We start from the raw sequence: 72,089 nt of genomic DNA on the forward strand, positions 1-72,089 counted from the left end.
CGGTTTCTTGGAGGAAAAAAAATCAGACGCTTTATGAGGAGACCATACACCAGCATAAATAAGATCTACAGCTTTTAAAAATTAATTGTAATGTAGGCACTGCTTAATGAAAAAAGACCCAGAATGTGTTATTACTTTGCCTGCATCAGATCAACTGTTCTGTTTTTATTTTGCCTCTAGTTTCTCACGAAACGAAGGGGTTTTCTTTTGATGTGTTTAGCTTCACGGCTTCTGAGCACTCGCTAATTCCATCTGTCCACAACACAGAAGAAGAAATAGCGAGAGAAAGCATTTCCATATGTGTAAATTATCACCAAGCATCCCATTAGCTGCAAAGAGCCTCCTCTGAAGCAGAGACAGGGAACAGCTGCTTGCACACTAATGGCATTAAAAAAGTAATAGCAGACCTCTGAGGTACGTTTTTGAAACATCAAATTTTTACATTATACTTTTGATTTTTTTTTTTTTTCATAAATCCGGATCTTCCAGTGCACTCGCCGACGATATTGCAACGTGCGTGCTTTTGTTTTTCAAAGGGCTTCTTTGTTTGAGTGTCGGAGCAGCTGGCATGACCCAGAAGTTGTTTAATAATACAGTAACTCTAGACAACCAACTTGGGTCATTCTGGTGGGGCCCACGTAACTGGCACATGAGCTTCAAAGGAAGCACGGTGCTGAAAAAGGCTTTAAACGTCTCGCGGCTTGTTTTTTTTAATAGGTGCAAAGAAGTAAGTTTCACCATCTCAGATGGGGAGGGATTTTCATAAAGGTCAATTTACCAGCAATTGTAATATTGTGTCGATAGAACCAACAAGAAACGTTCCAGCAACTTCAAGTTCAAGTTCACATGCACCATTTAAGGTACAGTGAAATTGAGTTACCATGCAGCCATACAATCAAAAATAACACAATACACAATAGAATTGAACACAAACATCCACCACAGTGGAATCAACATTCCTCACTGTGATGGAAGGCAATCTTCCTCCTTTGTTCACCCGTGGTTGGGGCCATGAACTCTCTGTAGTCGCCGCTACGGACGGGCCCGATGTACAAGCCTTCTCGTCGGCATGATCGAAACTCCGACGTCAGGATGGATCGGAACGCACACACTCCGCGGCTTGGAGTTCCCAGACCGGCCAATTTCTTACCGGAGACCGTGGCTTCACGATGTTATAGGCTGCAGGCCGGTGGTCGGAGCTCTTCTTCTGGCGATCCCCGGCAAGGGACCCCAGGCTCCGCGATGGAAAATCCGCGCCACGCCCGCGGCTAGAACCTCCGCAGGCCACGGCTTCACAATGTTATGAGCAGGTAGCAAGTGTAGGATTGCAAAGTAATGCACTTCAGAAGCTCAGTCAGACAGCTTGAAAATAATTTACACGAATCCTATACATTTCTTTTCTTTTTTGTTCTCCCCTCTTTCCCATCAATGTCCCTGCAAATTCTACCGCTCATCTAGGGACAATTTACAAAATCTACCAACCTGCATGTCTTTGGGATGTGTGGGAGAAACCCAAGAGACCCTAAAAGAAGTCCACACAGTCACAGGGAGAACGTGCAAACTCCACATAAATAGCACTGGAGGTCAGAATTTAAATGCTACGGTAAAGTAGTTGTGAGGGACCAGTTCCTTACCTCCACCAATACATTATTGTACTCAAATTAATCCAGTATAATTCTCCACATTTAACATCACTTAATAAAATATTAAAATGGTGAAGATCCCCTCTTAGATTCAATACAATACAATACAATACAACACGGTTTATTTGTCACATTACACAAAAAGTGCAAGTGAAATGGATATGTCAGCAGCGGTACAATTATAAAGAACACACACAAAAACACAATAAAAATTTAACATAAACATCCACCACAGCATTCATCACTATGGTGGAAGGAACACAATTTGGCCAGTCCTCCTCCATTTTCCCCCGTGGTCGGGAACTCAACCCTCCGCAGCCGTTGCTACGGGCGTCCAGATGGTAAAAGGACAAGGTATAAGTCCAGGTAAGTCCAGAGTCGACTCTTCCACACTGGAGACCGCGGCTTTAAGTTGGTGTAGGCCGCAGGCCGGCAGTCGAAGATTTAAAGTTTAAAGTTCCCGCCGCGCCGCAGCTAGAAGCATCGCAGACCGCAGGGCCGGCGGTCGAAGCCCCCCTCCAGGGGTGATGGTAAGTCGCCACCGCGCCCGCGGTAGAAGTTGGCCGCGGGCCGGCAGTGATGGTGTCTTCTTCCCCCGGGTCCCCCACGAGGGATCCCGGGCTGCGGACGCCGTGCCAGCTGGAACTGTGCAGACCGCGGCTTCAGGCTGCCGGCTGCCCCGGGCCACCGGAACGGAGCGCTCCCCTCCAGCGAGCCCCAGCAAGGGCTCACCCGCTCCATGCCGAGAGTCCACGCTGCGCCCGCCGCTGAAGCCCCGGGCGCGTCTCCGGGAAAGGCCGCGCCGATCCTTGCTATTAGGCCACGGGGGAGGCGACCTGGGAAAAAGTCGCCTCTCCATGGAGGAGGCGGCCAAAACAGTTTCCCCCTCATCCTTCCACACAAAACACACAAAGAAACATTAAAAACATACTTTAAAACATACTAAAAAAAAAGTTGAAAAAACTAACGCGCTGCTGACAGGGCTGCCGCCATTACAGCGCCCCCACCGACCAATGGTTCACCACCAGTGCCGCACACAACAGCGTAGAATGCACACCACAACACCCCATGTCTGTGAGCTACTTTAGTTTTGTTTAGTTCAGAGATTCAGTGCAGAAACAGGCCCTTCGGCCCACCGAGTCCATGCTATCCCCACACAGTAACGCCATCCTACACACACTACAGATGATTTGCAATTATACCGATCCAATTAACCTAGAAAACAAGATCAAACCCGGGTCTCAGGCGCTGTAAGGCAGCAACTCTACCGCTGCACCACCTATTGGAATCTTTTCCAGACCTAATCAAGTAAGATCAGCTGAAGTGTTCAAATTTTGCAATCTGAAACAAATTATTATTAACAAAAAATGTGTGGAAATATGTAGTGGCATTGCTGTGTTATATAGTATGGAATACTGTAAAATACAGCACAGGAACAGGCCCTACAGCCCACATGAGACCATGAGGCCTAGGAGGGCTGTGGGCTCGCAGTCTGCTCATCCCGCACCTTCAGCTTTCGGCCTCACGCAGTAGATCCCGGTCGCACTCCAGCTTCATTCAGAACCTTGTCGTGGTGGAGAAGCTTGTGTGGACCTGAGATCCTGAGAGCGATGCCGTCTGGGGCTACGCTCCTGGTAGGGCCACCCATGGCGGTAAGGTTGAGGGGGAGGTCTCTGACAAAGAGCATTCCAACCAAGACCTCAATGGTGGAACAGGCGGAGGACGATGGCTGACCTTAGTGGAGCGTCACAACGGCTGGGAAGGCGGATGAAGGCTGCAGCAGAAAAGGGTCTCCGGTCGTCTTGGACTCCATGCCACTGGATCCTGACCCAGATCTGTCAAGGGCCGTGGGGTGGCTGTCTGTGCACCAGTCTCCCCACGTTAAACAAAGTCACGCACAGGCATCCTCCGTATAGGGAACAGCACCCTGGAGACACCCATGGTCAGCCATGACCGAAAGGGGCCTAAGAAACAGTATACATACAGTAACGATTGACACAAAATGGGCCTGAAGAAGGGTCCCGTCCCAAAACGCCACCCTTCCTTTTTCTCCAGCGATGCTGGCTGACCCGCTGAGTTACTCCAGCACTTTGTGCCTATCTTCGGTATATACCCGCATCTGCAGTTCCTCTCCACAAACTCTAGTGCTCTCCCAGCACCTGACAGACTACCTCTTCCCTGTGGTGATGCGACATGATTGGCAGATTATTGACGGGTAACGCCAAAAAAGGGAGAGTTCAAGAGGCATTCACACAGCCTAACAAACTATGGTCTATCTGAAGCGAGTTAGCATGTTTCTTTCATTTGTGTAAAGGTGTTTAACACTGGCCTGGCCTTTGAAAGAAAATGCATGGAGCCCCTGGCTGTTCAATGAAAGAGCATGGGATGTGTGTTAAAATGTATACACTTTTAATTACGATATGATTTGCTACTAAAGCAAGTTCATTTGTGATGCCACTGGAGGTTTTAATTGTTTTGGGTTTTTTTTACTATAGATTTTGCAGTTTACTAACCTTGTGCTCTTAAGAGTACGTGGTTAAATGCCAAATTAATGTGCATTAGTATACCTTCTACTGTATATCGTGGCCCCACACCGCCTCTCATCATTTCCCTTGAAACCCAATTAGCTGAACATCTTTGACACTTCAATCACGATGCTCAGAAAATAGGCCAGAGACCCCTGAAAACACAGAGGCACACAAGCGTTATCCACCTGCTGCTGCCCTCCAGCAGTGACCTCCCCAGGGCAACAGGTGTGTGGGACCGTAGAGATACAACCTCCCCCCCGAGAGGGTTTCTAGGTCTACTCCTGAGCCTCCAGGAAGTAAGGATTAAACTTGCATCTTTTGCAGCAGGGGCACTCAGAGAAAGCCCGCGTGTTCACACAATCTCCGCACGGACAGCATCCATTTCTCACTGGGTCAGGCAGCATCTCTGGAGGACAAGCACAGGCGACATTTCGGCACAGGACCCTTCTTCTGACTTAAATGTGGGGTGGGGTCCTGATTCGAAACGTCGCCTAACCTTGTCCTCCAGAGATGCTGCCCGACCCGTTGAGTTACTCCAGCACTTTGTGTTTGATGAATGACTGGATAATGTGCGGCAAGGTACAGTATCTGCCTTCCAAAGCCAAATACCCGGGCTCGATCTTATATGGAGCTTGTACATTCTCTCTGTGACCGCTTGGATTTCGTCCAGGTTTTTCAGCTTCCTCCCACACCCCAAAGATGTACAAGCTTGTAGGTCAATTTGCTTTAGTCAAAATTGTAAATTGTCCCTCGAGCGTAAGATAATGCTATCGCTGGTCGACCAAAGAGTCTGTTTCCACACTGTTTCTCTAAAGTCTAAAGTCTACATTCTAATGTGGGTCAGTACTCTTGGTGAATTGAAGAATGGTCATTGGAAAATGGGAAGAACTGCCCTTTTATCCTTATTGGGAGTATCTCGGGGTCAATCTGAGAGGACAAACGTGATCTCAAATTAATATCCCATTTTCAATATGCGTACCTCCAACAGAGTAGCAGTCCCTCGGCAGTGGCGAGTTACTCTGGAATTTGTACTCAGATGCCCAGAGAAGGTTTCGAGATCTCACAGCCTTGAAGCAGAAGCAGAATTGTTCCAGAGAACTGAGCTGAACACCAGTAGAATCCACGCTGACAGCAATATTTTATCACTGTGGACAATGCAGTGCATGGATGTTGTCACAATTTAGAATAATGTCACGACACGGTGCGTGCATGTTAATCGTTCACTAATGTAGATTAAATGGAACATCAATTGGAATGTTTGTTAGCTTAAAGGAGCCATTAACATTGCCCAAACGGACAAAGCCATTAGTATCCCTTTACCATGGCAGATAATACGTGCCTGAAAAAAGAGGAGTCGTCTTTTATTTTGAAACGTGGTATGGAGTGAAAATGAATATCATTGATAGCAGTTGTAATTTAGGAGCTTGTCAGTCTAACACTCCCATTTGTAAAGAAGGCTGCTTGTGAGAAATGAAGATTTGGCAAAGTCTCTCCCAATCAACTCATTTTGACCTGCATAAGTTATTGGCTGTAAGATGTTTGATTAAAGAAAATGACAAACCGTGGGAGAATTTGTCATTTTTACCTCCATTTTTGGAACTTGGAGGCACATATTACCCCCATTAGCTGAGGAGGTAATATGTGCATTTGGAATTGCTTTCATTGTCAGACCAAGGCAACAGATAATGGCTGGTGTCACAATGTATTTTTACACTTATACCAAGTCAATTTACCTACAAACCTGTACATGTTTGGAGTGTGGGAGGAGACCGAAGATCTTGGAGAAAACCCATGCAGGTCACGGGGAGAATGTACAAACTCCATACAGACAGCACCCGTGGTCGGGATCGAACCTGAGTCTCTGGCGCTGCAAGCGCTGTAAGGCAGCAACTCTACCGCTGCGCCACCGTGCCGCCCTGAAGAACAGCTGCAACTAGCACACTAAGAGTGGCCTGGGTTGGGCTCCATCTTGGACCAAGCCACCAACCCTGGGACAAATGTTCTCAACAATTGGACCTCCCACAAGACCATGATAACCTCGACAGATTTTTCATCATTTTTAAAACAACTACATTTTTCTTTTAATGTAGTTGAAAATGATTTAAATTGATTTAAAAAGCTTTGCACTATACCTCGGTACAGATGACTATAAAATACATTAACATACTAACTAGCTAACTAACCAACTAACTAACTACGGTAAGTTCAGTTTCTTTAGTTTTTCCTAGAGCATTCAAGCATAACAGTTCTAAGAAGTTTTCAATAATTTTATTACTTTTAGTTGTACTCCAGGTGTAATCTTACTAGTGCACAGGAGAAATGAAGCAGAACTTCCCTACTTCGCAAGCACCTCATTCTGTTAGATTTCCTTATTACCATATTGTTCTTCCTGCATCCATGTCTTCAAGAAGGCATGTGTAAGGACACCCATATCTCCCTGCATCTAAAGTCTACAATCCTCTACTGTTTAAACAATGTACTCTAGAATAGAACATTTCACATTTTCCCACATTTTCCAGATCTGTAGTCACTCACTTAACACATCAATATCCCTCCGTTGCCATCTTATGTCTTTCTCATAATTTGCTTGCCACCTCATCCTTACATCATCATTGCTTCTCTTTTTTCATAGATCACTGATGCACGAGCTGATGCATTGTTGCACCGTTTACAAAATGTCCAAAGTCCGGCCCAGGCGCTCGATGTACAGGAGCGGATCCTGATCCAGGTAGGCCTCAGGCTTCTTCAGGGCCTCCTCCGTCGCCCTCGACCAGCTCGGCACGCGAACTGACGTCCCTCTCCCCTCCTCGCCCGACCGTCTCTGCGGCCCGGCGGAGCCTGCTGCAGCTGACCTTGCAGGCGTTGGAGCCAATGCCCCACTCCCACTACCAGCCCACTCCTCACATCCAACTTCAACAGTGGCCCTCTCCTCCTCCTCACCTCTCCAGCTTTCAGGGCCGAGCTCGGCGGCTTGCAAGTGTACTCATGGATGGCATTACTGTACTCATGTACAGTACGATGCCACTGGACAGCATGCAAACAAAGGTCTTGACTGTATCTCGGAAAGCCGAACAGTAAAGAACCAATGTGCTTAAGAAGGAACTGCAGATGCTGGAAAATCGAAGGTAGACAAAAGTGCTGGAGAAACTCAGCGGGTGCAGCAGCATCTATGGAGCGAAGGAAACAGGCAACGTTTCGGGCCGAAACCCTTCTTCAGACCCGAAACTTTGCCTATTTCCTTCGCTCCATAGATGCTGCTGCACCCGCTGAGTTTCTCCAGCACTTTAGTCTACCAGTAAAGAGCCAATACTCGCTATAAACATTCTCGAAAAAACGTAGAAATGATAACCACTTAACGGTAATGTGTGCAACTGATCATACACGGAACATTTGAGAATGACAGAAGTAAACCAGAAAATGGAATGGGATATTTATTGTCACATGTGAATAGTCACAGTGAAACTCAAGGTATGCAGATTGTCGTCATATAAAGGCCGCTGGCACAGTTACAAAGCAAAGTTACAAATGCATATGGATGTAAATAAATATTTGTGGTATGATACATGTAGTTGAATGGTCAGTTAAGCCTGGTGGATGAAGTAACGTCTGGGAACAACTGTAAAGTTGATCCCATTCCTCTCACATACTCATGTCCATTGATACAGGAGCATTAAAGCATTCAAATGACATTTCTAGGAAATAGAAGGGCACGCTGACTTTGCCCCTCTGTCTTAACCTGCATGGTTCATTGGTCTAAACCACCATCACTTTCTCTTTTATTAATTGCAAGAAATGCAATAGTCAGGGATTAGTGATAGAGACACCATCGGCGATTCAGATTCCCAGCGTCCGCAATTTGACTTGGCTTGTCTGCGCTAATTAAGAACACAGAACATGGAACACAGGAGCAGGCCCCTTTGACCCATGATGCATGTGGGAACACTATGCCAATTTAAACTAATCCCATCTGCCTGCACATGGCCTATATTCCTCCATGCCTCCATGTGCCTGTCTAAATGCCTCTTAAACATTGCTATTGTATCTGTTTCCACCATCTGCCTTGGCGGCATGTTCCAAGCATCCAACACTCTCTTTGTAAAAATCTTTCCTCGTAAATCTCCTTTAAACATTCCACCCCCCTCTCTCCTTAAATCTAAGCCCTCCAGCATTTGACACTTCCACCCTGGAAGAATGGCTGTCATAATTTTTTACAGTTCTATTCGGGTTGCCCCTCAACCACCAGCACTCTGAAGAAAGCAATTGAAGTTTGTCAACTTCTCCTTTTAGATAATTAGTCTCTCGTCCAGTCAGCGTCCCATTGATCCCCTCTCGAAAACCTCCACACCCTTGCCGTAACATGGTGGCCAGAGATACACAATGGGCGGCATGGTGGCGCAGGGGTGGAACTACTGCCTTACAGTGCCAGAGACCCAGGTTCGATCCTGACCAGGGGTGCTTGTCTGTATGGAGTTTGTCCGTTCTCTCTCTGTGACCTGTGTGGGTTTTCACCGAGACCTTCGGTTTCCTCCCACACTCCAAAGGCGGACTGGTTTGTAGGTTAATTGGCTTGGTATAAATGCACAAAAAATGTCCCTTGTGTGTGTAGGGTAGTGTTAATGTGTGGGGATCGCTGGGTTGGCACATTTGGTGGGCCGAAGGGCCTGTTTCCATGCTATATCTCTAAAACTAAAACTGATGTGACCTAACCTAAGTTTTATATAGCTGCAACAAGACTTCCTGACTCTTCTAGTCAACACCTAACCAATGAAGACAAGAGTGCAATAGGCGTTCATCACCTCCCTCTAGACGTATTGCCATTTTCAGGGAGCTATGGGCTTGCAACTCATTGCAAGTCCTACCATTTACCCCATACTTCTCTCTTACGTTTGACCTCCCAAACTACACCCGACAGGTGTCTGGATTAAACTCCACCTGCCACTTGTCCACCCAAGTTTCAAATTGGCCTACAGGTCTGTACTGCCATATGGGCTGGCACCTTTCCTCTTCATCTGCACCCGGTGGGGTCACAACATCGGAGGCCTGGATCGCCTCAGTGCAGAGGGAGAACAAGGAGGGAAGAGACAAAGACTTTAAGACTGTTGCCTTCCATCACAGTGAGGAGGTGCCTGGTGAACTCACTGTGGTGGATGTTAAATTTGTGTTTATTGTGTGTTTTGTTATTTTATTATATGTATGACTGCAAGGCAACAAAATTTCGTTCAGACCGAAAGGTCTGAATGACAATAAATGCTACTTTGACTTTGACTTTGAAGCCCGATCGTTTTTGGGCCATCTGCAAACTGACGAATCAGCCCAACTACATTTCCACCGAATCATTTATATACATCAACAAACAACAGAGGTCCCTGGACTGATCCCTGTGGAATATCACTGGTCACAGACTTCTGGTCAGGATGTCACACCTCCACCAGTATCCTTTGTCACCTATGAGCAAGCTAATTTTGGTTCCCATGTGCCTTAATCTTTGGATCACCTTAACACCAGGGAACTTTGTGAAAGCTATACTGGAGTCCACATGGGTAATATTTCTGGCTCTTGATTCCCCAACTCTGGGTGCAAGTAAAGAATCAGAGGGCATAGGTTAAAGGTGAATGGCAAAGGTTAAAGGTGAGGAACCTGAGTGGAACCTTTTTTCACACAGAAGGTGGTGGGTTTATGGAATAAGCTGCCAGAAGAGATTGTTGCAGCTGGTTAAAATGTTAAATTAAAACATTTGGACAGGTACTTGGATGGGAAAGGTTTAACGAGATAAAGGCCAAATGCAGCAGGTGGGACTAGTGTAGATTGGACACCTTGGTCAGCATGGGCAGGTTGCCGAATGTCCTGCTTCCAGGCTCTATGACTCTATAAATCTATAACATTCACTGACATACCCTCATTCCACGACGCACCAGATATGTGGCAATTCTTTTGATTGTATGGATGAACAAAGAATTCCTTGGTACCTAGGTAAAGTATACTTGAATCATGAATCATTGAATCATTGAATCATAGAAACTTAGAAACATAGAAAATAGGTGCAGGAGTAGGCCATTCGGCCCTTCGAGCCTGCACCGCCATTCAATATGATCATGGCTGGTCATCTCCAAAAAACTTTGTTCAGGTTTGTAATATAACCATATAACAATTACAGCACGGAAACAGGCCATCTCAGCCCTACAAGTCCGTGCCGAAATATGTGCCTTCCCCTGCATAAAACTATCCCAAATAAGAGTTTGGACTTCACCAACACTTTGTCCATTGTCCGCCAGTGGGCCATGAATATCTGAGGTGTAATTCCAGCAACATTGTATGGGCAGCACAGGCGGCGTAGCGGTCGAGTTGATGCCAGAGGCCCTGGTTCGATCCTGACTATGGGCGCTGTCTGTACGGAGTTTGCATGTTCTCCCCGTGACCTGCGTGGGTTTTCTCCGAGATCTTCGGTTCCCTCCCACACTCCAAAGACATACATCCAGGTCTGTAGGTTAACTGGCTTGGTACAGTTGTAAATTGTCCCTAGTATGTGCAGGACAGAATCCTCCTCGTGGCGATCCCCGGAAACGACGGCACGATGCAATCTGTGACTCGCCGGGCGCCCAATTCTGTCAACAAGTTAGACGACGACAGAAGCCAACAGCGAGCTATTCCTCGTCTGACACCAGAGCGAACTAAGTGTGTGCAGGATAGTGTTATTGTGCGGGGATCACTGGTCGGTACAGACTCGGTGGGCCAAAGAGCCTATTTTCCGCACTGTATCTCTTCACTAAACTGAGCTTCTGAATTCTCAATTGATCCTTGAAATTCTGAGACCGTATATCATGTTGCTACGTTTTTCTCCTCCAGTGCAATGTATTTACAACTCAAAAACAGATCATCCAGCCTGACAGGTGTCAGAATTTACTCTCCACTATGTTTCCTGTTATTCCATTAGCTCTCTTGTCTCCCATTAAATGTTGCCATGCGATGTATCCAAAGTTCTCCACGTCACCATGGGTTTCACTATGGCTTTCCTCTTAGAGGAAAGAACTCCAGATTTCACTGTTGCATTTTATTAGTGACTACCTGGCATTTATAGCCTTACTGCCGCTCGCACCGTTCATTCAAAACATTTCAGGCATTTGAATTTTTGATTAATTTGCATGTTATGTGGTTTTAATTATATTGAATATATAAATTAACTGTTTCCACTTCACTGGTCAAATGTGTTATATACCCATGGTTAAACAGACCCATCAAATCATTTCCATGATCTACATATTAGTTAACTGTGTTACGGAGGATGAATAGGGGTGGAGTAACAGGCATTTGAGTTTATACTTTTAGTAGACTGTAGTAGAAGCTGCAACAAAGCATAAAGTGTTTGGGAACTAGACCCTGAGGCACTCAGAACGACATCATATTTCTGTAATATTCGCCTTGTTGATATATATTTTTTATTGAGATATTCATAGTCATAGAGCCATACAGCGTGGAAGCAGGCCCCTTCAGCCCAGCTTACCCACACTGGCCAACGTCCCAGCTGCACTAGTCCCACCTGCCTGCGTTTGGCCCATATCCCTCCAAACCTGTCCTATCCATGTAGTCTATCCATGTTATATATATATATATATATATAACATGGATAGACAAATGGATAGGAATGGAATACATATAATATTTTTATATACATGAGACTGGTGATCATGTTGCCTTGCATGTTTTGTATACATACATATATACATATATAAAATATATATAAAGGATAGCAGGACTATGTTTGCATGTCTGTAATATATGTATAATCTATACAGTCGATATGAACTTTATTACACTGCCCACAGATTCTACACACATAAACACACACACACTCATAAATGTGTCTATGTGCATGTGTATGTATATATATATATGTGTGTGTGTATGTGTATGTATAAATATGTATGTGTGTGTATGTGTGTGTGTGTGTGCGCGTGTGCATCTGTGTGTATGTTTGTGTGTGTGTGTGTATGTTTATGTGTGTGTGTGTATATGTGTCTATGTGTGTGTGTGTGTGTGTGTGTGTGTGTGTGTGTGTGTGTGTGTGTGTGTGTGTGTGTGTGTGTGTGTGTGTGTGTGTGTGTGTGTGTGTGTGTGTGTGTGTGTGTGTGTGTGTGTGTGTAAATGTGTAAATGTGTGTGTGTACTGTGCATGTATGTGTGTGTGTGCGCGTGTGCATCTATATGTATATAAAATTATCACAGATTATGAGGTTTCGGGTCGAGATCCATCCTCAGACTGAAGAAGGGTCTCAACCTAAAACGTCACCCATTCCTTCTCTCCAGAGATGCTGCCTATCCCGCTGAGTTATTCCAGCACTTTGTGTCTATCTTCGGTTTAAACCAACATCTGCAATTCCTTCCTACATACACACACACACACACATATATATACATATATATATACATATATATATATATATATATATATATATATATATATATATATATATATATATATATATATATATATATATATATATATATATATATATATATATATATATATATATATATATATATATATATATATATATATACATATAGCTTCCACCACTCCGATACCCCTATACATATATATATATATATATATATATATATATATATATATATATATATATACACATATATATATATATATATATATATATATATATATATATATATATATACTATACACACACACACACACCCAACATATATATATATACACACACACACATGTATAACATCTTCTATTTTACTAAAAGTCTGATCTTGACCACGTCCTGTTGTTCTGTATATTGATTTTAGAAATAACGTTGCCACTTACGGCTGTGATTTTTGGCCATCTTACACAGAGTCCCCCTCCGCTGTGCAGGGCAAGAGGATTTTTCCCATTGATGAAAAATAAAAGAGTTATTAGTGTTTAAAAAATGTTGAGATTCTCTCTCCTGAAGGCCACGCCCGTTCCGGAGGGACTATAAAACCCGGAAGTGTTGACTGCATCAGTAAGTCTCTGCAAGATGGGGGAGCGAGAGGGCCACGTCTCTCAGTCTGAGCTGTGAATAACACTGAACACATGTCTACTAAATGAGTGTTTTTACTGACCTGTCAGTGCCCTTAATGTGGTTTGAAAATATAGTTTGGAAATGCTAAAGCTGTGTTGCCTTTGGTTTGGAAATGTTAAAGCTGTTTTGCATTTTGGTTTGGAAATTCTGAAGCTGTGTTGCCAAAGTAAAGTTTCCTTGCCTAATTAAAGTTGCCTTGCCTAATTAAAGTTGCCCTGCCTTCTATATAATTAAAAGTCTAATCTTGACCACTTCCTGTTTGCACTTTATATTGATTTTAGGAAAAAAAACTACCACGAACGGCTGTAATTTTTGGCCATCTTACTCAGAGTCCCCCTCCGCTCATCAGGTGCTGAGGATTTTTCCCAATGATGAAAAATAAAAGAATTATTTGTGTTTAAAAAATGTTAGGATGCTCTCTCCTGTCAATCACGCCATGAAGGTCACTCCCCTTCTGGTGAGGGGGGGAGGGACTATAAAATCCAGAAGTGTGGGCGTGGCTCAGTCTCTGCAAGATGGAGGAAGGAGAGGTCACGATTTGCTGTCTTTAGTCGCCTTGCACCCTGCTTGAAATGGCATGAAACTGCACTTGAATTTGGTGGCCTTGCACCCTGCTTGAAGTGGTAAGAAACTGCACTTGAATTTGGTGGCCTTGCACCCTACTTGAAATGGAATTTCAAGGAATAGCCGTGATTCGACTGCCAGCCCACCAGCCGTGAATAGCCGTGATTCGTCCATACTAGCCCTCTGGAAACCAGTCCCTTCAGCCCACAACCCCCCCCCCCCCCTCCCCCACTGGCCACCAATATTGGAATTGGTGGAGAGGTGGAATATTGCGTTGGGGGACGAGCCCTCCCGCGTGATGCTGGGACCCAATGGGTCCCACTTAGTCTAGTATTAATATATATATATACATTTATGTATATATTTGTGTGTGTGTCATCTTCTTCGTGCTTATGGCGCGCACAGCTTAAAGTTGTAGGACAACTTGTTAAATTTGATCTTATTTGATTGTGCACGCCGGGTTGATTGCATTCGTCGAAACAGGGCGGACCACGTGAAGGTCGCAATCTTGTGTGTGTACGTGTGTGTGTATATATATATATATATACATACACACACACGTACACACACAAGATTGCAACCTTCACGTGGTTGCTGTGCACGCCATAAGCACAAAAGAAGATGACACACACACACATATATACATAACTGTATATATATACACACACACACACACATCAATAATCTGTAATAATTCACATATGTGGGCAGTGTGGAATCAAAGTTCATGTAAAACAGAAGTGGTTCATTGAAAGTAACTTTGACAAATGTGAATCAGGAATGCAAGTTCCCTCCAGTCATTGCTTGGTGATACATAAAGGGCTTTCAGTGAATATGAAGCAGACACGGTATGTTATAGCTTATCGCACCTGCCTCACACTCACAATGAGGCCCAGTTTTGGGGAGTGACTTTCTGTGCACCAATAACACTCGCGAAATATTAAACCCAAAATTACGCCAGGCTGTTTCTCGTTCACAAAGTGTCCGTCCCTCAGGTGTGTCGAGTGAGAACTGAAATATAAAACGAGGTTGGAATGAGCAGGTGGGCCTCGGGGAAGGTCTCCAATGTGCGTTGACGCTCAAGGTTCTTCAGTGGAAATCTGGCTGCTAATTGTAAATTAAGTCTCGTACGTCGTACCCGTGTTTACAAAAGCCCTTTCTGTGGAGCCAGAAGATGCAGGGTAAATCCCTCCGGCGCCAACCGCAGTGGTGCCAACTCCCAACACCCTCACCCAGCGGTCCCCACTCCGAACCCTCTGCTGAGACTCACCTCCAGGGTGCTGCCAAGGAGGAGTTTCTTCCGAATGTTTGGACCGGGAGCCTGTGGAGGTGCAACAGGTGGCAACAGCTCAGGCATGAAATTCTAATGAAGCTATGGACCAATTTAGGCCCAGCCTCAGGCCTGTCGTTGGGGCTTGTATACCCAAAAGATTTCAGAGCAAGCGACGAAGGACGCACGCAAATAACAAAGGAGGGAAAGCTCAATTTGTTTTGGTTGCTTTAGTAAGTCAACAAACTGCTGGGCACCGGGACTCTTTGACAAGGTGCGTAGCGGGTTAGGTTGGGTTGGGTTCCCCATGTTGGGGTCATGGCTGTGCCACTGGAGGACCAGAATGCAAACACAAGGGAGATTGAACTAAGGTGTCCTTAGTCACGACGGTGGCGTCTAGAGTTATGCTCCTGGTAGGGCCACCCATGGCGATAAGGTCGAGGGGGAGGTCTCTGACAACGAGCAATCCAACCAAGACCTCAAAGGATGGAACAGGCGGAGGACGATGGCTAACCTTAGTGGAGCGGCACAACGGCTGGGAAGGTGGATGAAGGCTGCAGCAGAAAAGGGTCTCTGGTCTTCTAGGACACCATGTCACTGGATCCTGACCACAGATCTGTCAAGGACCGTGGGGTGGCTGTTTGTGCACCAGTCTCCCCACGTTAAACAAAGTCACGCACTGTAAGTCTCTGGCGCTGTAAGGCAATAGCTCTACTTCTAGACCACAGTGCTGCTCGCTTGACTAAAGATCTACCCATTTGGGAGAGGTTTGAGTGAGATTGAATCATGTCACCTAGAAATTCATCCTTGATTGAGAACACTCGCTTTGCAATATGGTACCATAACAATACTGTACTCTACCTATGAAAATCAGCTTCATGGAAATATAGAAACATAGAAACATAGAAAACAGATGCAGGAGAAGGCCATTCGGCCCTTCGAGCCAGCACCTACATTCAATATGATCATGGCTGATCATCCAAAATCAGTATCCCATTCCGGCTTTCTTCCCATATCCCCTGATTCCATTAACCCTAAGAGCTATATCCAACTCTCTCTTGAATATATCCAGTGAATTGGTCTTATGTGGCAGAGAATTCCACAGATTCACAACTCTCTGGGTAAAAACGTTTTTCCTCATCTCAGTAGTAAATGGTCTACCCCTTAATCTTAAACTGTGACCCCTGGTTCTGGACTCCTCCCCAAACATCGATTTAAATGAAATTAATTTAAATTGAGTGGATTTCTGAGGAAGAGACTTATGTTGGGATATGCTGACCAAAAGTGAATTTTTAACAAAAAGAAATCTGCAATTTACTTTTGACTTCTGACTTTAAAAATACAGTGTGGAAACAGGCCCTCCGGCCCACCGAGTCTGCACCAACCAACGATCACCCCGTACCAATTTTACCAAAGCCAATTAACCTACAAACATGTGCGTCTTTGGAGTGTTTGCAGGAAACTGGAATGCCTGTAGAAAACCCACGCGGTCCAAGAGAGAAGGTACAAACTCCACAAAGACAGCATCTATAGTCATGATCTAAGCTGGGTTTCTGGCGCTGTAAGGCAGCAAAGCAGCTTGCCACATTGAAGAGGAAATCCTTTGAACATTTTTGATCATCTCTCAAGTTTGGTAAGATTTTACAGGCTAATTTCATGCAAAAAAAGTCTATTTTCCAGATCTTTTGGGACCAATTCAGTGCTCTTTTCTCCTCATTATAAACCCTGTGTCCTGTGTCACTCAATACGGTGCTTTACACATATGGATGTCCACTAATAGTTATTCTTGGATTCATAACTCTAACTAATGAATCAAATAAACGATGCAGTTATTTCCCCCTTAATTGGCCAAAAAACCTAATTTCTGTCTTAGCCCCGCGTTCCAGGATTAATTCCCAACACAGATTGGACATTTTTGGAGTTTGCAAGATAAGTTGTATTGCAGCAAAACGAGTTGCTCTCATACAATGTGTGTAGGAAAGAACTGCAGATGCTGGTTTAAATCGAAGGTAGACACAAAATGCTGGAGTAACCTTGCTGTCGGCAACGGTAGAATTGCTGCCTGACAGCAAATGCAGCGCTGGAGACCCGGGTTTGATCCTGGCTATGGGTGCTGTCTTCACGGAGTTTGCACGTTCTCCCCGTGACCTGCGTGGGTTTTCTCCGAGATCTTCGGTTTCCTCCCACACTCCAAAGGCGTACAGGTTTGTAGGTTAATTGGCTTGGTAAATGTAAAAATTGTCCCTAGTGGGTGTGCGGCAGTATTAATGTGCGGGGATCGCTGGTCGGCGCGGACCCGGTGGGCCGAAACTGCCTGTTTCCGCGCTGTATCTCTAAACTAAACTAAACTAAACTCAGCAGGACAGGCAGCATCTCTGGAGAGAAGGAATGTGTGATGTTTTGGGTCGAGACCCTTCTTCAGACTGAAGAAACGTCACCCATTCCTTCTCTCCAGAGATGCTGCCTGTCCTGCTGAGTTACTCCAGCATTTTGCGTCTACCTTTTGCTTTCTGACAAGTCGTGACTGTCCATAAACAGTATCTATTGGGAGACTGACCTCGGGCTCCTCCTCCTCCTTTTTCCTTCCTTCTCCCCGCCACCCCCTATCAGTCTGAAGAAGGGTTTCGGCCCGAAATGTTACCTATTTCCTTTGCTCCATAGATGCTGCTGCACCCGTTGAGTTTCTCCTGCATTTTTGTGTACCTTCGATTTTCTAGCATCTGCAGTTCCTTCTTGAACACATCTATTGGGAGACATGCATGTTCCACTTCTGATTTTGGCTCAGATGTAATCCAGAATATCAGAATGAAAGTCTGATACTGACAAGGTGTCTGTGTTAGGACAGCTGTTTCATTGCCCTCACTAAGGCTTTTCCGTCTCAACAGCCCTAAAAAGTTGGACAATATACGATTCTGGTTTGTTGTGCCCAACAGGGCTATCATGTTTCCCATCTTAATGAGTACAGGTGATTTCGTTCAGTTTGGAGATGCAACGAGGAAGCAGGCCCTTCGGCCCAACCAGTCCATGCTGACCAGCGTTCCCCCGTACACCACCACGATCCTACACACACTGGGGGGCAATTCGCAATTCTTACCGAAGCTAATTAACCTGCAAACCTGTACGTCTTTGGAGTGTGGGAGGAAACCGGAGCACCTGGGGAAAACCCACGCAAGTCGCAGGGAGAACGTAAAACTCCGTACAGACAGCACCCATGGTCAGGATTGAAGCTGGGTCTTCTGGCGCTTGCTGTAAGGCAGCAAATATACAGCAAATATACCGCTCCACTGTGCTGCCCTTCATGTACCTTTATAGGATCTCTTGAGCAATATAGAATGGATCTTTTGTTCCTTTCCTCCATTCTTTCAACCCACCTTACTTCTTTACAGTTGGTTAATTGGCTTGGGGAAAAATGTATGAATGTAAAATTATCCCTAGTGTGTGTAGGGTAGTGTTCATGTGCGGGGATCGCTGATCGGTGCGGACTTGGTGGGCCGAAGGGCCTGTTTCCGCGTTGTATCTCTAAACTAAACTAATCTAAACTAAACTAAACCTGTTGGCATAAAACTATTTGGCAGTCTGTAAAGTGCATTGAAATGCTCTGAAATTGTTACAGATCCTATTGAGAAGCAACTTCCGTTTATCCAAGGCAACTTTGCTCAATGCTTGAAAGCAGAAGAATCCTCAAGCATTTGAACGAACACCTGTCTGAGAGGTAAGTTCATCATTTTGTTCTCATGGGACTGTGCTGATTGATGGGCCAAGAAAGGGCCAAATGGAATCACATCACACCTGGTTACACCTCTATAAATCTGTTGCCGATCATCTTCAAGAGCACTACACCCACCAGGACTTTGCTTGTCTTAACACGCAAAGGTTCCTACTGCATGGAGATAGCCCGGGCATGGAGCGTGTGTGTTTTGTTTGCACTGGTGTTGATGGAGAGGGTTCTGTAATAGTCGAAGCTGCGGGCCTCCACCATCGACTACATCGACCCTTGCCACTCCACCGCTCTCCAGCGAACCCCAGCTGTAATAATCGACTTGTGAGAAGGCATCTCACAGAAACACAGTAACGATTCCTGTATTAGAAACATAGAAAATAGGTGCAGGTGTAGGCCATTCGGCCCTTCGAGCCTGCACCGCCATTCAATATGATCATGGCTGATCATCCAACTCAGTATCCCATCCCTGCCTTCTCTCCATATCCCCTGATCCCTTTAGCCACAAGGGCCACATCTAACTCCCTCTTAAATATAGCCAATGAACTGGCCTCAACTACCTTCTGTGGCAGAGGGTTCCAGACATTCACCACTCTCTGTGTGAAAAATGTTTTTCTCATCTCGGTCCTAAAGGATTTCACCCTTATCCTTAAACTGTGACTTCCCCAACATCGGGAACAACCTTCCTGCATCTAGCCTGTCCAACCCCTTAAGAATTTTGTAGGTTTCTATAACCTTGACCCGAAACGTCACCCATTCCTTCTCCCCTGAGACGCTGCCTGTCCCGCTGAGTTACTCCAGCATTTTGTGTCTATCCTTGTATTTATCTACTCTTGGGAATCTCTCCAAGTTGCCTGGCGATTTAGTCATACCGCCTTTGTGCCCCGTATCTGAGGAAGAATGTGCTGGTGTCGGAGAGGTTCCAGAGGAAGTTTATGGGAATAATCCCAGGAATGCTTGTATTAACATATGATGAGCGTTTGATGGCACTGGGCCTCTACTCGCTGGGGTTTAGAAGGATTGGGAGGTGGGGGGGGATCTCACTGAAACGTAACCGAATAGTGAAAGGCCTGGATAGAGTAGATGTGGAGAGAAGGTTTCCACGAGAAGGTGAGACTAGGACTACAGGCCATAGCAGGTGAGTAAAGCCTTGGAATAAAAGGACATACCTTTAGAAAGGAGATGAGGGAAAAATTATTTAGTCAGAGGGTGGTGAATTTGTAGAGTTCTTTGCCACAAATGGCTGTGGACGTCGTCAATGGGTAATTTTAAGGCAGAGATTCACAGATTCTTGATTAGTACGGATGTCGGGGGTTATGTGGAGAAGGCAGGAGAATGGGGTTGAGAGAGAAAGATAAATCAGCCACGATTGAATGGCAGAGTAGACTCGATGGGCCGAATGGCCTAATTCTGCTCCTTTATCTTTACTCTTAGAAACATAGAAACATAGAAATCTAGGTGTTGAACAGCACAGAGTAGGCCATTCGTCACCCTTCGAGCCTGCACCGCCATTCAATATGATCATGGCTGATCATCCAACTCAGTATCCCGTACCTGCCCACACCTTCTCGTTGCAACCATACCCCCTGATCCCCTTAGCCACAAGGGCCACATGCTTCTAACTGCACCCACCCCTCTTAAATATAGCCAATGACCCCTGGTCCTCAACTACCCTCTGTGGCAGAGAGTTCCAGAGATTTTGTTTTTTGTTTAAGAGACACCACTCCCTTGTGAACTCTTACTAGAGAAGCTTATGCGTGGGACGGCTATTTTAGCATTGACACCCTTGTATTCCCTCTCTGCCTGTTGAACGAGCACAGTCAGTGTCAGTCACACAGTCACACATTGTCACACTGTGTCACCACTGCCCAGCTTGTTTGCTTCACCTGCCCAATAACAATCGCCCATTACTGAGGGGGAAGAAAAATATCAGAGAGAAGATTAAAAATACACAACTAATTCACCTCAGAGACGCAGATTGTGAAATATAGTTTAGTCACAACCCTCCGGCGTAAAACATCCAGCCCACACATTACAATCTCTCTCGTTGCAACCATCCCAACTATGCCGTTCAGTCTAATCCCCTGGCATGGAGCCATGGTTCACAAAGGGTTAAGCCAAGTTCCTCTTGAGAGATATTGAGGGGTGTAAGGGGAGTTTATCCAGTGCACCCACCTCCTCATTCTACGGACCATCCCCCTCTCTCTCCCTACCCTCTCCACCGCTGCCCCAATCCGCACACCCCCACTAACCCTATAAAACATATAACTTGCAGGCTGGAATCAAAGAGTGCCTCAGTAGTTATTACATTTTGTTTTTTGTTTAAGAGACAGTTTCAGATAAATTTCTTCCCGGCTGTTATCAAGCAACTGAACCATCCTACCTATAACTAGAGAGCGGCCCCCGAGCTGCCATCAATCTCATTGGAGACCCTCGGACTATCTTTAATCAGACTTTACCTTGCACTAAACGTCATTCCCTGAACTCTGCATCTGTACACTGTGGACGGCTCGATTGTAATCATGTGTAGTCTTTCTGCTGACTGGTTGGCATGCAACAAAAAGCTTTTCACTGTACCTCGGTACACGTGACAATAAACTGAACCATTCTAAGAGGTCATCCAGCAGCAGTGTGGAAGCAGGCAGTGGTGGTAACGCTCAGTGATAGTCATAGAGTTATAGAGTTGTAAAACATGGAAACAGGCCCTTCGGCCCAACTTTCCCAACCCCGGCCAACATGCCCCATCTACACTAGTCACACTTGTCTGTGTTTGGTCCATATCCCTCTAAACCTGTCCGATCCATGTATCTGTCGAAATATTTCTAAAATATTGCAAAAGCAGTTGGCTCCAGCAGTTCGTTCCGTACACCCACCACCCTTTGCTTACCCTAACCCTCGGGCTCCTATTAAGACCTTGACAACCTACGACCTCACCTTACGAACCAAACCTGTCCTATTCTGGTCCTCACGATTCCCCATACTCTCTCTGGCAAGAGACTATGTTAGGAGAGATTGATCCACCCGAATCCATGCCCCTCTTGAGTTTATAGGTTCACGTTGCTGATCATGCACTTCGATGCCTCAGACCAACTGGACTGTGGATTAAACTTCTCGAGAGCATCAATTTTACCCATCCATCGTTAATTTCTCATCCTAAAGGCACTTTATGCTTTGTACATAGCATTATGCTTTGTACATATCTGCAGTTCCTCATTTTTCTCTGGGGCAGCACTGTGGCGCAGAGGTCGAGTTGCTACCTTGTAGCGCCAGAGACCCTGGTTCGATCCAAATTAAGGGTGATTAACTGTACGGAGTTTGTGCGTTCTCCCTGTGACCGCGCGGGTTTTCCCTGGGTGTCTCCAGTTTCCTCCCATATTCCAAAGACGTGCAGGTTTATAGGTCATTGGTCAACAAATAATCCTCCGCTATTTCCGCCACCTCCAACGTGACCCCACCACTCGCCACATCTTCCCATCTCCCCCCATGTCTGCCTTCCGCAAAGACCGCTCCCTCCGCAACTCCCTTGTCAATTCTTCCCTTCCCTCCCGTACCACCCCCTCCCCGGGCACTTTCAGTTGCAACCGCAAGAAATGCAACACCTGTCCCTTCACCTCCCCCTTCGACTCCATTCAAGGACCAAAGCAGTCGTTCCAGGTTCCAGGTTCACCTGTATCTCCTCCAACCTCATCTACTGCATCCGCTGCTCTAGATGTCAGCTGATTTACATTGGGGAGACTAAGCGGAGGTTGGGCGATCGTTTCGCCGAACACCTCCGCTCAGTCCGCAATAACCTACCTGAACTCCCGGTGGCTCAGCACTTCAACTCCCCCTCACATTCCCAATCCGACCTCTCTGTCCTGGGTCTCCTCCATTGCCAGAGTGAGCAGACCGGAAATTGGAGGAACAGCACCTCATATTCTGCCTGGGCAGCTTGCATCCTGATGGCATGAATGTTGAATTCTCCCAGTTTTGCTAGCCCTTGCTGTCTCCTCCCCTTCCTTAACCCTCGAGCTGTCTCCTCCCATCCCCCCGCCCTCGGGCTCCTCCTCCTCCCTTTTTCCTTCCTTCTCCCCCCCACCCCCCATCAGTCTGAAGAAGGGTTTTGGCCCGAAACGTCACCCATTTCCTTCGCTCCATAGATACTGCTGCACCCGCTGAGTTTCTCCAGCTTCGATCTTCCAGTATCTGCAGTTCCTGCTTGAACAGGTTTATAGGTCAATTGGTTTCTGTAAATATCCCTAGTGTGTAGGATAGAACTAGCGAATGGGCGATCATTCGTCGGTGGGCCGAAGGGCCTGTTTCCACACTGTGTCTCTCAACTAAAACTTTATTGCCGAGTTAATGAATATCTGTCATCATGACACAGTAAGTATATTGGATTGCATATTACTCATTTTCTACTTTAAAATAAAAACATACTTTATATCTGCCGTCAAGGACTCTGGAGCTTAATTCATCCCATGACAAATGTAACAATGCAATATAGGAATGTAAGTGTGTTGCAATCTGCCGCTGAGATGTCATTGAAGTCACTGGAACAGAATTTCAAAAGTGAAGAGCTACAAACAAAGATAATATATACAGCTAGGTTAGCACAAGAGGCAATGTTATCCACCAGAAATATCCCAAGGTGATTAACACCAAGCTGTTTCTCATGTTGTCATTGTGCAATAGCTATGTTCTTATAACCAAGCTTACGCAGGTCAGGTCGGGGGCAGTTTCCCCTCCCCCCCCACCACGGGTACCATGTAATTCCGTGCTACCTGCTCCATGGTCAGTTAGTCGGCGACTAAACCGTCTCCCCCACCTGGTTTGCCAGGTGAGGAGGGGGCTGTGGACCCCCAGCAGGGCCAAAAACAAGACCTGTCAAAGGGCGGGTGAGCTGCTAGCGAGCCAACAGCCATCCACACTTCAGTAGAAGTTGCCATAATTGTCGTACACAGCATGGTAAGGAATAATGATAAAGCACACACACACACACACACCAAAACCCTATACTTCCAGCGGCGGAAGTCCGCAGGAACTGGAGGACAGGGATGTATGGTGCGTCCGTCACCGTTCCCGTCGGAAACCAGCGCCACTGTGTCGCTAATGTTCTCAACGATGATGATGATGATGATGATGAAGCTTATGCAGAAGTCCAATAATAAATTCTCCACCTTGTCAATTGTACCAATAAGAAGCTGGAGCCCAGAACACAGTGGCACAGTGGAGTTGCTGCCTTACAGACCCTGGTTCGATCCTGACTATCAATGCTGTCGGCCCGGAGCTTGTACGTTCTCCTCGTGTCTATGTGGGTTTTCCCCGGGTGCTCCGGTTTCCTCACAGACTCCAAAGACATATAGGTTCATTCGTCAATTGGCTTTGGTCAAGGTTGTAAATTGTCTCCAGTGTGCAGGATAGTGTTTGTGTACGGGGATCGCTGGTCGGCACAGACTATGAGGGCCGAAAGGCCTTTTTCCACGTAGGGTCGCTAAAAAAAACTAAAAACAAAAAAAACCTCACCATTATTTATATTACAAAATCTAGACCATAGCAAATATCACAGGGAATAAAAGACAGAAAGCCTCAAATACTTAACAACACCAACAAGGAAACCAAAGTAACAAGGATATGTGAGTGAGTCCAGATCTTCTTGATAATTACATTTCTATTGTTCATATATAGAAAATTCGGTCAACCCAACATGTCTTGCTCAGCCCAATAACCCATCAGCTAATTGATTTTAATTTAAAGAACAGCATGGAAACAGGCCCTTCAGCCCACTAAGTCCATGCTAGCCATCGATTAGCCATTCACAGTTCTACTTTCTCATCCACTCCCTACACACTCGAGTCAATTTTATAGGGGCCAAAGGGCCTGTGTCCATGCTGTATCTCTCTAAAGTCTAAAGTAAAGTCTAAAGTCTAAAGGAAGGGTTATGTTGTTGAGATAAGATGGAGATATGACAATGGGATAGAGGCGAAGCATGGGTTGGGAAGATGATAGAAAGGAACATTTTCTGCTGGGATGTAAATTTGATTTCCTCTCCAGGCCTGTTTTGTGAAATCCCATACAATCTGTTGAAACATGTACCTTCTTCCAGAATTTAGAAGATTGAGGGGGGATCTTATAGTAACTTACCAAAATTCTGAAGGGGTTGGACAGGCTAGATGCAGGAAGATTGTTCCCGATGTTGGGGAAGTCCACGACAAAGGGTCACAGTTTAAGGATCATGGGGAAATCCTTTAGGACCGAGATGAGAAAAAAAAAATTCACACAGAGAGTGCTGAATCTCTGGAACTCTCTGCCACAGAAGGTAGTTGAGGCCAGTTTGTTGGCTATATTTAAGATGGAGTTAGATGTGGTTAAAGGGATCAGGGGGTATGGAGAGAAGGCAAGTACAGGATACTGAGTTGGATGATCAGCCATGATCATATTGAATGGCGGTGCAGGCTCGAAGGGCCGAATGGCCTACTCCTGCACCTAATTTCTATGTTTCTATGTTTTTTCTTATCGAGTCCACACACAAGATTAGAGGTTGTTCAGCCAGAGCTGAACACACGTCTCGGCCTCTGCACAATGGTGTCTGCCTTGCGGTTCTTGTGCTTCTTGTGTGTGGTGGTGGAAACATTGGTGGAAACAGGGCCGTGACGTGAACGCTCTTTCCTGGACCCCAATATGTATCCATATCATCTCTTCAGGTCAACAAGTCTCAATCAGCTATTTGTGATGGAACAAAATGCTTAGAATTGAATTCTGTAAAACAATGTTATGGTTGCTTTTGGATTTTGCAAATGAAAATATATTTACACTCCGCGCAGCGCGGTAAGATATTTACACTACGGAACAACCTACTACCTTACCGCACCAGAGACCCAGGTTCGATCCTGCCTACGGGTGCTGTCTGTACGAAGTTTGTACGTTCTCCACGTGACCTGCGCGGGTTTTCGCCGAGATCTTCGGTTTCCTCCCACACTCCAAAGACGTACAGGTCTGTAGGCTAATTGGCTTGGTATAAATGTAACATTGTCGCTAGTGTGTATAGGGTAGTGCTGATGTGCAGGGGTCGTTGGTCGGTGGGCCAAAGAGCCTGTTTCCGCACTGTATCTCTAAACTAAAGTAAACTAGACTAAACCTCCAAAACAGTCTGCACTTCTGGACGATAAATAGACAAAACTGGTAGCGAATGCTGTCTGAGAATATTTTGTATCTGACTGCTGGGACATGCACTTATACCTGCGATTCCCAGCACAGTAGGTTTCTGATTGCATTAGGGCCGTTGGAAAGGGGAGTGGGAATGAGGATGGTGGGGAAGCAATGACCCCAGGCAAGACCTCAGCATGCCACAGATGCAGCCATTCAAGAGATGTCGATTATTTTCTGCTTCATAAAAAAAATACCGGATTTTATTATTGCGCCATTTTAATATTGGGGCATAAGAGGAAATGGAATAGGCAAACTAAAGAAGCAAGATTTTGTGATTTACAGCGCTTCAGTGAACAAATAAAGTAGTCAGAAATGCAGTATTATTCCTTCTATTGAAACAACTGTATTTTCATTGCCTTCGACATTAAAAATGATCCTATACATAAATAACTTACTGTAGATCTGCCACAGCAAAAGCTTGCAATTATCATTAATTGTTTCCAGCCACGTGCTAATCTCCATCAGATGTTAATGTGCGTGGAGTTTTAAAGGAAGCCCATTTTTAACCCTGAGTCCGCTTGCATTCTGTTCTTCCTAGGTGGTCATTTCTAGTTGACTGTTGGATGATGGATGTTTTGACAGTAATATTACGGAGACATGTCTTTAATCCACTGCCTCTTCTTTCTGTGTCTACCCAACAGGGCGGCAGGGTGGGTGGGATGGCTTGCGCGGCGGGTAGTGCCACTACCCTACAGCACCAGAGACCCGGGTTCGATCCTGACTACGGATGCTTGTCTTCGCGGTGTTTTTGCGTTCTCCCCGTGACCATTGACCTCTATAGCATCAAGTAGCCCTTGCTTTCCCTCTCTCCATCCCCATCCCCTTGCCAGTTCTCCCACCAGTCTTACTGTTTCCGACGACAATTTATGCTCTCTATCGTCCACTCCCCTGGTCAGTCTGAAGAAGGGTCTCGTCCCGAAACGTCATCAGTTACTTCTCTCCAGAGATGCTGCCTGTCCCGCTGAGTTACTCCAGCATTTTGAGTCTACTTTTTATCTTTACATTTCAATAGGCAATAGACAATAGACATTTGATGTAAGAGTAGGCCATTCGGCCCTTCGAGCCAGCACCGCCATTCAATGTGATCATGGTTGATCATCCACAATCAGTACCTTGTTCCTGCCTTCTCCCCATATCCCTTGACTCCGCCATCTTTCCTAATATTCACTGATCAGGAATAAAGCATGATTTATTCAAATACATAGATACATAGAAAATAGGTGCAGGAGTAGGCCATTCGGCCCTTCGAGCCTGCACCGCCATTCAATATGATCATGGCTGATCATCCAACTCAGTATCCCGTACCTGCCTTCTCTCCATACCCCCTGATCCCTTTAGCCACAAGGGCCACATCTAACTCCCTCTTAAACATGGTCCTCATGGCCTAAATTTATAACAATAGGAAGAGAGGACATAAATAAATCCTTGTACCTGTCTAAATGTTTCTTGAACGTTGGGATAGTCCCTGCCTCATCTACCTCCTCTGGCAGCTCTTTCTGTATACGCACCACCCTTTGTACTTTGGTCTGAGATTCTCCCATGTTTTTTTTCCCTCATTCTTGGGATTTAATGTTCGGCAACGTGAATTACATGGCGATTTATTGCAACGTTCAATTCTCCCGAATAGACAGGTTGTGAAACATACCTCAAATCTTCCTAGATCACATTCCCCAAGGCTAGCAATGCTATTGGAGTATCAATTGTTCGCCTTTATTATTTAAGTAGTTGCTTTCCATGGCTTGGGGCATATAGATTAAATTGAAATCCATATTCCCAGACATAATACATCAAGTCATTGATATTATCAAGTGTCGATGGTCCTGTCACAAGGACTGAGAAAGCAATGAAGCCAAATTAAAGAGGAAAATGCTGGAAATACTCAGCCGGTCAGGAAGCATCCATAGAAAGGGAAATAGTTTATGTTCAAAGTCCACAACTTTCATTGAGGCTCAACAAAGCCAAAAGCAGTTTTACTCCATCATGCCGATATATAAAATTGATGCCAATAGAATATTGGATCTGGAAGGTGAGGAGAGGGCATTGAAAGCCATCACAAATGATCCATACACGGAAGAGCAGGAATCTGGGACACCCCAGAATAAATCCAAACAGCACTACGAGGCCCTGGTTTCCTTTGATATCCATGGAAATAATCACTGCAACGGTTCTAAAGCTTCAATGGTTATGGGTGGCCATTTTGAAAACAGGACCGCAGAACTCTACAGCTCGCTGGCGTTCACTGTCTTCCAGCCCACAGTCATTTCTCCGCAGGGATCCTTGTTAGTTCACAGAGGACCTCACAGATTTAAACAGTCGCAGCAATGTGAAAACATTACATATTCACTCATTCTCACAGAACTCATGAATAATGCCTCCTTTAGAAGTTATGATCCCATTTTATTCTGGCAATCTAGTAACTACAACAGAACAGCTTTGTGACATCTGTACAAAAGGCCTGGTTTTTATTTTTTGCGGTCTCACCTAGGGTTGTGAGCATTGTTATGTCCCATTAATAAAGGGCAGGTTGTGGCTGGGTGTGCTGTGGGCAGGTTGTCAGCGGGAGTAGACGGTGGTTAGGACATCTGATGGGATCCAGAACAGAGGATATTCAGTAGTTTTGTTTAGTTTAGAGATACAGTATGGAAATGGGCCTTTGCGCCCCGCTGAGTCCGGGCCGGCCAGCGATTCCCGCACACTGCCACTATCCAACACACCTGGGACAATTTATAATTTTTACCGAAGCCAAATTCATCTACAAACATGTACGTCTTTGGAGTGTGGGAGGAAACCAGAGCTCCTGGGGAAAACCCAGGTGGTCACAGGGAGAACGTGCAAACTCCGTGCAGACAGCACCCGTAGTCACGATCGATCCCAGGTTCTCTGGCGCTGTGAGAGCCACTCTACCACCTCCACTTTGCCGTCGAAGTCTGCTTTCTCAAAACCATGGACCTAGTCTGAATGGGTATGAAATAAATGAAAGAAGAAAAATAAAATATATCACGAGCCCTGCCAGTTGTCTTCCCAGATGTCAGATCAGTAAACTCTGAAGGTGACGTTGCAGGCCATTTAGAAAACATAAATATGCAAATTATGGCTTATTTCAAAAATCTAGGTGTTCATACTTTAATCTTAGAGTCATAGAGTAATTGAGTGATACAGTGTGGAAACAGGCCCTTCGGCCCAACTTACCCACACCGGCCAACATGTCCCAGCTCTACCTGCCTGCTTTTGGACCAAATCCCTCCAAACCTGTCCTATCCATGTACCCGTCTAACTGCTTCTTGAATATTGGGATAGTCCCAGTCTCAACTACCTCCCCTGGCAGCTTGTTCCATACACCCACTGCCCTTTGTGTGAAAAAGTTATCCCCCAGATTCCTATTAAATCTTTTCTCCTTCACCTTAAAAAACAATTTTTGCACCTTAGAAATAATGTTTAGGAAACTGAACACATCTAAACCTTTCATAGACCGTGTCCTTTACTGAATCTCTTCTCATACATTTGTACCTGTCACAAGCTAGAGTTAAGTCTGAGAGGGAGATCGAGAATGGCCATTCAAAGAAACTCAGCGGGTGAGGCAGCATCTTCCTTCGCTCCATAGATGCTGCCTCACCCGCTGAGTTTCTCCAGCATTTTTGTCTACCTTCAATTTTCCAGCATCTGCAGTTCATTCATCAACATTCAACGAAACATGTGGCCGATGATTCTGACTGTCTACTCTATCTATGCCTCTTATTATTTTAAATAAAGCACGCTATACCTGCTGTACCATTATAAAGGCACAGGCTCAAGATACAGTAGAAATTAAATGCTAGAGTAACTCAGAGAGACTACTCCAGCATTTTGTGTCGATCTTCGATGCTGCCTCTCTCGCTGAGTTACTCCAGAACTTTGTGTCTATCTTCAGATGCAGCCTCTCCCACTGAGTTTCTCCAGTATTTTGTGTCCATCTTCTGAATATGTGGTTTATATACGATCTTCAATGTAAACCAGCATCTGCAGTTCCTTCCTACACACACAGGCACAGGATGACTGAAGCAGACGCTTGCAGGCCCTCCTCATGACGAGCGCAAATGAATAGATACATAGTGTGTACAAAGGAACTGCAGATGCTGGTTTACACTGAAGATAGACACAAAATGCTGGAGTAACTCAGCGGGAACTCATATGAGTAACTCAGTCTGAAGAAGGGTCTCGACCCGAAACATCACCCATTCCTTCTCTCCAGAGATGCTGCCTGTCATATAACCATATAACCATATAACAATTACAGCACGGAAACAGGCCATCTCGGCCCTACAAGTCCGTGCCGAACAATTATTTTCCCTTAGTCCCACCTGCCTGCACTCATACCATAACCCTCCATTCCCTTCTCATCCATATGCCTATCCAATTTATTTTTAAATGATACCAACGAACCTGCCTCCACCACTTCCACTGGAAGCTCATTCTACACAGCTACCACTCTCTGAGTAAAGATGTTCCCCCTCATGTTACCCCTAAACTTCTGTCCCTTAATTCTCAAGTCATGTCCTCTTGTTTGAATCTTCCCTATTCTCAAAGGGAAAAGCTTGTCCACATCAACTCTGTCTATCCCTCTCATCATTTTAAAGACCTCTATCAAGTTCCCCCTTAACCCTCTGCGCTCCAGAGAATAAAGACCTAACCTATTCAACCTTTCTCTGTAACTTAGTTGTTGAAACCCAGGCAACATTCTAGTAAATCTTCTCTGTACTCTCTCTATTTTGTTGACATCCTTCCTATAATTGGGCGACCAAAATTGTACACCATACTCCAGATTTGGTCTCACCAATGCCTTGTACAATTTTAACATTACATCCCAGCTTCTATACTCAGTCCCTCTGAGTGACTCCAGCATTTTGTGTCTATCTTCTGAATGGGCACCTGTGTGGTTTATACGATAGAGAGAAAACTTCTTCTAATTTTGAGGTGCAAAACTGCAAGCTTGCCACTCCAACAGCAATTACCCTCCAGTTGATCCAACATGTGTCTACACGCTCGATTTAATGTTGTGGTTTCAGTGGGGAGGTCAAATTAAACAAAAGTGCAACTTGGAAATAGATGCATTTAGCACTACATGCTGTAATAGTCCAGTTGCTATAAGATAGCATCCTATTTTCCGCAAGCATCATCATTTGTGGTTTTAAATTGCTCTAATGTGAAAAGGAGGTTTGATATGTCAAGCTCTTCCCCTGAATCTAACCGATATTACTCCATTACTGCTGTTAGCAAACCTCGGACCTCAACGAGACGGACTCCAACGACGCGACTCACTTTGCCCCCCGACCTGCCAGGTTTGGATTGGTGAGATTTTGACTCGGATGGCCAGCGTGAAACATGAAACCGAAAGGTATTAACAGCGTTGAGGAGAAGCTGACGCCTCATCTTCCAACCCCGGCACAGATTGCATCAGCCTCAGGGGTGGGGGGTGCAGCGGTTAATTGCTGGATTGTTATCCAGTTGTCTAGACTGTGGATCCACGGGAGTGAGAACAAAACAGACCGTGGCAGCTGGGGAGCTTACAGTCAAGTCATTTGTTAACTTTTGAATGAAATATTAATATCAGTAATGGTAACAATGCAACCACTGGATTGCTCCAAGAAACTTATGTAGTCATAAGTGATGGGAGCAGAATTAAGCCATTCGGCCCATCAAGTGCACTCCGCCATTCAAACGTTGCTGATCTATCTCTCCCCGCTCACCGCATTCTCCTGCCTTCTCCCCCCCATAACCCCGTGACACCCGTATTAATCAAGAATCTATCCATCTCTGCCTTAAAAAATATCCATTAACGATGGCTTCCACAGTCTTCTGGGGCAAAGATTTCCACAGTTTCACCACCCTCTGATTAAAGAAATCCCTTCTCATCACCTTCCGAAAGAAGACCCTGACCCTCTGTAAACATTCCATCCACATCCACTCTATCCAAGTCCCCTCGTCCTCTAAGAATATTTAGTCATCTGACCTGACAACTTATCTCTACATTTTGAAGTGGCCATTCCCCCACCAGACCCAACATTTATCTTCCATCTCCACCGACACACATTCCACAGAGTCTTAGAGTCTTAGTCATACAGCATGGAAACAGGCCCTTCAGCTCAACTCGCCAGAGCCATCCAATCTGCCCCATCTACAACAATCCCACCTGCCTGCATTTGGCCCATATCCCCCTAAACCTATTCTATCCATGTACCTGCACTTACAACCCAGCAGTTTGAATATTGATTTCTCTAATTTCAAGTAACCCTTGCATTCCCTCTCTCTCTCTGTCCCTCCCCTCACCTGTGTCATCCTACTAGTTTCACTGTCATCGCGCTGAGTTTCACTGTTTGTATCCACTCATTATCACCTTCTCTTCACCAGACAAAAGCTACCCAGAGTCTGACCTCCCCAGAAGAGCATGGGTGAAGCTCAACAGACTTGGTACTGGAGCTGGGTGTTTCAACGCCAGCGTGTGGAGATGGGGACTCCACCAGAGCCCAGCCTGTGAATGTGGAGCAGAACAACAGACAGCCAACCATGTCATCTCTGGGTGCCCGCTCTACCACCCTCAAAATGGAGCTGTGTCAGGGCCTGGCAGACATTGACGCCAACAGGGACAACAACCTGGCTGCTCAACACCCGGCTTGAGATCTAACTATTCCTTTGGTTTATGTTCCATTCGCAAGAAGAAGAAGAGAAGAAAAAGATCACCTTCTCCACAGCCAACAATGGACCATTGTGGGCTTTACTTTTCCTTGTTCATCGTTCCGGGCTTTGATATGTTCTTTTGCATACCTTTCATTCATTTGTTCTTTGTCCCTTTGTACCTTTTCACACCTTCATACGTTCATAAGTAATATGAACAGAATTAGGCCAATCGGCCCATCAAGTCTACTCCGCCATTCAATCATGGCTGATCTATCACTCTCTATCAACCCCAATATCTCAAGTATCTTTAGTTTCCCTTTAGAGGGGTAAGAGGGAAAAGAATTAATAAGAGCCTGAGGGGTAACTTTTTCACATAGAAGTTGGTGGGTATGTGGAAATTGCTGTCAGTGGAGGTCGTCGAGGCAGATAGACAACATTTAAAAGACATTTGGACAGGTACATGGATAGGAAACGTTTGGAGGAATATGGGACCAAAATCCCAGTTCAGCATAGATGTGGCATCTTGGTCAGCATGGACATGTTGGGCTGAAGGGCTTGTTTCCATGCTGTAGTATTTTATGACTCCATGCCTCTACCTTGTCTGACCTTCCAGGATTTTTACTTTTTCCAAGGACTTCACCTCTCATTCATTTAAACTTGAGAGAAAACAAGCCCCTGCTCCTTATCCTTCCCCGCCCGCCCAACTTGGTATGACAAACCTGCCAGCCTGGGGTCAAACTGGTGAATTTACATTCTTTTTTGGATAGCAGTAACAGGATCGGTCCAAGTCAGCATGGATTTACGAAAGGGAAATCATGCTTGACTAATCTTCTGGAATCTTTTGAGGATATAACTAGGAAAATGGACAAGGGAGAGCCAGTGGATGTAGTGTACCTGGACTTTAAGAAATCATTTGACAAGGTCCCACATAGGAGATTAGTGGCCAAAATTAGGGCACATGGTATCGGGGGTAGAATGGTGACATGGATAGAAAATTGGTTTGCAGACAGGAAGCAAAGAGTAGGTATTAACGGGTCCCTTTCAGAATGGCAGGCAGTGACTAGTAGGGTACCGCAAGGCTCGGTGCTGGGACCGCAGCTATTTACAATATATATTAATGATTTAGATAAAGGGATCACAAGTAACATTAGCAAATTTGCAGATGACACAAAGCTGGGTGGTAGTGTGAACTGTGAGGAGGATGCATGAGAATGCAGGGTGACTTGGACAGGTTGGGTGAGTGGGCAGATGCATGGCAGATGCAGTTTAATTTGAATAAATGTGAGGTTATCCACTTTGGTAGCAAAAACAGGAAGGAAGATTATTATCTAAATGGTGTCAAGTTGGGAAAAGGGGAAGTACAACGGGATCTGGGGGTCCTTGTTCATCAGTTAATGAAAGTAAGCATGCAGGTACAGCAGGCAGTGAAGAAAGCGAATGGCATGTTGGCCTTCAAAACAAGAGGATTTGAGTATAGGAGCAAAGAGGTCCTTCTATAGTTTTACAGGGCCCTAGTGAGACTACACCTGGATTATTCTGTGCTGTTTTTGTCTCCAAATTTGAGGACGGACATTCCTGCTACTGAGGGAGTGCAGTGTAGGTTCACAAGGTTAATTCCCGGGATGGCGGGACTGTCATATGCTGAGAGAATGGAGCGGCTGGGCTTGTGTACTCTGGAATATAGAAGGATGAGAGGATATGTTATTGAAACATATAAGATTATTAAGGGTTTGGATACGCTAGAGGCAGGAAACATGTTACCAATGTTGGGGGAGTCCAGAACCAGGGGCCACAGTTTAAGAATAAGAAATATGCCATATAGAACGGAGATGAGGAAACACTTTTTCACACAGAGAGTTGTGACTCTGTGGCATTCTCTGCCTCAGAGGGTGGTGGAGGCCGGTTCTCTGGAAACTTTCAAGAGAGAGCTAGATAGGGCTCTTGAAGATTGCGGAGTCAGGGGATATGGGGAGAAGGCAGGAATGGGGTACTGATTGTGAATGATCAGCCATGATCACATTGAATGGCGCTGCTGGCTTGAAGGACCTTCTGGCCTATTCCTTTACCTATTGTCTATTGTCTATTATTGTGAGCAATTTTGGGCACCATATCTGAGGAAGGATGTGTAAGAAAGAACTGCAGATGCTACTTTTAATCGAAGGTAGACACAGAATCCTGGAGTACCTCAGCGGGACAGGCAGCGTCTCTGGAGAGAATGAATGGGTGACATTTCGGGTCAAGACCCTTCTTCAGACTGAGGTCAGGGGAATGGGCGGAACAGAGATCGAATGTTGACAGAGACAGTAAAGCTGGTGGGAGAACTGGGAAGGGGGAGGGGATGGAGAGAGAGAGGGAAAACAAGGGCTATTTGAAATTAGAGAAGTCAATGTTCATACTGCTGGTGTGTAAGCTACCCAAGCGAACTATGAGGTGCCGTTCCTGCAATTTGCGCTGGGCCTCACTCTGACAATGGAGGAGGCCCAGAACAGAAAGACAATAAGACAGAAAGAATAACTTCTGTACATCGGCGAGACCAAGTGCAGGCTCGGCAGTCGTTTCGCTGAACACCTCTGCTGAGTCCGCCTTAAACTACCTGATCTTCCGGTTGCTCAGCACTTTAACTCCCCCTCCCATTCCCAATCTGACCTTTCTGTCCTAGGCCTCCTCCATTGTCAGAGTGAGGCCCAGTGCAAATTGGAGGAACAGCACCTCATATTTCACTTGGGTAGCTTACACCCTCCTCTCTCCATCCCCTTACCCTTTCCAGTTGTCCTACTAGTCTTACTCTCCAACTACATTCATATTTCACTTGGGTAGCTTATATCCTTCTCTCTCCATCCCCTTATCCTTTCCAGTTTTCCTACTAGTCTTACTGTCTCCCTACATTCTATCAGTCCCGCCCACACCCCTGACATCAGTCTGAAGAAGGGTCTCGACCTTAAACGTCACCCAATCCTTCTCTCGAGAGATGGTGCCTGTCCCGATGAGTCACTCCAGCATTTTATGACTACCAGAGGAAGGATGTGCTGGCTCCAGAGAGGATCCAGAGGAGGTTTACTAGAATGATCCCAGGATTGCGTAGGTTAACCTATGATGTGCGTTTGATGGAACTGGGCCTGTATTCGCTGGAGTTTAGATGAATGAGGAGGGACCTCATTGAAACGTTCAGAATAGTGAAAGGCTTGGATAAAGTGGATGAGGAGAGGAGGTTTCCACTCGTGGGAGAGTCTAGGACGAGAGGTCATAGTCACAGAATTAAAGGACTTTTTTTTCAGAAGGAGATGAGGAGGAATTTCTTTAGTCGGAGGGTGGTGAATCTCTGGAAATCTTTGCCACAGAAGGCCAAGTCAATGAATATATTTAAGGCAGAGACGGATAGATTCTTGATTAGTACGGATGCCAGAGGTTATGGAGAGAAGGCAGGAGAATGGGGTTAGGAGGGAGAGATAGATCAGCCATGATTAAATGGCGGAGTAGACTTGATGGGCCAAATGGCCTAATTCTACTCCTATCACATGATTCTCACCATTACAATTCTATTCTTCCTAAGGTAGGGCAATGAGACCTGCACACAGTATTCCAGATGGGATCTCACCAGGGCCCTATATAATTGGTATACATTATCACAACTCTTTCACTCAAATCCTTTTGCAATAAATGTCAGCTCACCATTTGTCTTCCTCTTGCCTTGCCTTGCAATGCCTTGCCTTGCCTTTGCCTTGCCTTGCCTTGCCTTGCCTTGCCTTGCCTTGCCTTGCCTTGCCTTGCCTTGCCTTGCCTTGCCTTGCCTTGCCTTACCTTGCAATGCCTTGCCTTGCCTTGCCTTGCCTTGCCTTGCCTTGCCTTGCAATGCCTTGCCTTGCCTTGCCTTGCCTTGCCTTGCCTTGCCTTGCAATGCCTTGCCTTGCCTTGCCTTGCCTTGCCTTGCCTTGCCTTGCCTTGCCTTGCCTTGCCTTGCCTTGCCTTGCCTTGCCTTGCCTTGCCTTGCCTTGCCTTGCCTTGCCTTGCCTTGCCTTGCAATGCCTTGCCTTGCCTTGCCTTGCCTTGCCTTGCCTTGCCTTGCCTTGCCTTGCCTTGCCTTGCCTTGCCTTGCAATGCCTTGCCTTGCCTTGCCTTGCCTTGCCTTGCCTTGCCTTGCCTTGCCTTGCCTTGCCTTGCCTTGCCTTGCCTTGCCTTGCCTTGCCTTGCCCTGCCTTGCCTTGCCTTGCCTTGCCTTGCAATGCCTTGCTGTGCATGATTCAGCGATGCATGTACTTGGATACCCAGGTCCCTCTGAACAAAAAACAACGCCTTTCAATCTTTTACCAGCTAAGAAGTACTTGATGGGTCTTTTTTTTTCACCACAGTGAACATGCTCACAATTTGTCATGTTGTGCTTCATCGGCCAATGTCCTCGTGGAACCTGTCGATTTCCCCCAGAGGAACAACTGCATCTTACTCACCCCACCACACACAGCTTTGTATCATGAGCAAACCCAAGTGCATTACACTTGACCAGATTACTGAGAGCGGCTGAGAGCATTCGAGGACCCAGCATCTGTCCCTGTGGCAGCTCACCATGTTGAAAATCCGGCGGTGACCAGAAAGACGCTACGACTCTTTGGGCGACTGAGGTGACGACTCACGATCGTACAAGCGACCCCCGGCGACCATGTGGCGACAGCCTAGTCGCCTGTAGTCGCCTAAAAAAGTGGAAGAGGTCCATAAATCAGTACCCCGTTCTTGCTTTCACCCCATAACCCTTGATTCCACTAGCCCTAAGAGCTAAATCTAACTCTCTCTTGCAAACATCCAGTGAATTGGCCTCCACTGCCTTCTGTGGCAGAGAGTTCCACAAAGTTTTTCCTCATCTCAGTCCTAAATGGCTTACCCCTTATTCTTAAACTGTTGACCCCTGGTTCTGGACTTCCCCAACATCGGGAACAACATTCAAATTCAAAAATGGACCTACTCAGCGTTAGACACCATTGTCCAAACCTCAATCTGTGCCTGCATATGACCACAATACAATGCACAAATGTTGTTGATTAATCTTACGTAGTACTTGATCAAATGACATCTAAAAGTCAAAACACGCCACATCAACTGGCTGGTGAGAGGGCATGGATTTAATATGAACCAGTCGCAGGAACTATAACAACATTTAAAAGACAATTGGACACGCATGTGGATAGATCATAAGGTCATGAGGAATAGGAGTAGAATTAGGCCATGAGGCCCATCAAGTCCACTCCGCCATTCAATCATGGCTGATCTATCTCTCCCTCCTATACCCATTCTCCTGCCTTCTCCCCATAACCTCTGACACCTAAGGAAGAAGATTGGGAAGAAGATAAGTTCACATATGGCTATGGGGTAGAAGCTGTCTCTGAGTCTGTTTGTGCAAGTTTTGAAAGACCTGTACCGTCTGCCAGAGGGCCGCAGGTGGAACAGGTTGTGTCCAGGGTGGGAAGGGTACTAAGGAAGAAGATTGGGAAATGGAGATGTTCAGAGGGATATGGGCCAAACGCGGACAGGTGGAACGAGTGTAGAAGGGGCGTCTTGGCCGGCATGGGAAAGTTTGGGTGAAAGGGCCTGTGTCCATGCTGTGTGACTATCACTCCGTTGACGAACAAGACTGCACCACTCTCCAGTGGACTGAGCGGGCTGGCGGGCAGATTGGATTTTGGGAACTTTTGGAAATGATGCCAAAACATGGCGGCGCTGCATGTGCAAGTATGCTAAGAGAATTTCACTGTGTACTTGCACTTGTCATCAATAAATAAAGCACCATTGAACCAGTGATGGTTCATGGTAAAGTGGGCAGAGCAGGTGAGAGGCTGGTGACTGGGCAATGAAATGATTGGGCTTGTATTCACTGGAATTCAGAAGGATTAGAGGGAATCATATAGAAACATATAAAATTCTTAAGGGATTGGACAGGGTAGATGCAGGGGAAATGTTCTCGATGTTGGGGGGAGTTCAGAACCATGGGCAGGGAACATCTCTGGAGGACATGGGCAGGTGAAACTTCGGGTGGGCACCCTTCTTCAGATTCCATGTCCTCCAGAGGTTCTGCCTGTCCTCCTGAGATGCTGCCAGACCTGCTGAGTTACTCCGGCACTTTGCACTTTACTCCAGATTGCAGCATCTGCAGTTCCTCAAGTCACCAAGATTCTTAGTGGAGTAGTCGACCCGAAATGTTACCTATTTCTTTTGCTCCATAGATGCTGCCTCACCCGCTGAGTTTCTCCAGCATTTTTGTCTACCAAGATTGTTAGGCCCCCTTCGGTCATGGGTGTCTCCAGGGTACTATTCCCTATATGGAGGACGCCTGTGCATGACTTTGTTTAACGTGGGGAGACTGGTGCACAGACAGCCACCCCACGGTCCTTGACAGATCTGGGTCAGGATCCAGTGGCATGGAGTCCAAGACGGCCGGAGACCCTTTTCTGCTGCAGCCTTCATCCATCCGCCTTCCCAGCCGTTGTGACGCTCCACTAAGGTCAGCCATCGTCCTCCGCCTGTTCCACCATTGAGGTCTTGGTTGGATTGCTCTTTGTCAGAGACCTCCTCCCCTTCGACCTTATCGCCATGGGTGGCCCTACCAGAAGTATAGCTCAGACGGCATCGTTCTCAGGATCTCAGGACCACACAAGCTTCTCCACCACGATATGGTGACAACCCACGGAGAAGATTGTCACCAAGATATCGTGTTGGAAACTTGTTGAGGGTGGCAGAGAACATAGAGTATGATCCGTTGCATGAGGATTTATTTCCTGCAACCTCCTGTGGCCCGTTTTGCAGATAAAATAAGTTGCCCCCCTTTGCCTTTGCAGCTAATGAACATATTTGTAGTAGATTTTCTCCACTGATATGAATTATTCATCTGTCAAGCCAATTGCACAACTTCAAATTCTGGAAATATTCAGCAAATTAACATATTGTGCAATACAAACCTCGTTCTATAGCTTAATATGATTCACGTAATTATAATATTGTTACATAACCTTACTGCTCCTACTGAAAACAACATTCAACCTAGACTGCAAGCAACCAGGAATGCACTTTGAAATTGTCAGATACATATGTCAAGTTATATAACGAATCTTCTTGCTACTGCTCTGGAAGTTAACTCTTACCCAGCCACATGGGTCATTTCAGAGATTGTTTTCAGATGCACCCTCCACGCCCCTACCTTTTGAAAATGACAGATGTCCAAATTTCGCTCAACATCTTTTTGCCATTTATAAATAAATGGAAAACGACCCTTTTTAAAAAAAAAAATCTGCAGTTTATTGATTACAAATTGAAAGCAATTATTTTGGTTAATTGTGTGGCACGGTGGCACAGCGGTAGAGTTGTGCCTCACGGCGCCAGAGACCCAGGTTCGATCCTGACCTCCAGTGCTGTCTGTGTGGGGTTTGAACGTTCTCCCTGTGACTGCGGAGGTTTTCTCCGGGTGCTCCCATTTCCACCCACATACCAAAGAGGTTGCGTGTTCGTACGTTGATTGGCCTCGGTAAATTGCCCCTAGTGTGCCGTGGGATAACTAGGTGAACGGGTGTTCAATGATCGTCGTGGACTCGATGGGCCGAAGGGCCTGTTTCCATGCTGTATCTTTAAACTAAACTAAACTAAATTAATCAGATGCATGGTAGGAACGTATGGAGGAAGGGAGAAAAGGAGTGTCAGTAGGTAGGAAGGAAGAGGGGTGTTTCACTTACATGTAAAACACCTTCCCACATTCCCCCTTATTTATCTCAACATCTTATTAGTTTAGTTTAGTTTAGTTTAGTTTAGTTTAGTTTAGTTTAGTTTAGTTTAGTTTAGTTTAGTTTAGTTTAGTTTAGTTTAGTTTAGAGATACAGCACGGAAACAGGCCCTTCGGCCCACCGAGTCCACACCAACCAGCGATCCCCACACTTTAACACTTTCCGACACTCACCAGGGACAATTCACACTTATACCAAGCCAATTAACCTACAAACCTGTACGTCTTTGGAGTGTGGGGGGAAAGCGATGATCTCGGAGAAAATCCACACAGGTCATGGGGAGAACGTACAAACTCCCTACAGCCAGCACCCGTAGACCGGATCAATCCCGGGTCTCTGGCGTGTAAGCGCTGTTGGGCAGCAACTCTACAGCTGCGTCACCGCGGCGCTCCTGTTGAGGTCAGAGGCGGTTAATCCCACGAGATGTTCTGCTGCTCGTTCTAACATGATGAAGGTCATTAACCTTGTCTTACTTCATAATTTTTAACCTACACCCATTAGAGAATCCCACTGCTTTTTAAATGATTGCAGAGTTTCTGCCGCCACTACCGTCTGCTTTAAATATTAACCACTGTCTACTCTGGATATTAACCATTACAGCCTCATGGTCTGCAAATGCGGAGGTGTGAACAGCATCTGTATGGGACTCGTACAACTCGTTATCACCACGCCCACAGCCAATTGTGGGATCCACCTTTCCTTGATAATCGGTATTTGTTGCATATCTGTTATTTGTGTGTTCAATATCTCTCTATACCACCGTCTATATCTCTCATATCACTGATGTAAAATAGGTCGACACGTCGACGTCGCGCGCAAAGCACAGCCGTCTGGTGCGCGTGACGTCATTAGAATACCCTGCGGCGCGCGGCAGGACGTGGACGCAAGGACGTAAGGACTTGACGCACGGTGATGTAACCATGCATCACCACGCGATACACGTGAGACGTCGGGACACCAGCGTACGACGCCAATGCATCAGCGTGCGTACCCGATGCGTCAGCGTGCGTATGCGATACGTCACGCAAGTGGCGAGCAAGGATTTCGTTCCTGTACTAAATCCTGCAGCGCCGCGCGATACTGCGCACCACCGCATACGACTCCACGCCTCACCATGCGCAACGTATGCGCACCCCACGCGTCACGACGCATCGACCTAATTTACATATAATGTGTAATTGAGGCGCAAATGACGGCCAAGTGGGACAGGCCCTTTACCCGATGAGTTACTCCAGCAGTTTGTGTCTATCATCACTCTGGGTCTGGCAAGCTAATCACCAGGTTAACACCAGGAGAAATGGCTCCATTTTGTAAAAGGCATCTGGCCAGGTATTGAAAACATTTGGCTGTTTCGTGTTTAAAACCTCTGGTCTCATATAGAAATAGAACCCTGGGGATGCAAGAATTCCTTGGAATACGCATTATTCCAAGTTCTTTTCTTAGGATAGACTCATTTAGAGTGGCACAGTGGCACAGTGGTAGGGTCATGGAGTCATAGAATCAGGGGCGGAAAACCCGGCCATGTTTTGAGAGGTGGGGGACATCCCCCCCGAAGTTTTAGTAATCCGGATTTTAAAATCCGGTAATCGAGGGCGCCGATTGGAGGAGAGAGACGTCAGTCAGCAGGCAATGAGGGCGGGACATGATTCAGCGCGATGATTGGATGAGGGAGGAGTGGGACTGAGGATAGAGCGCGGTGATTGGAGGAGGGAGACGTGGCCAGGATCGATCACGGCTGACTCTCCGGCGCTGTCCCGTCCCCTCCCGAGTACCCCCCCCCCCGCGGATGGCCAGAGATGTCGACAGCAAAGATCCTCCGCTATAGGATCTTTGGTCGGCAGTCAAACGGGCCAGCGCAGAGAAGCAGCGCTAAACCCAGCTAACTCTGCCCGTCCCGCCAGGTGAGCCCTTCCTGGACTTGCGGGAAATATGGCCAGCGTGGAGAAGCAGCGCTGGTATCCCGTCAGTCCAGACAGGGCTGTAGTTAACCCGGTGAGACAGGCAGAGTTGAGCTGCATTTAGCACTGAATTGAGCCTTCGAAGCCTCGCATGCATGTGTGTGCGCATGCGCGCGTGGCTGCCAAAAAATTCGGTCCCCCGTCCCCTCCATGTTTTGATAGCGAGTTCCGCTCTTGCATAGCATCGTGGAGTGATACAGTGTGGAAACTGGCCCTTCGGCCCAACGCGCCCACACCGGACATTAATGTCCCAGCTACCCTAGTCCCACCTGCCTGCGCTTGGTCCATAACCCTCCAACCCTGTCCTATCCATGTACCTGACGAACTGTTTCTTAAATGAAGTGATAGTCCCAGCCTCAACTACCTCCTCTGGCAGTTTGTTCCACACACCCACCACCCTCTGTATGAAAAAGTTACCCCTCTGATTCCTATTAAATATTTTCCCCTTCACATTGAACCTATGTCCTCTGGTCCTCGATTGCCCTACTCTGGGTAAAAGACTCTGTGCATCTACCCTATTCCTCTCATGATTTTGCCTTACTGGGTTTGGATCAGGTCACGGGTGCTGTCTGTACGGAGTTTCTCCCCGCGACAGCGTGGGTTTTCTCTGGGTGCTCTGGTTTCCTTCCACACTCCAAAGATGTACACGTTAGTAGGTTAATTGTCCTAAATTACCCCTAGTGTCTAGTATAATGCTAGTGTACAGGGTGATCACTGGTCTGCGCAGACTCAGTGGACCAAAGAGGACGTTTTCACCCTGCATCTCTAAAGGCTAATTAGCTGTAATAGAATCAAAAATTGCTGGCCATACTCAATAGGTCATGCAGCATCTGAGGGAATAGAAACAGATTTAACATTTATGGTTGAAGACCCTTCGTCAGAACTGGGAAAAAGAGAAAATGTAAATCTAGAATACAACTCAAGAGTGTCAAGATAGATTTGTGTGGTTCAAATCTGGAGTGGGTTTCAAGCCTATTATCTTGATTTGCTTGGGCAGCTTGCAATATTGATTTCTCTAACTCAAGTAACCCCTGCATTTCCCCTCGCTCCATAACCTCCCCCACCCAAGTCGTACCAGCTGCAAAGCAGTCTTGTTGAGTCTCATTGTCTGTACTTTTTCTCTCACCCAGCAAGCAGCGAACAACAGCCTGATTCTTTTATCATCGTTACTTTTTTACGCGTATTTCATGCATTTATTCTATATTTCTCTACATCTCTCTCTCTCTCGATTCCCTTTCCCCTGACACTCAGTCTGAAGAAGGGTCTCGACCTGAAACATCACCCATTCCGTCTCTCCAGAGATGCTGTCTGATCCGCTGAGTTACTCCAACTTTTTTGCATCTACCGTCAGTTTAGACCAGCATCTGCAGTCCCTTCCGACACACCCTGATGCGACCGTTTGCCTCTGGGAACGGCTAAGAAACGGAGCAGAAGAAATTACATGACACACGGTGCAAGTCCATTTTGGTAGCTGAAGATTAATTTCGTCGACAGAGCCTTTGTCACCTCAGGAACATGGGTTACACCCAGGTCCGACAAGGACAATATAGGGGGTCTTTGGTTTCTAATGGCTGAGATGGCTCCTGAGTGTAATGGGTTTCAATCACAGCGGAAAACGGAGCAGTCCACAATACCAAAGTGGTCATAAATCCAAAGCAAATTGGTGCTGAGAGCGCTTGATATTACCACTGGGTGTAAAATGAGTAAGATTTCCATTGCCAGGGATCATAGTCCATCACCCCAGCAAGCGTGCACACACAAACAATACATATTTTTGGTGTGTGCGTGACCTGTAATCTAGAGCAGATCGGCCTGCTTATTTTACAGCATGTGGATGATGTAACGTGATCTCCAAGGATACAGACCCTGACTGAATAGCTGAGCCTATCTTTTCATCGGCCCACACAAATTGTTAGTACAAGTGGAATTATGCAGATGCAAAGCAAAATAGAAAAATAATTGAATCTGTGAAAATGGATAAGGTACAAGAAGGCAAGTATTCCAAATGTCATACGATATTTTCGCGACACCTTCTTGGCAATTCAGCACCACATACAGGCTGATTTGCATTCATTTTTCAGCTTGGACCACAAATTCCTCCAGTCTCGTTCGACAATTGCCCCAATCGAAACAAATGAGTTTGATCTTTAGTTTGTGGTTGAAGGAACTGCAGATGCAAAGGTTTATGCTGAAGATAGACACAAAGTGCTGGAGTAACTCAGCGGGTCAAGTAGAATCTCTGGAGAAAAAGAATATGTGGCATTTTGGGTCGAAACCTTTCCTCAGTCTGAAGGTTCTCACCTGAAATGTCACCTATTCTTTTTTTGCTCCAGACCCGCTGAGTTAATCCAGCACTTTGATCTTCAGTGTGTTTTTCTCCTTGATTGCACAACTGACTGCCTCCTGACCCTATGTTTCACATCCCAACTCTTGAATGGACTTAAAAACTGTGACTGCTTGATTCAGGACTTGGGAAGTTCCAAAGTGCAGGAGAAACTTAGCGGGTCAAGCAGCATCCCTGGAGAGCATAGGCAGGTGATATTTCAGTTCGAGATCCTTCTTCAGACTGAGCCTTCTTTAGACCCAGTCTGGGCATTTGCTGAGCTATGGAACCCAACTCAGTCAAATTCAGGCTACAATTCTGCGTAGGCAGACGGCCTGACGAAGGGCCTCGGTCCGAAAGAAGGGCCACCCGTCCCAACTCCCCAGATCTATATCGGTGAGACCAAGCGGAGGTTGGGCGATCGTTTCGCCGAACACCTCCGCTCGGTCCACAATAACCAAGCTGACCTCCCGGTGGCTCAGCACTTCAACTCCCCCTCCCACTCCGTCTCCGACCTCTCTGTCCTGGGTCTCCTCCATGGCCACAGCGAGCAGCACCGGAAATTGGAGGAACAGCACCTCATATTCCGTTTGGGGAGTCTGCATCCTGGGGGCGTGAACATCGAATTCTCCCAATTTTGTTAGTCCTTGCTGTCTCCTCCCCTTCCTCAGCACCCCCTGCTGTCTCCTCCCATCCCCCAGCCTTCGGGCTCCTCCTCCTTTTTCCTTTCTTGTCCCCGCCCACCCCCGCCTCCGATCAGTCTGAAGAAGGGTTTCGGCCCGAAACGTTGCCTATTTCCTTCGCTCCATAGATGCTGCTGCACCCGCTGAGTTTGTCCAGCTTTTTTGTGTACCTCCCCAGAGATACTGCCTGTCCTGCTGAGTTACTCCAGCATTTTGTGTGTCTATCTTCTGCCATGAAGGCAGGTTCTCTGGATGCTTTCAAGAGAGAGCTAGATAGTCTCTTGAAAATAGTGGAGTCAGGGGATATGGGGAGAAGGCAGGAACGGGGTACTGATTGGGGATGATCAGCCATGATCACATTGAATGGCGGTGCTGGCTCGAAGGGCCGAATGGCCTACTCCTGCTCCTATTGTCTATTGACCCAAGGCTTTAAAGGGTGTGCATCCTTTGACCTTGTCTTCTCTTGGTTGTGCCATTTTCAGTCACCTTTTTCTCTCTCACCTGAGCGCAAGACAAGATCGGGTCGCCGCGCCAACGCACACACAGCGCCACTCAACATGTGCTGCATTGTCCAACAAAAAATAAGCAGCGACTGTTTCACTCTGGGTCATGAATAATTTCCATGCAGGAATTATCATCTTCTATTCCGCTAGATTTCAGGCCAAGGCATCAGAGCTCCCCCCCCCCCCTCTATCCCCTTCCCTTCCCTTCCCTTCCACTGGCTTTGGGATGCTGTTTCCCTCATAAATTATGGATAGTCAAGGAGCCTGCCAACTTCAGTTTGAAACAGACAAAAGGGGACTGGATGGCATCTCATGCTGCTCAGGGCCCTCTTTCATTAAAACATTTTCAGCTTGTTCTCCAAGGGCATCCTCTGTCACTCGCTGCCATGCAGAAGAAAATAGCTTTGAAACCCGGTGAATAGTACAAATGAATTACTCTTCAGGTATTGGCACCACCTGATTATAAAACCCGCGTCCTTCACACCTTTTCGCTTGTCACCACATAATCAGCCTGCCTCGTTTCATCTCCCTTGTCTCCCACCCCCCCCTTTCCGAAGGTCCATCTCGTTCTATCTCCCACTCTATTCTATTTACACACACACACACACGCGCGCGCGCACTTGCCTTTCCTCCTGGAAGATATAACCATTTACAGTTGCTCTGTAATTAAATATTTATAAATCTGAGCAATGGTTAGCTGCTGAATAATAAATAATGAGACCAGGGTGGCTTTGGATAATCTCCCTCAGTTTTATATCCGCGCGGTCCTTTAACACAGAGTTGCCGCTGAAAGTCAGTCTTTTTTTATTAAGCAGACGGGGATTTTTTTTTGTTTTTTTTTAAATAGTTGATACCCTCGGCAGCAAAAGAGAAACGAGATGAGTGTCTCCCCCGGTATTCGAATGGGAGTGACCAGTCTTTAGGATAATCGATTGGACTGGGCCAGCACTCTCCTGAGTCTCGCAGTGCATTCAACAATGTATTACAGATCAGTGGCAGTTCTGACACATGACCCAGGGTTACCAAGACTTGTGGAACATCCTCCGACTTGCGAAATAAATAATTGATACACTTGTGTCGCTCTCGTGTTATTATTTTACTGCCTGGCATGAATGTGATATCCAATTTTAGTGGCATGAAAGAGGAATTTGACTTCCAATACAGCAGAGACTGTGAACAAGTCAACCCACAGTGTCACCGCTCAGTGGAATTCAAAATGCTCGTCTTGGCGGCGTCAGCGTTCCTTATAACAACTTGCCTCTAGAACCCGCCAAAGTAAAAGGTCGCCCGCAATCTCCTTGATCGATGGAGCATGGAGCAAATTATCCACTACTGCTTCTATTTCATATACCTTCATGAAGACAACACTGTACAGGGGGAGGAGAAAACCAACCGCGGGCTAAAGAAGACTGAAGAAGGGTCTCGACCCGAAACGTCACCCATTCCTTCTCTCCAAAGATGCTGCCTGTCTGCGCTGAGTTGCTCCAGCATTTTGTGTCTGTCTTCGATTTAAACCAGTTCCTTCCTGCACAACCGCAGATGCTGGTTTGTACTGAAGATGGACACAAAATGCTGGAGTAACTCAACGGGTCACAAAGCATCTCCGGAGATGAAGGATGGGTGATATCTTGGGATCCCTTCTTCACACCTTCAGTCTGAAGTCCGGAGAAGGGCTCCGTCACGAAACATCACCCATCCTTTTTCTCCAGAGATGCTGCCTGACCCGCTGAGTTACTCCGCCACTTTGTTTCCATCTACTGTACAAGGGGACATATTTCTCGTTCTCGAGGCCAATGCTCAGCCAGATGCATCATGAGTTGCAGATACAGACAATAGACAATAGACAATAGACAATAGACAATAGGTGCAGGAGTAGGCCACAGACTCACAACCCTCTGTGTGAAAAAAGTGTTTCCTCATCTCCGTTCAGTGGTCCTATTATCTGATGCGAGGTTAGGCTCATTGGCTTCCTCCCCCAAGGCGCAGTCCAGCTCAAGAACGGCTGCTCAGGGGCGACACTGCGGTAGATTTGCTGCCACACAGTGCCAGAGACCAGTAGATCAATCCTCCCACATTCCAACGACGTGCAGGTTTTGTAGGTTAATTGGCCTTTGTAAATTGTTCTTAGTGCTTAGGGAGTTGATGGGGAAAGTGGGATAACGCAGGCTAACGCAGGCTCCCCGCAGAAAAAGGGAGCAAGGCAGACTCGTGGCAACTGTAGGCCAGTTCGTCTGACTTCAGTGGTTGGTAAGATTTGAAAAGGATGACATTACGGAGTACTTAGAAGTTCATGATGAAATAGGCCAAAGTCCGCATGGCTTTGTGAAGGGGAGGTCTTGCTAGACAAATTTGCTGGAATTCTTTGAAGAAGTAAATAACAGGACAGACAAAGGAGGGTCAGTAGATGTTATTTACTTAGATTTTGAGAAAGCCTTTGATAAGGTGCCACACGTTAGGCTGCTTAGGAAGATGAGAGCCCACGGTATAAAAGGGCAGATACTTGCATGGATAGCAGGTTGGCTGGATGGCAGAAGACAAAGAGTGGCAATAAAGGGGGCTTTTTCTGGTTGGCTGCCAGTGACTAGCGGAGTTCCACAAGGGTCGGTGCTGGGGCCGCTACTCTTCACGTTGTATGTTAATGATTTGGACGCGGGGATTGAAAGCTTTGTGGCAAAGTTTATAGATGATACGAAAATAGGTGGAGGGGCAGGTAGTGTAGAGAAAGCAGGGTCTCTGCAGAGTGGGCAGAGAAGTGGCAGATGGAATATAGTGTAGCAAAGTGTGGAGTCATGCATTTTGGTAGTAGGAATGAAGGGGTAGACTATGTTCTAAATGGAGAGAGAATCCAGAAATCGGAGGTATAAAGGGACTAGGAATGCTGATACAGGATTCCCAAAAAGTTAATCTGCAAGTCGAATCGATAGTAAAGAAATCAAAATCAATGCCAGCATTTATTTCAAGAGGGCTTGTATACAAAAACAGGGATGTAGTGAAGAGGCTCTATGAGGCGCTGGTAGGCCGCATTTGGAATATTGTGAGCAATTTTGGGCCCCATCTCTGAGGAAGGATGTGCTGTCTCTGGAGAGGGTCCAGAGGAGGTTTAGAAGAATAATCTCAGGAATGAGTAGGTTAACCTATGATGAGCATTTGTCGGCACTGGGCCTATACTCACGGAAGTTTATAAGAATGAGGGGGGGACCTCATTGAAACACACAGAATAGTGAAAGGCTTGGATAGGGTGGATGTGGAGAGGATGTTTCCAATAGTGGGAGAGTCTCGGACTAGAGGTCATAGCCTCAGAATTAAAGGATGTTCTTTTAGGAAGGTGATGAGGCCACATTTCTTTAGTCAGAGGGTGGTGAATCTGTGGAATCTGTGGAATTCTTTATCAGTGGATTTTTTAAGGCAGAGATAGATAGATTCTTGATTAGTACGGGTGTCAGAGGTTATGGGGAGAAGGCAAGAGAATGGGGTAAGAAAGGAGAGATAGATCAGCCTTAATTGAATGGCGGAGTAGACTTGATGGGCTGAATGGCCTAATTCTACTCCTATTTCTTATGGACCATGGCCTTATGACGGTGTAAATAGGGGTGGCATGTTGGACAGCAGAACTGTTGCAGCCTTACAGCACCAGAGACACAGGTAAAATCCTGACTTTGTGTGGTTTCTGTTCAGAGTTTCTACGTTCTACCTGTGACCACGTGCGTTTACTTTGGCTTCCTCCCACACTGCAATGATGTACCGGTTTGTAAATTGTTCCTAGTGTGTAGGATAGTACTAGTGTACGGGGTGATCACTGGTTGGCATGGACTTGGTGGGCCGAAGGTCCCGGTTCCACTCTGTATCTCTAAAGTAAACTAAACTAAACAATAGACAATAGACAATAGGTGCAGGAGTAGGCCATTCGGTCCTTCGAGCCTGCACCGCCATTCAATGTGATCATAGCTGATCATCCACAATCAGTACCCCGTTCCTGCCTTCTCCCCATATCCCCTGACTCCGCTATATTTAAGAGCTCTATCTAATTCTCTCTTGAAAGCATCCAGAGAACCTGCCTCCACCTCCTTCTGAGGCAGAGAATTCCACAGACTCACGACTCACTGTGTGAAAAAGTTTTTCCTCTTTTCTGTTCTAAATGGCTTACCCCTTATTCTTAAACTGTATCCCCTGGTTCTGGACTGTCCCAACTTCAGGAACACATTTCATGCCTCTGGCGTGTCCAAACCCTTAATAATCTTACATGTTTCAACAATGTGTCCTCTCATCCTTCTAAATTCCATTCCTTCTAAAGCCCAGCCTCTCCATTCTATCAACATATGACAATCCCGCCATCCTGGGAATTAACCTGGCAAACCCCTCAATAGCAAGAATGTCCTTCCTCAGTCCTTAGTCAATTATTTGGAAGCAAAGTTGCTAATTTAACTAAGTGGTTTGCTGCCATGCAATCGAAGGGCAGCATGGTGGTGCAGCGGCAGAGTTGCTGCCTCACAGTGCTATCAGCACCAGAGACTCGGGTTCAATCCCGACTACGGGTGCGGTCTGTACGGAGTTTGTATGTTCGGTTTTCTCCCACATTCCAAAGATGTACAAAGCATGTACGTAAATTGTCTTGGTATAAATGTAAAAAATGTCCCTAGTGTGAGTTGAACGGTGCGGGGATCGCTGGTCGTCGCGGTGGACCCGGTGGACCGAAGGGGCCTGTTTCACTAAAGTAAACTAACTGCTATTTAGTCAACGTTTTGGAGACACAGTTGCTAATTTAACAGCATAGTTCAATGCAGTTTGCTGCCAGGCTACAAACAAGCCATCACACTTTTGTTATTTAAAATGCATGGGACTATGACGTGTGGTTTTCCTTGTTTGCTTGAACCATTTCTACCCTCCATCCATCTTGAACACTCAACAGCAGCTAAGCTATGACTCAAAGCCACGTCCTACTATTGATTTTAAGACACGGACTGCTTTACTAATTAAATTAAGCTTTAATTATTAAAACAATTGTGATTTTCCACCATACTCTGAGCCTCCAGCCCCAGTATTGACTTTTATTTGTTTTACTTCATTCAACTGTCTGACCGCAAAGAAACACTTTTGTTTCCAAGTCCAGCGATTGAACCTAATGTGCCAGTTTGACAAAGTGCCAGTACTTTAGCTTGAGTTTTAGTTTTAGATTAAGAGATACAGCATGGAAATGGGCCCTTTGGCCCGTCGAGTCCACACCAACCAGCGATCCCCGTACAGTAGTTCTATCCTACACACGTGGGACAAAAGTGTGTGTAGGATAGTGCTAGTGCATCGCTGGATGGTACGGACTCGGTGGGCTGAAGGGCCTGTTTCTGCACAGTGTCTCTAACGTCCAGAGTCCCATCTAGGAAACCTGAACGGAAACCTCTGGAGTCTTTGCGCCCCACCCAAGGTTTCCGTGCGGTTCCCGGAGGTTGCAGGTGGTTGCCGGAGGTTGCAGGCAGTGGAATTATGAGTGAAATAAGTATAGAAGTTGGGATGTAATGTTAAAATTGTACAAGGCATTGGTGAGGCCAATTCTGGAGTATGGTGTACAATTTTGGTCACCTAATTATAGGAAGGATGTCAACAAAATAGAGAGAGTACAGAGGAGATTTACTAGAATGTTGCCTGGGTTTCAGCAACTAGGTTACAGAGAAAGGTTGAACAAGTTAGGGCTTTATTCTTTGGAGCGCAGAAGGTTAAGGGGGGACTTGATAGAGGTTTTTTAAAATGATGAGAGGGATAGACAGAGTTGACGTGGAAAAGCTTTTCCCACTGGGAGTAGGGAAGATTGAAACAAGGGGACATGACTTGAGAATTAAGGGACTGAAGTTTAGGGGTAACATGAGGGGGAACTTCTTTACTCAGAGAGTGGTGGCTGTGTGGAATGAGCTTCCAGTGAAGGTGGTGGAGGCAGGTTCGTTTTTATCATTTAAAAATAAATTGGATAGTTATATGGACGGGAAGGGAATGGAAGGTTATGGTCTGAGCGCAGGTATATGGGACTAGGGGAGAATATGTGTTCGGCACGGACTAGAAGGGTCGAGATGGCCTGTTTCCGTGCTGTAATTGTTATATGGTTATATGGTTATATGGTTATATGGAAGCAAGTAGGGAGACTGGCAAAAATGACCGGGAACCACACGGAAACCTTGGGTGGGGCACAAAGTCTCCAGAGGTTTCCGTTCAGGTTTCCTAAGTGGGACAGGGGCATTAGAGTCTAAAGAGTGACCAAGCTTGCCATTCAGTCATATCAGAAAGCCAATACGCTGGAACTATTCCCGAGGTGCCGCAGCATCGCCTGATCGGTTCATCGGTTAGCGGGACCGGCAACTCACGCGAAGGCTCGTCGGTCGGCGTAACCGGGAGGGAGCTGGAACGTCGGACGGGTGGAGCGAGGGCCGGCAGGAGGGTGAACCGGGGTAATTCCTCCAATGCCTTCAAGGTCGGCAGCAGTTGGCGCCCCCAGGACACAAAGAAGGCCGGGCCAGGAGAGGAGAGGGTCCCGACCAGAAACGCACCCATTCCTTCTCTCCAGAGTTGCTGCCTGTCGTGCTGTTAGTCCAGCTTGTTGTGTCCATCTTCGAGAGGCGATGGCCGCCGCTTCGTGGCAACGGCTCCAGTTCATCGACCACGTGAGCCGACTAGACTTTTAACTTTGAATAATGGCGCCAAAAATGTGGCCGCCTGCGTGTGTGTTATATGCAAAAAAGGAATTTCACTGCGCAGCTGGATATGTAACACCAATGGACCAAGGAGTGAGCTCACCACCAACTCATGGGCAATTCGGGATGACATTATCAGTGATGGTTGCCGGCTTGTAAATAGAGTCGTAGAGCGATACAACGTTGAAACAGGCACTTCGGCCCATGCTGTCCACACTGGCCGACATGTCCCAGCTACACTAGTCCCACCTGCCTGCGTTTGGACCATATCACTCTAAACCTGTCCTATCCATGTACCTGTCTAAATGTTTCTTAACCGTTGGGATAGTCCCAGCCTCAACTACCTCCTTTGACAGCTCATTCCATCCACCCACCATCCTTTGTGTGAAAAAGTTACCCCTCAGATCAGGGCCGTCTTAACAGCATTGTAGGCCCCCGGACAAAGCAGTGGACTGGGGCCCCTACACTTCAAGTTTCTTTATGCCGAATCAAATATGCTGTCATGCACTTGCGATGTTCTTCTCTGTTTTCATGTTCTACAATAACAGTCTACAATATATAGATTAGCATGGGGCCCCTATGCTGGTGAGGTCCTGGGCAACTGCCCAGCGTGCCCATGGGCTAAGACGGCTCTGCCTCAGATTCCCTTTACCTTAAACCTATGTCCTCTGGTCCGCGATTCTCCTACTCTGGGCAAGCAGCTCCGATCCATTCCTCTCATGATTATACTGCACCTCCATAAGATCACCCCTCATCCTCCTGCGCTCCAAGGAATAGAGTCCTACTCAACCTCTCCCTACAGCTCAGACCCTCTTGTCCTGGAAATATCCTCGTAATGGTAGAATTTTTTTTTTAAATTGGGCACAGCCAACATTTCTGTTCAACTCAAAATAAAACTGAGACTCTGCACAAACTGTGCTGGGGTGGATTTTATATTAAGCTAAGTGTTATGGCTCTCAATCTGTTTCCGCATGATGTTATTAGAGGCTTTGAAGGAAATTGTGTGGTGAGGGAGAGGTGAGCAGGGGGAATGCTGCCTCCAATTCAGCGGACTAGTTGAAGTATGATACAGTCCCTTGTTTTCCTTTGCATATTTTATTGCTCAAAATCGGCATGAGAACATAGGGAACGGAAACAGGAATGGCCTATTCCCTCGCTGTGACCTCTCCACCATTCAAAGTATGATACCTGGTCCCCTCCTGTTTTCCTTTGCAGGGGGGGGAAACTTTTTTTCTTTGCACGGGGAGACCCGACCTTTTCTCGTCGGGTTTACCGTTATCGTTGGGGCTCAAAAATCGGCATGAGAACGGGGATCTGGAACGGAAACACCGTCACCGGAATGGCCTATTCCCCTCGCTGTGACTGCGCTCTCCACCATTCAAAGAATACTGAGCCTGGTCCACCGGGAGCCCCTCCCCTGAGGGATGCTGACAGGGCTTCGCCAATCCCCCGCCCGTTTGCGGGGTTGAAGAGCTCCTTTAGTTTAGAGATACACGCGGCTTGGCTGAAACGGGACCCATCGGGGGGGCCAACCAAGACCCGGTGTCTGCACCGTGGCTTTAAGGCCGCGATCGCCCCCCAACATGGGGCTTTGACTTTACTCCTGACACGGGGGGGGGGGGAGACTGCAGTGGACAATTTACCTTTTATACCAAGCCAACTAATGTTTAACAAGCCTGTATGTGTCGTAATGTATTTGGAGTGTTTGGACCTCAAGGGGAAACTGAAGGTCTCTTGCACCGTTTATTTTAGTTTAAAATACCCACGCAGTCACAGGGAGGATGGCTGAGCTCCGTACAGACAGCACCCTTAGTCAGGATCAAACCTGGGTCTCCGGCACTGTGAGGCAGCAACTCTACCGCTGCGCCACCGTGACCCGTCTACAAAAGTCTTTTCATTGGCCTTGAATATACTCAGTGACTGAACACTTTTATCAAGTGAAATAAAAGTGTTTTCTTCCTCCTTTTCAGATTTGAATTCTTATCAGAACTAGAAAGGAACTGTAACATGAAACATTGAACAGAACAAGTGAGGAACAGGCCCTTCTGCCCGTGATGTCTGTGCTGGCCTAGATGCCAAATTTGCCTGCATGTGATCCATATCCTGCTATTCCCTGCATATCTTTATGCTTATATCAAAACCCCTTTGTTATATCTGCCTCCACCAACACCCCTGACAGTCCATTCCAGCCGCCCAATCTGTGTACAAAAACCTTACCCTGCACATCTCCATTAACCTTTCTCCCTCTCACCTTAAAAGCTACGTCCTCTGGTGTTTGGTAGCTAATACTCTCTAATCTGGCAGCATCCTGTAAACATCTTTTGCAACCTCTCCAAAGGCTTCATCTTCTTCCTGTAATGGGGTGACCAGAACTGCATTTCATGCTCCCATTGTGTCCTAACCAAATGTTGTGACTTTCAGGGGCTCCAGTTTCCTCCCACGTCCCAAAGACGCATGGGTCGGTAGTTCAGTTTTAGTTTAGTTTAGTTTAATTTAGAGCTACAGCTCAGGAACAGGCCCTATGGCCCACCGAATGTGTGCCGTCCAGCGATCCCCACACACTAACACTATCCCACACACACAAGGGCCAATTTACAATTTTACTGAAGCCCATTATCCTACAAACCTGTACGTCTTTGCAGCGTGGGGGGAAACCGGAGCTCCTGGAGAAAACCCACGCAGGTCACGAGGAGAATGTACATACTCCGCACAGACAGCACCCGTAGTCAGGATCAAACCCTGGTCTCTGCCGCTGTAAGGCAGCAACTCTAAAATGAATGGAACGTGGGCAGAATTAGATGGGTTAGCATTAGATTTGTGTCAAGTGGCCAGAGCAGATACAATGGGCTGAGTGGCCTGTTTCCATGACTGTGTGACTCCATTGAAATAAGACCATGGACAGAAGTTTCAGTAGGGAGGAATTGCAGATGATGGTTTACACCAAAGATGCTGGAGTAACTCTGCAGGGCAGGCAGCATCTCTGGAGAGAAGGAATGAGTGGGGTTTTAAGATGAGACGCTTCTTCAGTCTGAAGAAAGTTCTCGACCCGAAACATCACCGTCTCTCCAGAGATGCTGCCTGCCCCGTCGAGTTACTCCAGCACTTTGTGTCTATCTGCTGTGGAATATCAGAAGTTGCTAACCGGTTGCTGTCCTCATTAAAGCACTCCCAGGGTATTTTGTTTTACTCTATTTTGGATACAAGCAGAGTCTGTCGGTTCTTGTGTCACAGTCACAGGCTCAGTGCATTGATGCGTGATGACATCTGCACAAAAGGACCAATCGTGTAGGGGAATATTCCGCGGCTGATCTCTGCACTTTAACTCCCCCTCCCGTTCCCACACTGGCCTTTCTGTCCAGAGCCTCCTCCACTGTCAGAGCGAGGCCACAAGCAAATTGGAGGAACAACACCTCATATTTCGCCTGGGAAGCTTACAATCCATCGGTATACATATAGATTTTTCTAAATTCAAGTAATTCCTGCATTCCTCCTCTCTCTGTCCCCTCCCCCACTCCAGTCATCTTGCTAGTTTCAATGTTTCAATCGCTTCTTCCACAGCCAACAATGGACCCTTGTGGGCTCCGCCTCTCTTGAGTCATCGGTGCTGGCTGTGATTTGTTCTGTGCCTTTTAATACCCCAAGTTTCCCTCTCCCCAGTCCGAAGAAGGGTCTCGACCCGAAACGTCACCTATTCCTTTTCTCCAGAGATGCTGCCTGACCCGCTGAGTTACACCAGCTTTTTCAGATTCAATTTTTAATTGTCATTGTCAGTGTACAGTACAGAGACAACGAAATGCATTTTTTCGTGTCTATTTTTTGTGTCTATCTTCTGGAAGAGTCCGTGTTTAGTGGAAATGTAGGAAAGGAAAGATGTCGCCAAGCTAGAAAGGGTAGAGAGAAGGTTTACGAGGATGTTGCCAGGACTAGAGGGTGTGAGCTACAGGGAGAGGTTGAGTCGGCTGGGACTCTATTCCTTGGAGCGCAGGAGGATGAGAGGCGATCTTATAGAGGTGTATAAAATCATGAGAGGAAAAGATCAGGTAGATGCACACTCATGCCCAGAGTAGGTGAATCGAGGACCAGAGGACATAGGTTTAAGGTGAAGGGGAAAAGATTTAATATTAATCTGAGAGGTAACTTTTCACACAAAGGGTCGTGGGTGTATGAAGCGAGGAGGTAGTTGAGGCTGGGACTATCGTGATTGTTTAAGAAACATTTAGACAGGTACATAGAAAGGACAGGTTTAGAGGGATATGGGCCAAATGCGGGCAGGTGGGACCAGTGTAGCTGGGACATGTCGGTTGGTGTGGGCAAGTTGGGCTGAAGGGCCTGTTTCCACACTGTATCACTCTATGACTCCATCACTGGGGTGTTACTGTTTTTTTGGAAGGTAGACAAAAATCCTGGAGAACCTCAGCGGGTGAGGCAGCATCTACAGAGCGAAGGAATAGGCAACGTTTCGGGTCGAGACCCTTCTTCAGACTTTGCCTACCTTCGATCTTTCCAACATTTCTTTCTTAAATCTTGTTTTTTTTTTTTGCAGATCACAGGCAGATGTAGAGAGGGTGAGGTGATTGGATAGAGATTGTCCCTCAGTTTCAAAGTAGCACAAAATAAGGCCAGGATAGTTACTTCTGCCTTTTCCTGCTTCTCAATTTGACTGTTTTCGAAAGGAGAGCTCTTGTGAGTTTATTCTAATGGAAATAATTGACAGCTTTTTTCCCCCCACAAGGCATCACTCTAATTACAGAGTTTTAGAAAGACAGGTAAGACTGTCATGTAAGATTTAATGTAGTGGAAGGCTTTATGTTAAAAAAAGAAAGAAAAACCTGTCAACAAATCTTCCCTCATCCCTCTAAAGGTTCAGACCAAGGTCTGCGTTCCTAATCCAACTTAAAACACTAATGCGGGTGTGCGTCTTTGCCAGAAATGCTGCTTCATGCTTCATAGTTTAGTTTATTGTAGAGATACAGCACGGAAACAGGCCCTTCGGTCCGCGCAGATCAGCGATCCCCGTACACGAGAGACAATTTACAATCTTTAACGAAGCCAATCAACTTACGTGGATCTTTGGAATGTGGCAGGATACCGGAGCACTCGGTGAAAACCCCTGCAAGCCACAGGGAGAACTTGCAAACTCCGTACAGACAGCACCCGTAGTCAGGATTGAACCCAGGTCTCATGCGCTGTAAGACCGCAGCTCTACCATATAACCATATAACCATATAACAATTACAGCACGGAAACTGGCTATCTCGGCCCTACAAGTCCGTGCCGACACAACTTTTTTTCCCTCAGTCCCACCTGCCTGCACTCATACCATAACCCTCCATTCCCTTCTCATCCATATGCCTATCCAATTTATTTTTAAATGATACCAACGAACCTGCCTCCACCACTTCCACTGGAAGCTCATTCCACACCGCTACCACTCTCTGAGTAAAGAAGTTCCCCCTCATGTTATCCCTAAACTTCTGTCCCTTAATTCTGAATTTATGTCCTCTTGTTTCAATCTTCCCTACTCTCAATGGGGAAAAGTTTATCCACATCAACTCTGTCTATCACTCTCGTCATTTAAAAAACCTCTATCAAGTCCCCCCTTAACCTTCTGCGATCCAGAGAATAAAGACCTAACTTATTCGACCTATCTCTGTAACTTAGTTGTTGAAACCCAGGCAACATTCTAGTTCTCCTCTGTACTCTCCTATTTAGTACTCCTCTGTACTCTCTCTACCGCTGCGCCACAGTGCCATTTTATGATAAACCCACTCAATTAAATAAGGGTTGGGCTGTCCTGGCCAAAACTCAGCTTAAAAAGAGGATCATCTGGTGACATAATTTATAATCAGAGGTGGAGAAAAATGCTGGAGAAACTCAGCAGGTGAGGCAGCATCTATGGAGCGAAGGAATAGGTGACGTTTCGGGTCGAGAGGGTCATGACCCGAAACGTCACCTATTCTTTCACTTCATAGATGCTGCCTCACCCGCTGAGTTTCTCCAGCATTTTTTTTACCATCGATTTTTCCAGCATTTGCAGTTCTTTCTTAAATAATTCATATTCAGGCTCACTTGTGACTATCAGATCACGTAGGTAGATGTTTATTTCATGAAGTACCCAAATGTGATTCATGCCCATGGAACAACTTATTAAGAAACCAACCATTTCTGATTTTTAAACAAAGTAATTGATTTGAAACTTTGACTCTTTCCCTCTCCCTGTGGATGCTGCTTGACCTGTTGAGTATTATTAACATTTTCAGCTTTTATTTTAAAATGGAGCGTGAACCCATTGCTGTAGTCAGTGACCCAGCACTAATAACTAAGACTACAAAGCCCAAAGGCTGAGATGTTTAGTTCTGATTAAAGGTTGGCTGGATACGGAGTTCTTTTAATTAAATCAGAGGAGACTGAGGTGAAGTCTAATTCACCTGTATAAAGTTTTGAAAGGCTGAGATGGAGTGAATAAGAATAAGAGCGGTCATTAACTAAGTTAGGCAGGAGCCAGAGATTTACCTAATGGAAGAAGGATTAGAGTGAGGATGTGAAGTAAATGTATATGCTCAGAATGAAGGGGATCGGAAGTTTTCTACCAACAACTAGAGAGCAGTCCTGAACTACTATCTACCTCATCGTTGACTACCTTTAATCGGACCTTGAAGGTAGACACAAATTGCTGGAGTAACTCTGTTGTGTCCTGGAGTCATACAGCCAACTCAGCGGGTGAGGCAGCATCTCTGGAGAACAGGTCGAGACCCTTCTTCAGACTGATGTCAAGGGAGGGGAAGGGACAAAGATCGAATGTAGGCAGAAACACATATAAGACAAGTGGGAGAACTGGGAAGGGGGATGGAGAGAGAAAGCAAGGGCTATCTGAAGTTAGAGAAGTCAATGTTCATACCGCTGGGTTGTAAGCTGCCCAAGTGAAATATGAGGCGCTGTTCCTCCAATTTGCGCTGGGCCTCACTGTGGCAATGGAGGAAGCACTGGACAGAAAGGTCAGATTGGGAATGGGAGGGGGAGTTGAAGTGCTGAGCCACCGGGAGGTCAGGTAAAAAATCGGACCTTACTGGCTTTACCCTGCATTAAACGTTATTCCCTCATCATGTATCTACAGGCTGTAAATGGCTCGATTGTAATCATGTATTGTCTTTCCACTGACCGCCACAAAAACGTTTCATTGTATCTCGGTACACGTGACAATAAACTAAACTGATCTAAACTAAACTAAAGTAAACTAAACTGCAGCGGCACGGTGGTGCAGCGGTAGAGTTGCTGCCTTATGCCCCTGTCCCACTTAGGAAACTTGAACGGAAACCTCTGGAGACTTTGCGCCCCTCCCAAGGTTTCCGTGCGGTTCCCGGAGGTTTTTGTCAGCCTCCCTACCAGCTTCCACTACCTGCAACCTCCGGTTGCTCCTGTTTTTAGTGCTTTTAATATCTTTTAATTTTTACTGTTTTATAGTCCTTTGTTTTATGGTTTTTAATGGTTTGTAATAACTTCTTGTCCATGAGTTCTCATGTACAGCACTTTGTGGCAACTGCAGTTGTTTAAAGTGCTTGATAAATAAAGTTATAATTATTATTATTATTATTATTACACGCAGGCGACCCGGGTTTAATCTGACTACGGATGCTGTCTGTGGGGAGTTTGTATGTTCCCCATGTGACCTGCGTGGGTTTTCCCTGGGAGCTCCAGATTCCTCCCACACTTCAAAGACGTACAGGTTTGTTGGCTAATTGCCTTAGTAAAAATTGAAAATTGTTCCTGGTGTGTGTAAGACAGTGTTAGGGTGCTGGAATCGCTGGTCGGCGCAGACCGGTGGGTCGTAGGGCCTTGTTTCCATGCTGTATCTCTGAACTAAACTAAACTAAACTAACCTAAAACTAAACTATATTTTATATTGTCACCTAAAACGATACAGCAGAGTGAAGGAAAGTATCTCTACACTCAGACAGACATGATGGATTAAAATGGCTTCCTTCTGTGCTTTTGATTTCAATGATGTTCATGAAGTCGCTATCCTCTGGAGAGCCGAAGATCAAATTGTAAATAAAAAACTGAATCAGAATTCCTGCTCTGACTTCCCACCCACCAAAGGATTGTACAGTACATAGTAATAACACGGGCCAATTCTTCAAGGATCTCTTGTTGCTTTATAAGACTGAGGTGCCTTTTAATTTTTTATTTTTTTTTCTGCTCTTTGTAAATTTATGTTTGAAAGGCTAGTGATTATTTTTTTTATAATCCACATCTTTGAGGGTGGGGCAGGTTTGGAGCCAGTGACAGTGATCCCTCAGCCTCAGGCCTTTGATACATGTTTGAAAGCCACGAAGAATTTCATCTTTTATCCATTCTGCCGGATGATGAAAAGAGCTTTAAAAAATTGCCTGTCATTCTGTCCTATTTTTGCTTTAACGTTTAACAAAGATGTCTCAGGCTGCTGAGATAAATTAGCTGCATTCCTTACTTAATCCGGCCGCACTGTGCTGGAAATGGGAGAATAAAGAGCCCATCCTGACGGTAACTAGCGGTCGAGACTTCGCTGTTCCGCTCACCTGCCAGGACGGACCACCCAGCATAACTGCGTCTAGAAGATGCCAATAAACAATAGACAATAGGTGCAGGAGTAGGCCATTCGGCCCTTCGAGCCAGCACCGCCGTTCAATGTGATCATGGCTGATCAACCCCAATCAATACCCCGTTCCTTCCCCCCATATCCCCAGACTCCGCTATCTTTAAGAGCCCTATCTAGCTCTCTGTTGAAAGTATCCAGAGAACCGGCCTCCACCGCCCTCTGAGGCAGAGAATTCCGCAGACTCACAACTCTCTGGGTGAAAAATTGTAAATTGCCACTATTGATGGGCAACAGGGCAAGTGGGGACTAAGGTTGCCAACTTTCTCATTCCCAAATAAGGGACAAACGGTCAAAATAAGGGACAAATTCCCAACGGCAATTTGTTGACCGACTCAGCCGTGGGTGGGTGAATGATGATTAGCCCCGGGTGCTGGACTGCACACAAAGCCCAGCTGGTGGGCCAACTGACGTCGCAGGGCCCAGGCCAAAACTCTTCAGATGGCCCACCGGCTGGGCTTTGCGTTCTGTGCACGCATAGTCAGGCACCGCATCCAACTCATGGACCAATGATCGGCCATGAGGAGGAGGGGTGGTGGTGTTGGCGGTAAGCGAAGGTCCGGGCTGTCGACCGACGTGGTCACGGGCGAGGCGCTGCTGCTGCACTCCATGGGCTGCACTATGTCGGGACGGGTGACGCGGGGCCAGACGCTGCACTCCGACCCGACAGTCCCCTCAAACCGAGTAGTAGCGGTCAAATACGGGACAAGGGTGGCCCCATATGGGACAAACCACTTTAGCCCAAAATACGGGATGTCCCGGCTAATCAGGGACAGTTGGCAACCCTAGTGGGGACCTATGTTTGGAGTGACACCAAAATGGCGTCCGATGTACACGGACAAATATCTTTAGCCAGCAGGCAAGATTTCCCCCATCCATTCACAACCAGAATAGCGACTTCCAGAAACATAGAGTCACAGGGTCATACAGAGCGGAAGCAGGCCCTTCCGTCCTACTTTCCCCATTCTGACCATCATATCCCATCTATATTCTGTGGAAGAAGGAACTGCAGACACTAGTTTAAACCAAAGATAGACACAAAAAGCTGGAGCAAGTCAACGGGTCAGACAGGACCCCTGGAGGGAAGGAATAGGTGACATATCGTGTCGAGACTGCAGAAGTATCTACAGCTCTTTGTGTCTATCTCCCATCTACACTTGCCCACCTGCCTGCGTTTGGCCCGTACCCTTCTAAACCTATCCTGTCCATGTACATATCCGTACCTGTAAGTATTTAATTGTCGGCAAACTTGATAATTAAAAACTCTTTATTTGTGATCTAGATAATTTCCTTGCAAGGAAGCCTGACTGTGCTGGGAATGAGTAGAGAAGGCAGATTGGTGCAAGAGGAAGAAGCAGGGTCCTCAGAAGGTCAAGAGATAGTTAGATTTAGCTTTCAGGGCTAACAGAATCGAGGGATATGGGGAAAAAGCTGGAACGGGGTACTGATCATCCCCGATCATATTGAATGGCGGTGCTGGCTCGATGGGCCAAATGGCCTACTCCTGCACCTATTTTAAATGTACCTATGTTTCTAATAATAATAATAATAACTTTATTTGTTAAGCACCTTAAAAACAACCAAAGCTGACCAAAGTGCTGTACAGAAAAAAGAAAACAAGCAAGACATCATAAAACAGGCAGAACAACAGAACATACAACTAACACGAGGCACATAAATTACATACAAAAATCCAAACAATAAATTTTTTTTTTAAAATAAATAAATAAATAAAAAAAGGCCACATAATCCCAGGATCTTCAGCTGAACAACTCTGCAATGAAAGGTAAAACATTTTTTGTTTTGCACGTCCTCAATGCAAATTTCTGCCATCTCAAAGCAGGGCATGGATTGCATTTCCTGGTCCTTTTCTAAGTAACTGTGACAATCCTCATCCCTGACCACAGATATTTGCAACATCTTTTAACCTGCAGTTCAAGGTTTGGTGAGGGAGATGCTGGCGGCGATCCTTATAAAGATGAGATCTGAGCAAAACACAATATGCTGGGGTAGGTAACTCAACGGGGTTAGGCAGCATCTCTGGAGGACATGGACAGGCAACGTTTCTGGTCAAGCTGAAGCAGGATCCCGATCTAAAACGTTGCCTGTCCATGTCCCTCTCAGATGCTGCCTAACTCACAGAGTCAAGAGTCACGTCAAGTGTCAAGTGTTTTATTGTCATATGTCCAGATGGACAATTAAATTCTTGCTTGCTGCAGCACAGCATAGTACATAATGGTAGAAAAAATAATGTTTAGTGTGTGTATATACACATGCACACATACTCAATAAATAAACAAATACAGTGCAATAATAATAATAGTCTGTTGTAGTTCAGAGCTTGACGGCTGTAGGGAAGAAGCTGTTCCTGAACCTGGACGTTACAGTTTTCAGACTCCTGTACCTTCTTCCTGATGGCATTCCTGATGAATTGAGTGTGTGGTCAAGATGGTGTGGGTCCTTGATGATGTTGGCAGCCTTTTTGAGGCATCGACTACTATAGATCCCTTCGATGGTGGGGAGGTCAGAGCCGATGATGGACTGGGCAGTGGTCAAAACTTTTTGCAATCCACTCCGCTCCTGGACGTTCAAGTTGCCGAACCAAGCCACGATGCAGCCAGTCAGTATGCTCTCTACTGTACACCTTGTGTTTTACTCAAGATTCCAGCATCTGCAGTTCCTTGTGTCTCCCGAACTGAACTGAATTAGTCAGCAGAAGAGACCAAATGGTGACCATGGCTGATGTGTTTGATGACTCTGGTGTATAACTCACACATGTACATATAGGATAGTGCTAGTGTGTACAGGTTGGTCGCTGGTCGGGGTGGACTGGGTGGGCCGAAGGGCCCGTTTCCGTGCTGTACCTCTAAACTCAGTGAGCTATGATGGGGCCCATACGACTGCATTGAATACAGTGGAACAACACTTCTTATACCTGGATATTGAAATACACCCTAACACACAAAGCCCAGGCATTGTGGTCAGCAGAGCTTTCTTCCACAATATCGCTTTGCCTTGTGCAAGGAACTTCTTGAGGAATCGAAGCAACATCTTTTCAATGATTGAAGACTGAGGTCAGGGGCTATGATGTGACAGTGTTGTCTATCAACTGAAAGTTGCCTGCTGAGCACAATAGGGTATGTTCACAAGTGATAGGAGCAGAATTATTCCATTCGGCCCATCAAGTCTACTCCGCCATTCAACCATGGCTGGTGTACATGTTCCGTGCTGGGTGTAAGGTCCTGATTAGCAAATGCTATTTCCCTCACCCTGTCTAAAGGCTGTGCTGTGCATGGGAATAATCCCGTCTTTATTGTGTGCCTTTATTGAGAGTTGGCTCCCAAAATACCGAATTGAATACTTTATTGTCACCTGTGGCAAGTCGCAGTGAAATTCATATTGGAAGTGGGCCACATTTTCATAAGTTCACAAGTTATAGGAACAGAATCCGGCCATTCGGCCCACCGAGTTTACACCACCATTCAATCATGGCTGAACTATCTATCCACCTCAGCCCCATTCTGCAGCCTGAAGAATAAGGGGTAGGCCATTTAGGACACTGATAAGGAAAAACCATTTTCACCCAGAGAGTTGTAACTCTGTGGAATTCTTTGCCACAGAAGGCAGTGGAGGCCAATTTACTGGATGTTTTCACGAGAGAGTTAGTTATAGCTCTTTAGGCTAACGGAAGCAGAAAAAGGGGGATGTGGGGAGAAAGCAGGAACGGGGTACTGATTTTGGATGATCGGCCATGATCATATTGGATGATCGGCCATGATCATATTGAATGGCGGTGCTGGATTGAAGGGCCGAATGGCCTACACCTACACCTATGTTCCACGTTTCTATATTTCTCCCCGTAACCCCTGGTACCCTTACTAGGCTGAAGTTTGCATTATTATCTGGAGCTGACATTGCAAAGATCCTGACCAGTCCATCGTATGATCAAGCCACAAATAGACAAACATCTGCACATAAGCTGCATTGTTGAAGAATTTACGGAGCAATCACCATTAGAGTGATGAGTAGTTCCTGCAGAGGTTCACAGTTCACCAGGATGAATGAAAAACCCTTTTATACTTTCAAACTCTTTGCTTTGGGGAAAAGCTTTGAAAATGATTTGGGACTCAAAGTGATCCAATTTGGATTAATTTCCAAATATCCTTAATTTTGCCCAATTTTGGACCATTTAGGTTTGATAGACTGTCTGCTTAGCAGAAATAATGGCTCCATCTGCGCCCAGCAGAAACATCTCTATATCCGTTGATGGCAAGGAGTATAACCCCATCAGTACAGCGTCAGATCATGTCTACTGCCACAATGTCGCTTTGCCTTGTACAAGGATATTCTTGAGGAATCAAAGCAAAATCTTTCACTGGCTCAATCTGGCAGCTGAGGATCGACTGTTAGCCGAGCTCTTATTTAACTTTGTTTTTTTTTTTCCATTTTGTATTTAATGTCTCTCCAGTTTCCCTAATAGTGTTGGGACTGTGAAACTGCCCAGTTCCCTTGGATGTGTCAGAGGTCAAATGAACTGTTGATACCTCAGCAATCTGGTGGATCAGTGCAATTTCATTGCAAACCCTTCCGATCCCCTTGGTATTTGATGCATTGGGATAGTTCATCCTTGTGACTATTTAATTTTAACCTGAGCTTGAATGTTCATTTTCGGATGACTTTGGGTGAGCGTTTGACATTTTTTTTTCTACCTGGTCCAGAAAATCAGGTGTTTTCGTTTAAAAAAAGAACTTTGGTTAAAAGCTGCATCATGTTGCAAATTAAATGGAGCACCACTGATCAGAAATTGACACTAACAGCAGATGCATGTACAGTTATAAAATCACAGCATTGAAACACGCTCTTTGGCCCATCAAGTCTTCATGGTTGGAGGCAGAGGTTGGTGGTGCGAGGGTGTATTTTGGACGTCCTGACCCCGAAACGTCACCCATTCCTTCTCTCCAGAGACGTTGACTGTCCTGCTGAGTTACTCCAACTTTTTGTGTCTACATTTCCTATGACCATTGATGTGCCTCAGGCGTCAGTCTTGGGCCCATTGCTGTTTGTCATCTCTATCAATAACTTAAACATTAGACAGTACAGCACAAGAGTCAAGTCAAGAGTGTTTTATTGTCATATGTCCCAGATGGGACAATGAAATTCTTACTTGCTGCAGCACAACAGAATATGTGAATATGTAAACATAGTACATAACAGGGGAAGAGAGAAAAAAAAGAAAAAGTTCTATAAATAACAAATATAGTGCAATGAAAATGTAGTCTTTTGCAGTTCAGAGCTCAGGGTTTACATAGAAACATAGAAAATAGGTGCAGGATTAGGCCATTCGGCCCTTCGAGCCTGCACCGCCATTCGATATGATCATGGCTGATCATCCAACTCAGTATCCCATCCCTGCCTTCTCTCCATACCCCCGATCCCTTTAGCCACAAGGGCCACATCTAACTCCCGCTTAAATATAGCCAATGAACTGGCCTCAACTACCTTCTGTGGCAGAGAATTCCAGAGATTCACCACTCTCGTATGAAAAATGATTTTCTCATCTCGGTCCTAAAAGACTTCCCCCTTATCCTTAAACTGTGACCCCTTGTTCTGGACTTCCCCAACTTCGGGAATAATCTTCCTGCATCTAGCCTGTACAACCCCTTAAGAATGTTGTAAGTTTCTATAAGATCCCCCCTCAATCGTCTAAATTCTAGCGAGTACAAGCCGAGTCTATCCAGCCTTTCTGCATATGAAAGTCCTGCCATCCCAATATGTAGTTGTGTTTAATAGCCTGATGATAATAGATAATGAGCCTGATTATTTAATAACCCTGAACAGGTCCTTCAGTCCACGATGCCTGTGCAGAACACTATGCCAAGACCATCACTTATCTACCTGCTCATATCCCATAGCCCTCCATTCACCACATGTCCATATGCCTATCCAACAGCCTTTTAAATGCCACTAACAAATCTGCTTCAACCACCCTCCCTGGCATTGCGTTCAAGACACTCATCACCTTCTGTGTAAATAATTAGTCCCACACATCTCCTTTAAACTTTGCCCTCTCACCTTCAGCCTCTGCCCACTAGTATTTGCAAAGTTTGAATAGTGAACATTTCCATCCATTCCCAGTCTGAGGCAGAATGATTTAGTTTTGCATTCACCCACACCTCGACCACAAATTTTCTTTGCTTAGTTTAGAGATACAGCATGGAAACGGGCCCTTCAGCCCATCGAGTTCGTGCCGACCAACAATCACCCGTAGGTACACAAAAATGCTGGAGAAACTCAGATTAGATTAGATTAGATTCATTTTTTTGTCATTCAGACCTTTCTGTCTGAACAAAATTTTGTTTCCCTGCAGTCATACATATTATAAAAAATGACAAAAACACACAATCAACACAAATTTAACATCCACCACAGTGAGTTCACCAAACACCTCCTCACTGTGGTGGAAGGCAACATCTTAAAGTCTCTATCTCTTCCCTCTTTGTTCTACCTCTGCACCGAGGCGATCCAGGCTCCAGATGTTGTGACCCCACCGGGTGATGCTAAATCCCACGGCTCAACCGTGCTCCGCGAACGGGCCGGTTCAAACTCCGCGGGTGGTCGCTGACGCCGCCACAGGTCCGGGGACTAGTCGGGTCTTCGTTGTCTCTGCTGCCGCCGCCACGGTTCCGGGGACTAGTCGGGTCTTCGTTGCCGCTGCTGCCGCCGCCACGGTTCCGGGGACTAGTCGGGTCTCCGTTACCGCTACTGCTGCTGCCGCCGCCACAGGTCCGGGGACGAGTCGGATCTCCGCTGCCGCTGCCGCCGTCACAGCTCCGAGGCCGCCAGCCCCGCCATTAGGCCTCGGCGCAGACGGAGACTGGGAATACGACAGAAAAAAAGTCGCATCCCCCGAAGGAAGAGACCGAAACATGTTTCTCCCACCCCACCCACACACATACACAACTTAATAAAACAAAATTAACTAAAACATGACAAAGGAATAAAAAGAAAGAAAAAAAACCAAACGGACTGCAGGTGGACCGCAGCTGTTAAGCCAGCATCTATGGAGCGAAGGAAATAGGCAACGTTTCGGGCCGAAACCCTTGCCGATTTCCTTCGCTCCATAGATGCTGCTGCACCCGCTGAGTTTCTCCAGCATTTTTGTGTACCTTCGATTTTCCAGCATCTGCAGTTCCTTCTTAAACAATCACCCGTACACTAGTTCTCCTGCTCACGGTCCAATTTACAGAAGCCAATTAACCTATGAACCGGCAAGTCATTGGGATGTGGGAGCAAACCGGAGCACCCGGTGAAAACCCACATGGTCACACGCGGGGAGGGCGTACAAACCTCATACAGACAGCACCTGAGGTCAGGATCAGACCCGGGACCTTAGCACTGTAAGGCAGTAAAGCCCCTGTCCCACTTAGGAGACCTAAACAGCAACCTCTGGTGACCATTCCCACCACGCAAGGTTTCCATGAGGTCACCAGAGGTTTTGGTCACTCTCCCTAATGGTCAAAAGTGGTTTCCCCATGGTCGAGGCTTCATCTAGGTTTTTTCATCGTGATTGAAACCGGCCTCGACTAAAAATAGGTTGCCGTTTTTAAAATAATAATTGTTTAGTCGCAGGTCTGGTCGAAGCCGGTTTTATTCATAGTCGAGGAAGGTTTTCAACATGAGCGTGGGAGGTGGTAGGAGGTTGCAGGTCACCTCGACCTTGATGTTTTTGTGGGTGGCAGGCAAGGTCACTAGAGGTTGCTGTTTAGGTCTCCTAAGTGGGACGGGGCTTAACTCTACCGCTGCATCACTGTGTTATCAGGTTCTCTCTATTTCTCTCATCCCAAACAAATGAAGGAGCTTTTCGCCCTCTGCAATGTCGTGTTAAATAGGATAATTTAGCAATGTTACAAAATTTTGAGATTTAAAAAATCAAGTCTGCAATTTATCCCATCAGATAAAGCATAACAATAAGTTTAATTTGACACCTAATTCGCTTTCATATCTCAAGTAATAAAAAAGTCATGGCCATTTTCATACTCGGAAATTAGCATCTTGTTCCCTATTGATTTTCTATGGACATAACAAAAAAGCTGTGATCGTGGACAGTCAAAAGCCCATAACCTTCTTAAAAATTAAGAGAACTGGATGAAATTTTCAGTTATCATAGATTGAACCATTCTGAAACAAATATAAAATAATCTTACTTGGAGGACCTGAAATTAAAGCATATAATTAGTTAGTTACCCAATTGTAGCTAATTTCAAACTTCAATTACTAGATCTAAACATCTATCCATTTCTTAATAAATGATTAACATTTTTAAATAGCCTAAGTGTTCAAATAATATTCACAAATAATTCACAATAAAACATGATTTTTAAATCTCATTTACATCATTTATAGGCCAAATGGAAGGAATTTAGTATTCAATTGCTGTAAATTAAAGTCAATTAAAATCGGCTTTCTAGTGGGTTCCTGTGGAACGCGCTAGTTTAGAACGTTCACATTGCGCTGGATTTGTGCCCCCAAATGCCCAGAAAAATACTGCGGGATATAACGAGCCCAAAATGAACTATTCGCTATAGAAAACTTTATATACAGGGTTCTTAAGAAGCCCCTTTTAATGTAAAAATAAGGTACATACCTTTAATTGTTTGCTTTATAAAACCCTGGGGCTGCGAGAGGTTGCGGGTTGAGAGAGTGATTTTTAAACTACTATAACTATTATATAAGGCCATAAAAACTAATAATACCTTTTGCGACGGGGTCTTTCAGCGATTTTCCGTTAATGATTTACTAGGCTGAACATTTTCGATTGCAACAGCCTAGTAAAAATCACGTTTTAAACCCGCCCCCTCTAAACAGCGCCAAAATCACACACACGGGGCTGGGACAGATTCTCAATCACGATTCAGGTAGGTTTTGTAACATACCTAGATAATGGTATGGAATTGTGTCGAATAATAGGAACCTGAGGGGTAACCTCTTCACACAAAGGGTGGTGGGTGTACGGATCAAACTGCCAGAGGAGGTAGTTGAGGCACGGACTATCCCAACGTTTAAGAAACAGTTTGACAGATACATGAATAGGACAGGTTTAGAGGGATATGGATCAAATGCAGGCAGGTGGGACTACAGTAGATGGGGCATGTTGGCTGGCATGGGCAAGTTGGGCCGAAGGGCCTGTTTCCACGCTGTATCACTCTGTGACTCTACGAATGCCTGAGCCTCTGCAGAAGGCGAGTAAGCATTTACAGGCCCACAATGTGTAACTAATTGAGCCAGCTTAAAGCCCGTCCCCACCACTGCTGCCGTGTTCACTGCGGTCTCGTGTGCGAGTAAATCCTGGCTTGTAACCACGCCGCACGCACATTTGCCGAGTCTCTTTGGATGTTGTTCGGCAGAAGCCAAGTGACAGAAGTGCAGTATCGAAACAAACAATGAGATGGGATGTGCAATCTTGTGTTATTTATCCGGCTCACTGGCATCTTCAGCGGCGGAAACACATTTCACTTTGAATGGGAAGAGGAGGGGGGGGGGGCTTCATGCAGTTCCACTCCAGCATATTAACACTCAATATGTCGAAAACATAGACAGCCAAAAAGTAGTGCTGTTTTATGACGGCTTAATGTCTTATAATATGTGACTAATTACTTTGGTAATTGTTGGACCATTCCATCTCAGACAAACGCAGACAGCCACTGTACCTGTACCATGTTACCAACACAATACAAACTCTTTCCAGTGGAGGTTTGGCCACTATTGACTGGGTCAGGCAAATGTGTTGCCGCACTAACCCTTCCTCTACAACAGAGTTATTTTTTGCTATTTTTTTTCTCTCTCTCTCTCTCCACTCTCTCTCTAGCTCTATGGCTGGCAGCCAGCTCCAGTTTTGGCCTTTGGACAGGAATAGTTAGACAAAACATCGGAAAGCACGAGGAGCTTGAATGCCTGTCCCACCAGGAGGTCCTGACATGGAAGAATCTCTCTGCCTGTTTGTTGAAATCCCTGGAAATGAACTTGCTCGGAGTTTATTTACTTTGCTCTTTATTGGCTTTGCGAAAAACACATTTTTTTTCCCCCGTTCTCTTTGCCTTGATCTTTCACTTTAGTTTCAGCTCTCATTGCGTTTAGGAGATACACTTGCCAATGAGAAACAGGCATGGCCGTGCTCCAGGCCACACTGAGTTTGGGTGTGCGGGTCAGGCTCAGATCGAAGTCCAAAATTCAGATTGCTCGAGTCTGGAATCCGTTAAATAGCTCTGGTGTGCGAGTTGAACTTTAAATCTTCCTCTATCTTCGGGGAGCTGGGGTGTATTAAGACCCTCTGGTTTGGCAGGGAACCTGGGCTGAACAGGCAAAGACTCCAAGAACACCAGAGAATTGGAAAAAGTCTAGCACAAAGCACTTGGGGCACATTGCTGTGTGCTGTGGTCATATTGCCAGCGGGCATCAGAAGTAATGGATCTTGAGTAACAAATGTGACCAGGAATTGAATTAAACAGAAAGGATGGGCAGAGGAGACAAATATATTGCACAATTGCAAAATAGTCCCACCGCAAGTTGGAGGAGTAGCAGCTCATATTTTGCTTGGGTGGTTTACACCCCATGAACATTGACCTCCAATTTCAGGTAGTCCTTGCGTTCTCCCTCCTTCCGCTCGCCTTCCCAGCGCTCCCACAGCCCACTGTCTCCGCCTCTTCCTTTCTGCCTGCTCCCCCACCCCCACATCAATCAGAAGAAGGGTCTCAACCCGAAACGTCACCTATTTCTTCGCTCCATAGATGCTGCCTCACCCGCTGAGTTTCTCCAGCATTTTTGTCTACCTTCGATTTTTCCAACATCTACAGTTCTTTCTTAAATATAGTGCACAAGATCGACTGGCCTTTCATTTTCACCAATAGTAATCCCAAAAAACCTCCTCAAAGGCCAATATTGC

The sequence above is a fragment of the Leucoraja erinacea genome, chromosome 9 (genome assembly GCF_028641065.1).
Source record: "Leucoraja erinacea ecotype New England chromosome 9, Leri_hhj_1, whole genome shotgun sequence".
NCBI classification, from domain to species: domain Eukaryota; kingdom Metazoa; phylum Chordata; class Chondrichthyes; order Rajiformes; family Rajidae; genus Leucoraja; species Leucoraja erinaceus.